This window comes from Mus caroli, unplaced genomic scaffold (genome assembly GCF_978045245.1).
Source record: "Mus caroli unplaced genomic scaffold, Mus_caroli_1 scaffold_8, whole genome shotgun sequence".
Taxonomy (NCBI): domain Eukaryota; kingdom Metazoa; phylum Chordata; class Mammalia; order Rodentia; family Muridae; genus Mus; species Mus caroli.
In genome coordinates, this window is record NW_028227263.1 from 67,215,453 (window position 1) to 67,276,400 (window position 60,948).

The 60,948-nt window shown below is 50.6% G+C and overlaps 3 long non-coding RNA genes across 5 annotated transcripts; 1 reads left to right on the forward strand and 2 right to left on the reverse strand.

Annotated features, from left to right (window-relative positions):
• Window positions 1–2,283: 2,283 nt before the first annotated feature.
• On the reverse strand, window positions 2,284–24,006 carry LOC147002953 (uncharacterized). Its single transcript, XR_015047861.1, has 2 exons — window positions 23,872–24,006; window positions 2,284–4,349 (listed from the first exon to the last, which is right to left on the reverse strand). It is a non-coding gene; the product is annotated as an uncharacterized LOC147002953 (long non-coding RNA).
• A 3,530-nt stretch (window positions 24,007–27,536) lies between these two features.
• LOC110298708 (uncharacterized) lies at window positions 27,537–59,900 on the reverse strand. 3 transcript variants are annotated; one of them, XR_003837245.2, is made up of 4 exons: window positions 59,700–59,900; window positions 35,881–35,945; window positions 32,042–32,148; window positions 27,537–28,904 (listed from the first exon to the last, which is right to left on the reverse strand). It is a non-coding gene; the product is annotated as an uncharacterized LOC110298708 (long non-coding RNA). The 3 variants fall into 3 exon arrangements; XR_015047726.1 differs by lacking the exon at window positions 59,700–59,900 and adding an exon at window positions 54,458–54,535; XR_003837246.2 differs by lacking the exon at window positions 59,700–59,900 and adding an exon at window positions 36,808–37,060.
• Window positions 44,225–47,426, forward strand: LOC110298707 (uncharacterized). Its single transcript, XR_002378401.3, has 4 exons — window positions 44,225–44,438; window positions 44,948–45,059; window positions 46,392–46,507; window positions 47,303–47,426. It is a non-coding gene; the product is annotated as an uncharacterized LOC110298707 (long non-coding RNA).
• Window positions 59,901–60,948: the final 1,048 nt, after the last annotated feature.

The following is a 60,948-nucleotide window of genomic DNA, read 5'->3' on the forward strand; positions in this document are numbered from 1 at the left end:
TTACTTATTGTTAGATGCATGGATGTTTGTCCTGTGTGAGTCTGTACACCCCACCCTTGCAGTTTCTGGGGAGGCCTGAGGAAGGCATCAGAACTGGACCCTGGTCCTCTGGAAGAGCAGCCAGTGCTCTCAACATCCCTTCAGCCCAGCCTCTTGATTTCTTTAAGAGAGATTGATCTATTTATATTTTATGGGTATGAGAGTTTTCATTTGCATGTAGATAACTGCATGAAAAGCATGTCTGGTGCCCATAAAGACCAGAAGAGGGCACCAGGTTCCTTGGAACTGGAGTTACAGACTTCATAAGCCACCATGTGGGTTCCAGTACCAAGCCCAGGCAGGCCCACTTCAAGAGAAGCAAGTTGTCAGGCAGTGGTGGCACATGCCTTTAATTCCAGCACTTGGGAGGCAGAGGCAGACATATTTCTGAGTTCGAGGCCAGCCTGGTCTACAGTGTGAGTTCCAGGACAGCCAGGGCTAACACAGAGAAACCCTGTCTCAACAACAACAAAAACAAAAAACAAAAAGCAAAACAAAAAACAAACAAAAAACTAAAACGAACAAAACAAACAAACAAACAAAACAGAGAGAGAGAGAGAGAAGCAAGTTAAAGGCTGAGCCATCTCACTAATCTTGTTCCTCCCCCGCCCCCACTCTACCTCCATGAAACAGAATCTCACTATGAGGCAGAGGCTGGCCAGGATGTCACTATCTTCTTGTCTTAGTCCTGAGATAGGAGGTGGGTACCGCCATGCCTAGCTCAAACACATTACAGTGCTGTGAACTGAGACAGTCTTTGAGCTCCTGGCGTTCTCAATTCAACACAGAAGAAATAAGTTTCCTGTGCTCCATTATCACCCACAGCTCGGCTCAGCTCGCCTCACTCAGTTTGGGAAGCAGATTGGGTGATAAGGTCTCCCGGGCCACTCTGAATAAAATCCCCCTCTTCTCTGCCTGCTCTGGCATCATGGCCTCCACCCACCCTAAGGCTTCTGCCTCACAGACAGGGTGAGTGCCACAGAGAAACCTGTTGCCCTGCTGGGACTCAGGAGGGCTCAGCTCAGGACCCCTCCTCTGCCTCCATCCTCAGCCAGAACTGCCTGGAAACAGATCTGAACACGGAGGAGAGGGGGGGGCGGCAGGCTGACTCCCTTTCCCACAGACCTTAGGTTAAAAACGACTGGCCTAGTTAAAACCACACCTTAATGAGGCTTCTTTCTGGCCTAATTGTCACCATGGCAACGACCCCTAGTGGCCATCTTTAATTAACTTGGAATCAGAGTTGCCAAATGAGCTCCTTCAGTAAATTGCTTAGGAGCCTAGGCAGTCACGCGGCCCCTCCTCTGTCCTCTGCCCTCTCTGCTCCTGCACATCCAGGATGATGAGGCAAGAAATTCTCAGCCTGCCTTCTGGACTTGCTCGCCATGGTCAGGGAGGAGCTCAGATTCAGAACAGTAGGAACAGGACTGATGACTGCAGGACATACGTACTATCTCCTCAGTCTTCACAGTGAGGCTAGCAGGGGGACTGCTGTCTCTTCTGACAAGGAAACACAGTCACGGGGAGATTAAGTCCTTAACTGGCAGAGTTGGGATAACACACAGGCTGTCTGGCCCCAGGGTCAGCATCTTCATGCCTCTGCCGGAGATGAAGTCCCTGGGCTCACCTGCTCTTTTGGAGTTGGAGTTGTGACTGTCTAGCTGTGTGACCGTGGGCCACTCACTTCACATCTGTCATGTGCTTCCTCCCCCGAAATGGGCGTGGGGTAGGGGCAAAGCATGTCAGAAAGTGGGTAAAGTCCTGAGCTGCAGAATCACTCTGCTCGGCATCATTGATGCTACCAGAGCCTCCCTGCCATCGCACCATGATGTGCTTTTGGAGGCAAGATGACACGCAGGTCTAGATAATAAGTACCACCACAGACTGCCTGGCTTTACAGTTCTTCCCACAATTCACCTCCCACCTCTTGGCAAATCTTTGTTTGTTTGGTTGGTTGGTTGTTTTTTGTTTTTGTTTTGTTTAGAGACAGGGTTTCTCTGTGTAGCCCAGGCTGTCCTAGAATTCACTCTGTGGACCAGGCTTGGCTTGAGCTCGGAGATCTGCCTGTTTCTACCTCCCGAGTACTGGGATTAAAGGTATTTACCACAATCCAGGCTCCCTGTTAAATCTTAATGGCTTTATCTTCAACACACTAGAATTAAGCCAGGGCTTGGCAGTGGCTCCATCTTGACAGGTGATAGGAGGCAGGCACTAGATTATTGTCAGAGAGAAGGGACCTCTTCACTGTGGCAAGAACTTTGCTTTATTTTGCATGACATCAAGACTGTAGATGGACTTCAGGGGTGATCACTTTTGCCCCTTGATCATTGCCACTCTAGCTGGGCATGGTGACACATAGCTGTAAACCAAGCACTTGCAAGACACAGGCAGGAGGACTGCAGATTTTAGGCTATCTCAGACTATGTAGAAAGTTCCAGGCCAGCCTGGGCTATAAACTGAGACTTTGTCTCAAAAAGGAAAAGAGAAAAGAAAAGAAGGAAAGGGAAGCAGAGGCTGTGAGGGGATAAGGAGTTGTTCTAGTGCTGCTGGTGTAGCTTAGCAGGATAGCATGAGCCTGGCTTGTGCATCCTGAGAGGGAGCAAGAAGAGCATGCACGCACTGGCCTCATGCAATCCTAGCTGGTGGAAGTCAGAGGCTCAGAATTGCCAGGTCAGCCTCAGCCTGTGATACATGGGGCACGTCTGAGCAAAAGGAGAGGAGCTGGGGAGATGGCGCAATGGCTATGAGCACTGGCTAATCTCCCAGAGAAACAGGTTTGAGTCCTAGCACACACACACCTGAGGGATGGCTCACAATCATCTGCAATTCCAGTTCCAGAAGATTCAATGCCCTCTTCAGGCCTCCTTGGGCACCATAAATGCAAGCAGAAAATATACCCTACACATTAAAAAAAATAATTAAGCATCCAGGCATGATGGTACATGCATACCTTTAATCCCAAGACTTGGGAGGCAGAGGCAGGCAAATTTCTGAGTTTGTGGCCAGCCTGGTGTACAGAGTTCCAGGACAGCCAAGGCTATGCAGAGAAACCCTGTCTCGGAAAAAAACAAACAAAAAAAAATAGATAGATAGATAGATAGATAGATAGATAGATAAACATAATTTGTTTGTTTTTTGTTTTGTTTTTTGTTTGTTTGTTTGTTTGTTTGTTTTTGGTTTTTCAAGACAGGGTTTCTCTGTATAGTCCTGGCTGTCCTGGAACTCACTTTGTAGACCAGGCTGACCTCGAACTCAGAAATCCACCTGCCTCTGCCTCCCGAGTGCTGGGATTAAAGGCGTGGGCCACCACCGCCTGGCTGATAAACATAATTTTTAAACATTCAAACCAACAAGGAAAGATCACTCGGTGCTCAGTGAAGGAAGGATTGGGGAAGGGGAACATTGCAACTGGAAACAATCAGATCTATTAGGTGGCTACCAGGATTTGTTGCCAGACAATAGTGAATCATTCAGCCTGTGACTCTAAGCAGGAAGGAGGGTAGTGGCTGAGTTATAGACAGCTTGTAGGCAACCCGGCAGAGCTGGCCTCGCTTTCAGCACCACTAAAAGAACAGCTCTCTGCGGGCTTAGGCGTGCGAAGCTCTGTGACCTGAACAGACCTACGCCCCGCGCGTCCCACAGAGCCCGATATCTAGGGGAATGAGTCTTGGAATCCTTCCTCTGAAAATATCCCACCTTTGAAAACAGTTTGCTACCTTCTAAAGTGAAGAAAACTACCGCGCACCGTGTCTGACGGCCTCTGTGAGTGAACACAAGCCCCGCACCGCACCACAGGAATCCGGGACGCGGTGGAGGGGGATGGGGGTGGGGAGGGCTCGAGGGCAGGCAAGACCTCTGAAGTAGGTCTGTCATTCCACTCCCAAGGCTGGAGGATTAAAGACGAAGCCAGGTCTGACGCGGGTTGTGGGTGGGAAAGTGCTGGGCGAGTGCACCGCTGTGATACATCTCTGCTGACCAGGTTGTCTCGTCGCCTCCTACACCAATGGTCACATCCTCCCTCCAGGGCAGTCAGAATGCAATCCAGGAGCCTCTTTGCTACTGGCGCCCCTCTGAATGAAGTCTACTTCCGATGAGATTCTTTCTCTGGCGATCAACATGATTCTTTTTCCAAGTTTGGGTGGTGCTACTAGTGCGGCTCTGGAACTGAATCGCCCACTCAGGCTCCTCCCTGGAACCATCTCTACACAGGTGCAGCGAACAGAGATTGAAGACCTGAAGGATTCCCGGAATTCTTGCTCAGAAATGACCTCCAGGTCCAGCCTCCAAAGGCATGCCTTCTCTCAACTTCTCTGTGGAGAGGGAAAATAAGTTCGAGTGAGACCTCTGCTTTAGCTATTCCCTTAAGTCCCCCGTGGGAGTCCTCCTTGGATCAACACTAGTGCCACAGTGCTAAGCACGCCACAAAGTAAGACCTCTCTGCTAATGTCCAGCTTAGCACATGACTACTCCCTGGCCAGCACACTCTCTCCATCTTTCCCCACCCCGGGGAACTTAGTGCTGATGCTCACTTCATCCTTAGAAGTCTCTGAAACTGAGCAGGCCTCCATGTTGGAACGGCTCTACCCTTAGGAAACAGTGGGTCATGCCCACAGACACGGTCATGCCCAGCCCAGGGTTTCCTTTTTTTTTTTTTTAAATATTTATTTATTTATTTATTTATTATATGTAAGTACACTGTAGCTTTCCTCAGATACTCCAGAAGAGGGCATCAGATTTCGTATGTTACGGATGGTTGTGAGCCACCATGTGGTTGCTGGGATTTGAACTCGGGACCTTCGGAAGAGCAGTCGGCGCTCTTAACCACTGAGTCATCTCGCCAGCCCCAGCCCAGGGTTTCTTGATGTGACTGTGAAGGCTTCAGACCTCCGAGGAAACCTTCCTGTCTCCATCATTCAGAGAAGTCAGTTTCTCTTGGATGGTCTCAATCTTAGTTTCCCTTACTTTTGAAATAGAGGACAACCAAGTCCCTCTCCAGAAGAAACCAGAAATGAACTACTGGTCACAGGGTTCTCTTGGAAACCTGAAGATGTCCACACCTGAAGATGCCTAGAGGAAGCCTTTCTTCAACCCCCAGCCAAGCTATTTCCCAGAATCTTCCCAGGCCCTTCTGACTTCTGCTGAGCCCCAAGCAACCATTTCTCATCTGTAAAACAGGAAATCCCATTTTACAGCTGGGAAAAGTAAGGCCTGAAGTTCAACTGTCCTACCTTTCTCCACTTCCTTAAACCAAGACCTCTGGTGAGGGACCTCAGCCTTCAGCCAGTCACCATAGATGCCCCTGGCCACCCCCTCAGAACTGTTATTGTTGCCATTTTGAGACAGGGTTTCATTACATGGGCCAGATGGGCCTCAAACTCCTGCCTCCTATTTCAAGTGCTGGGATTTACCGGCATTGTACCACTATGTATTTATTTTCATACAAAATTGAAAGAGGTGTAAGGAGCTATTGAAGACTTTTGCTCACTGCCACAGGAACAAGAATGTCCAGCTGCCTCTTCACCAAACACTCTTCAGGAGAATGAGGCTTCCCAGATGGAGAAGGACTAAACAAGACAAAATATCACCAGTGCCTTCACCATGGTCCCCCGATGCCCCCCACAAAGGGCCTGCATCTTCTGTCTGACATTTTTTTTTTTTTTTTGGACCAATGGGTTGAAGAAATTAAATAACCCAGCTAAGGTCACCTTGTGGGAGTGTGGAGCTTGGGGACTCGAACCCACCTATACCTCAGCATCTGAAAGGACAGGAGCCAGGCTCTGGATCCTGATGGATGGAAGTGGGAGGAAGGGGGTAGAAAGTGAAGTGGTCTGGGAAGGGTTTTCCACACAGGCTAGAGCAGGAGCCCCTCTCTTCTGTGGACCCCCTCCATCTTTGCACATGACAAACCAAGCAAAGGAGTCCCTTTGGATTGTCTGCTTGGCAGATGCAGACGCCAGACCACACCCTGACCTCGGCGTACCTGTCTGCTCAGGAGTCGGGGGGGGGGGGGGGAAAGAAGTCTACCATCTTTCCACGTCTTGCTAATTCTGGCATTTTTAGAAGCCGAGAGGCAACTGATTTTTAATTAGCTGGAATGATGGACTGTCAGGAGCTCTGGTATTTAAAAATATCTGTGAAAACAACTATTACACATTACATATTGCTGCGCTCATTTCGGCAAATATACCAGGGTCCTGGATTAGGTCTTCTTTCTATGGTCCACCTGCCAGCGCAAGGTAGCAGACAAGAAAACCCGGCGTGGGAAAACATGGAATCGGGAATGACACCGTGGAGGCCATCTCCCAACTCTGCTAGAGTGGGGACGGTGCAGGGGTGTGTAAGGGAGGGAGATTGGGTGGGGTTTTCACTTCCACACTGCCACGAGTGGGAACATTTGCACCGCTCCTCCAGCCCCGAGAAGTAACAGTGGAGTGGGTGCCTTCTCTGAACCGGTACTGGGGGTGCTGCGAAGAAACTGGACCCTTTGCTAAGAACAGGTCGCCATTAACTCCGCAGCCTGGGGAATATCTTTGGCTTTGAACTTGCAGCAGCCCAGGGCTCTGTGGGACCCAAGGCCAGGCAGCGCTTCAGCGAAAATACCCTCAGGCTAGGGAAGTCTGGCCTCTACATTTATCCTAGGGCACCTCACTTGGCCACCAGAACCCCCAAATTCCCGGTCTTCCTGCGCATACACTGCACACAGTAGGTGCTGAGAGTCACGTGTAATTCTCTGCGAGGTCCCTTTTTGGCGCCTGCGTGCTCCGGCACCTTGGGCTCCCCCTGCTGACTCCCGCGGTAACAACCTGAGCCAACGCAGAAATCTTGTGTATTCTTTTCCTTCCTTCCTTCTTTCCTTCCTTCCTTTCTTCCTTCCTTCCTTCCTTCCTTCTTTCCTCCCTCCCTCCCTCCTTCCTTCCTCTCTCCCTTCATTCCTTCTTCCTCCCTCCCATTCTTCCTCCTGCCCACCCTCCACCCCCCTTTCTTCCTCCTCATTATTATTGTATTCTAGTAATATATTAATAATATATGACAATACATTATTGTATTCTAGTAATATAATATAATTCTAGCATCACACATGTCAGATAGGTGCTCTACGGAAGAGTTACACCCCATTGCTGAAATCCTGTTTAACTTCAAGGAACTCTGTCTCTCAACCCATCTCTGTCTCTGACCAAGTAACTTACAAGAGACTGCCAAGATCTTATTTTCACACTTTAACCTGAAAGCAAAGACTGAAAATTTTTAACTGCTCTGGTTTTCCCACTAACTACTGAGAGCTCTAATGTTAAGCACCATGGCTAATACTAACTGAGCAGCTACTGTATACAAGAGGCATTGCTGAACTTTACATCTGCACATTTACCTCCCACAAGCCTCACCTCAGGCTGGGGCTGTTACCATCCCCACTTTAAAGCTGAAGACACCCATGCCTCCCCCCCTAAGTCAGTACCCTGCTCACACAAACTGAAAAAAGGTTTTAAACCAAGGTAATTTCAGAGCTAAGGCCACAGTTCCTACCTATACCAAGGAATGTTGTGATAAAATAATAATAATAGTAATAGTAATAGTAATAATAAAAACAAGAAGCCTTTGATGGGCTGGGCTGTGATGGCACACGCCTTTGATCCCAGCACACAGAAGGCAGAGGCAGGCAGATCTCTGAATTCAAGGCCAGCCTGGTCTACAGAGTGAGTTCTGGGGCAGCCAGGGCTACACAGAGAAAATGGGTGCGGGGGGGGGGGGTAGGGGGCTGTAGAAGGATTACTTGCAAATTGGAGAGTAGCCTGGTCTACACAGCAAGTCCCAGGCCCACCAGGGCTGCGTAGCATTATTATTCTCTAAAAAATCTTTAATAATTTTTTCTACAAAGAGAAATAGATGTGTGTTTTATTCAGGTAGAGATGTCGGGGTTTCATGATATTCTGTACCACCAGCAGTTATAGCATGAGTAAGAAGGCCACCCACATTTCCAAAAGAAGATGAAGTTTAGCCAGGTGGTGGTGATGCACACCTTTAATCCCAGCATTTGGGAAGCAGAGGCAGGAAGATCTCTGAATTCAAGGCCCGCCTGGTCTACAGAGCAAATTCTAGGACAGCTAAGGGTACACAAAAAACCCTGTCTTGAAAAACTAAACAAACTAAACAAAAACAAACAGAAAACAAAACAAAACAAAACAAAACAAAATAACTTGCAAATTGGGGCTGGAGCAGAAACTAGTGTTTAAGAATAAATACTGCTTTTACGGGGGACCTGTCCAGCATTTCACAACTATCTATACTTTCAGATCAGGAGGATCTGAAATTCCCTTCTGACTTCTGTTGGCATCTGCATTCATATGCACATTCTCACACAAACACAAGCATATAATTGAAAATTAAAGTAATAAACAAACCAGCGCCCAGCAGTGGTGGCACATGCCTTTAACCCCAGTACTCAGTTCTAGGGCAACCTGTCCCTACAGAATGAGTTCTAAGACAGCCAGGCTACACAGAGAAACCCTGTTTCCAAAAACCAACCCAAGGGGCTGGTGAGATGGCTCAGTGGGTAAGAGCACCCGACTGCTCTTCCGAAGGTCCAGAGTTCAAATCCCAGCAACCACATGGTGGCTCACAACCATCCTTAACGAGATCTGGTGCCCTCTTCTGGAGTGTCTGAAGACAGCTACAGTGTACTTACATATAATAAATAAATAAATCTTAAAAAAAAAAGAAAAGAGTTTAAAAAAAAAAAACCCAACCCAAAAAAAACAATTGACTGCATTTGAGGACTGATCCACTTCTCTTTGATGATCTCTATCAAAGCAGAATCAGCCTCATCTTTGTTCCTGGGGATCCAAGCAGGCCCCAGCAGCTGCCCTCACTAGGTCTGAATCTAGTGCTGGCTTGGGCCAAAAGTGCTGTAGTGTGGGTCCCCTGTAGGAGAGGGTGCCCCTATGAGAAAGCCGTGGGCACACACTGGACTTAGAGTGGTAACTTGGAGAACAGTTAATGCACTCTTTGGCTCATTGGCACTTCCAAGGTACCACAGTTGTGATCTGGACACAGGATATTAAAAGGTCCACTCCAGCCAGGGGTAGTGGCACACACTTTTAATCCCAGCACTTGGGAGGCAGAGGCAGGTGAATTTCTAAGTTCAAGGTCAGCCTGGTTTACAGAGTGAGTTCCAGGACAGCCAGGGCTACACAGAGAAACCCTGTCTCAAACAAACAAACAAAGGTGGGGTGATCAAGAGCCACAGATGCTGTGGGAGGGGCACCTTTAATGAATTTTGAGACAAGAGAGCTTGTCTCAAAACAAAACAAAACATAAACAAAAAATGAAACAAAAAACTCAAAACAGTACAAGACAAAACAAAACAAAACAAAAGGTCCATTCCAGTCCCTTGTGCTAATATTCTAAAGTGGAAGCTGGAGATGCTTTTATGACTCTTCTCCTGGCCCCAGCCTTTCCTGGCACTTTGTACCCTAATGAGTACCGAATGATGCTACTCATCACTCACCTGCTATTCCAGGCCCTGTGCACAAGGTCTGACACAGGCTAGAAGCCTGTTCATTGAACATTCCCCACCCAGAGCATCCACGGCTCACAATCGCCCACCTCTTTTCATTTTTAATTCTCACAAAAATGGACGTTTACTGCTCCTCCTGGATGTCACTTAAAAACCTGGATTTGCCTTTTGCCCGCTGACAGGATAAAGAACAGCATCTGAGCTTCTCCTGTGGAAAAGCTCCTGACCAGGAAAGCAGTCAAAGGTAAGTCTGTATCTTTGGGAAAGAAAACTGGAATCACTTCAAGGCACAGGAGCTGGTGAATGCGCCATTGCCACAGAAGACCTGCATGTGCGTACATGAGTGTGTGTGCACATGAGCTAGAATCTGTGTTCGCAAGCAAGGTCCCCTCAAGATGGTCTGTCTGCTTGTATGTGTGTACACAGACAAGATTGCAATATGGTTGTATGTCTGGAGGACAGTGCATGTGACGTGTGTGTACATTTACAACTCTTTTCCCACCTGTTTTGTGACACCATGTCCCTGTCCTGAGCATGCATGTGCACATATATGCATGCACATATGACTGTTTACAATGTAATCCCCGGACCTGTGAAAGAGGCTGTGTGTGCTGTGTGTATTTGCATTTTTAAATGTGAAGTCCTTTCTAAGTGGGATCCCCATAGATGCTCATTCACATGTACTCTTTAGCTTTTTACCCTGTCTCCGATTCTGTGAGTATACACGGGTCCTCTGCCACAAAGGCTGAACCAAGCAGGTCCTGGGACTGGCTAAGTACCTGGGGAAGACCTTGACCAACCTTTGTCCAGAACCCACGCCCCGTGACCTCTAAATTTCTGCTCCTGGCAGGGTCTCAGTTGTCCATGGTCACAGACTATCTTCCCCCAAGAAGTCCCTTTAACTCACAGTCCCTTTTCCATCCAGGGGGCTGAGAGTTGGGGGATATTCATCTCGGGGAGTTTTTGTTCCGCCTCATGAAAGGCCTCAATGGCTGGGAATACCATTCTAATTATGGGGAAGCCCAGCTTATGTGGGGGACACAAAGGGCTGTGGTCTCATAGCAGCTCCTTCCGTCCGTCAAATAAGGCTGTCTAATGACGGGGTGAGAGCTGTGAATGCCTAAAACAAACTCAAAAAGGAGGGAAAATAAAGCCGCCGGGGGCTTAAAATATATTAAATTACCCTGAGTAGGACTGGCTTTGCAGGCCCTGGTTGGAGAGGTTGTCTAGGCTGTGAGTCCTGCTATTCACATGGGGGGTGGGGGGAGAGGGGTCAGCAGGTCGGGTGGGGAGGGGTTCACAGAGCTCTGGCTCATTCTCATGCTAACATCAGGGACATGCTGCTGGCTTACTGAGCTGGAAAACAGAAATGAATTTGCTATAATCCTCCTCCTCCTCCCTCTGCAGCCCAGAAGCTTTGCCTAATTGCAGCCCTTGGAGCCTGCTGGGCTTTGGGACATGGCCACACCCTGGATCCAACACCCCTTGACCCTCCCACCCTCTCTTTTCGATTCTTCCTTCTTTGGGGCTCACAGATGGGTGTGCTCCAGGGCTCATTTGAAGGAGTGAAGAAAGCGGGCAGTGGGGAATCAGTGGACAGGAGAGCACCAGGTATATGTGTGCCAGGCACACTGTTGGGAGAAACAGTTCCTCCTAATCCGAGCTATACCTTTACATGTGAGCACACTATCTAGACACATATAGCTCTTTACTCGTCTACACCCCTTTACACATAGCACAAATACACCTTCATGCAATATAGAGGCATGTGTTAACCTTTCCATGGGCAAACACAGCACGTGTGTGGGCACACACACACACACACACACACAATTTTCTCCTTACCCCTTCTCTTGAGAGAGGTTTCAGTCTGTATCCCAGGCTGGCCTAGAACTCACTATGTAGTCCAGGCTGGCCATAAATTTACATTCCTCCTTCCTCAGTCTCTGGAGTAGTGGAATTACAGGTGTTAGCCACCAAATGAGTTACACAAAGTTCTTTACAGACATTCCTTAATAAGACATATTTCTTTCCAAGAAAGCATATGCTACCTCCCAGACATGAACACACACATGCATGCACATACATGCACACGAGTGCACACACACACACACATACACACACACGTACACATGCGCACGCACGCACGCACGCACACACGCACTCACACTTTCCAATGTGATCCCAGAAGCGTGGACCTGGTACAATTTCAATATTTTTAAATTTATTTATTCACTCTACATCCTGCTCACTGCAGTGTTTAATAGCAGAGGATATGATGCATAGATGACAGCTGAGAGGTGGCTTTTTCCCAGCCTTAGCTGAGTCAACACTGAGCTGTTTGTAGCTGCTACAAGACCTTAGAGAAATCTGTCCCAATCTCTGGATCACTGGACCTCTTTTTTTTTCTACTAACAGGAATGCTCAAATTGGTTGAGGGGAGTAGAGACCTGTAACTCCAGTACTAGGGAGGCTAAGGTAGGAGGATCAGGAATTCAAGATCTGCCTGGGCTACTAAGTCACACACACACACACACACACATAAATAGAGGAGAGATTACTTGAATTAAATGCTCTAGAAAAACTCTACCAGCTCAGAATTAAGAGCCATCTCAGGAGCTATGCCTTCTGTCCCTCCCCTGCTTCTGCACACTTAATGTGAGCACACGCACACACTGCTGGCACGCTCACACCTCCACAGTGTGCCTAACAATGACTTCCTTTAGTGTTCACGTGGTTATAAAAAGAAGCAGTAGCCGGCATCCTTCCTGTTGTAGGTGGGGACGCCTCCTTCCCACCCACTTTCAGGCCTGCTTCAGTAGCTTTGTCCAAGAGACTCTGCCAGTTTGGGAAACAGCGATGACAGGTGTGGCTGTGAATCATCTAGCCCCACAGTGTGGCGCCAGGGACCCAGGAAAGACATTCAAACCCGCTCTGTTCTTTCTCAGGGCGCCCTCTGCCGGTGGACCTGTGACCCGCGCTAACGTAGGCAACTGCAGACCTAACCCAAGAGTATGAACGGTAGAATCTCTGCCTCTGGGTTTCTGCTCAGCAGTGAGAGGAGCTTGGAAACTGCCCAGCCAGAGTGGAACGAAGATCACAAAATTAAATGGTACAGGAGCGAGAAAATCGCAGCCTCTCGTCTGTAAAGGCTTCTAGGCACACCCTGCCCCTCCATCCTCCACAGATTGCTAATGAAGGTTGTGTGGACTTCAGGGCGGGGGGCGTGCGCTAGCCCTGGATGCTGATTTCTGGTGTATTCTGAGATGCTCTAGGCAATCAAAGAAAGCACGTGAAAGAAAGAGCCAGAATCCCTTTCTTAGCCACCACAGGCCGAGAAAGGGTAGCTGTAGAAGCTTGTAGACAGGCCTGCCCTGGGACTTCTGCCACCAGGGCCTAGGGAGATCAGAGCCAGTTCCCTCCGCTGTAAAGACTGTGCTAGGCAGATTTCTAAGTTCGAGGCCGGCCTGGTCTACAAAGTGAGTTCCGGGACAGCCAGGGCTATACAGAGAAACCCTGTCTCAAAACAAAACAAAACAAAACAAAACAAAAAAGACTGTGCTAACTGGTTATGGAGAATGAGGGCATCTCTCTGCACTGTAGATGCAACAGAGGTCCTCCTCTATACTCCAGCTGCAGTCAGTGTTATGTGAGCTTCACATAGCCAGAGCAAAAGGCCAACAACCTAAGGCAAATTGGCTTGAAGATGGAAACACCATACGCAGGAGTCCCAAATCCTTTCAAAGAAACAAGGGGGGTTGGTACGGTGATAGGAGGAGACCCCTTTAGAGGTGAAATGTTGGCACTAAATGTATAATCATGGGGCCAGAGCTGCTTCCTGGGTGTCATGGAGAGCTGCTTCACCCCAATGCTCTCTTCTTGGCCGGCACAGAGGTTTCACAGGCCATAGACCAAGACAAGGGGGGTAGAATTGGGAAAAAGAGATTGTATGGTAGAGATTTGAGGGGGCAGTGATTGGAGCGCAAGCTGAGGCATCTGCACCAGGCCTTTCTTGTGTGGCCAGAGTCAAAAAAGAAGGAGTTTCCCAACAGCTGCACCAGGCCTCTGCCCCCTCCCCTCCCCCCCACTGTCCCACCAGGTAGACTGACCAGATCTGAAGCTAACCTGTGTTCCGTTCCCACTAGACTATGCTCTACCCTGGCTTTTGGGATGAGTATGGCTGGTTCCTTGAAGGGCAGCAAGGGTGTGCACGGGCTTTGACCCAGAAAGGGGGAAGATTTGAACAGCGAAGAGAGAAAGTGTGGGCTTAAACTCTTGTTGTTCGAGCTAGGATCTGAGGCCAATCCATTGCCCTGGAAGGGAAAACATTTAGTTCCTGCAGCAGCAACGGGTCTCCTCAAATCCATGGATTTGTAAAGTACATGCACTCTCACCAATAAGACATGGGTTAATGATTCCAACATTAACCCATGAGGTCTGCCAACTGGAATTTCAGAGTATTCTCCAAACATGAAAGGAATCCTTTGGGGCAGCTCGGTTCTGACTCCTTGGGGTGGACAACTGAGGTTTTTGAGCCATTCCCATTTTTAAAACCTATCCCCTAAAGTCATTTACCTGTCATTTACCTCTGCCTTGTCCTCACTTCAGTGGCCTGCCTGCCCTATCAACTTCCAGCTGCTACTCACAAGGAGAAACAAGATCTTGCTGTTTGCAAGAATATTACTTAAATAAGCAACCGAGTTTGACTTTGTTTCTTTAGTGTAGTTGCTCTGCAAGGACTGGATAGGATCTGGAAAGTCTGGTCTCTGAGCCCAGATGGAAATCTGGGACCAGCCAGGGCCTCCAGAACAGCTATGGTTCTTTGGTTAACCTGATGGAGCCTCCAGCAGTCCCCTTCCCACTCCACCCCACCCCTGCAGCCTGGCTTCCAGCAGTCCTCCTCCCCAACCTGGCTTAAGCAGGTGGTCTGCCTGAAGGTCTCCTCTAACTTGGTAGGGTCACATCTGATCTAACCACAGAGCCCTCAGAGCCCTTCCTAAGTTGGCAGGGATCTGGAGACTGGGTGTACAAAGGCCAACCATGGTCAATGTAAGGAGAGCTTTTTAGGATATCCCCCCCTCCCCCCGTTTGCACTCATCTAAACATTCAGACCCTATAATCCCCGAGTGGCCACCTTCATGAGCCATGCAAGAGCTGAGCAGCAGAGCTGAGCTTAGTGTATGGACTAAACTGATGTTTGTAAACACAGAACGAAATCAGGAGAGAGCCAAATGAAGACAAAGCCACTTTCCTCCGATCATTTAGAGAAATCTCCACTTAGCAAACTCTTTCATTTTCAGGGCTGCTCGGGGGTTGCCTGAAGGTCTAGAAAATCCCTGTGCTTCGGGTCGAAATTCACCCTTGAAAGAGTCCTGAGGACAGGCGCACAGAAAGCACAGATGTCGGGAAGAATTTATGGGTGGTACCCCCAGGACGCCAACGGACTACTTGGGGTTTACTATACTGCTTTTCTGTGAACTTAAAAAACGCATAGCTGTTTGCCTAAATTGCTATACCCTCTGGGAGGCAAGCATGAGTGTATTGGCAGGAATCACTGTGCGTTCTGAACCCTTAGCTGCGATGCGAACTTAGTTCATTCGGTGCAGCCGGGTTCCTGGAAGCGCCACCCCACACTCCGCAACCCGCCCGGGTGTTTGCAAAATGTGTTATCCGGATCCTTATATTCTCTATCTCAAGTGCCCAAGACTCAAAAAACAGACCAAACTATACCGCCCGAGTGGAGAAAGTGTGGGATATGACACTAGAGCGAGGTACCAAAATTGGTAGGAATAACAGACATCCCAGACCTCTGTTTCCAACGTTTTGTTCAGTGTCTGGAGGAACGCACTGGGCAGTGTGTCCCAGGGTTTATGCAAGTTCGACTTGCAAAAGCCCCTGAGGCTTTTGCAAGAGTGCGGTTTCCCAAAGGCCTTGCATTCTCGGTGCTGACTTTTCCTATCAATGGGAGAGACGCAGGCTATTGACCCAGCGGCCTCCTCCTTTCGGCCTATTGTGGCGGCTCAATCACGCACTTACCGGAAGAAAAGCAAGTTTATCTTAGCTTGGAGGAGCCTCGTGGTCTCTCTCTCTCTCTCTCTCTCTCTCTCTCTCTCTCTCTCTCTCTCTCTCTCTCTCTCTCTCTGTGTGTGTGTGTGTGTGTGTGTGTGTGTGTGTGTGTGTGTGTGTAAAGAGTGGGGGAAATTCTGCAACCAGGACTGTGCAGATGGGTTGAGGATAGACACTTTCAGAAAAGGACCAATTTCCCTTTCACAATGAGCGCTAAGTACCTGACAAATGGGACTGGTGTTTATTCATGAGCAGGTACTTTGGAGATGGCGATTAGAACAGCCGCCCTCGCTGCCTAGCCAAGGTACTTAAAGCCGGGCAGGTGCAGCTCGGCGCGCGGTCCCAGCGCACAAAGCCCGCGGCCGCCACGGCGCGGAGAGGGGGCGGGATGCGGGGCGCGCGGGCCCGGAGGGCGCGCCGAACGCAGGCACCTTAGCCCTTTGTTCCTCTTCTGGAGCCAAGGCCACTTCACAGAGGGGCGCCCCGGGAAAACCTCCCCTCTAATTACCAGGAATTTCCCTCCAACCCTCCTCTGGGAGCCCAGCCGAGCAGCTCTTGGGCTGGAGGCCGCAGAGGCTCGTGGGATCTGGCCTCGCGTTTACATAAATGTCGCCTGGGAGTTAACCATTGGCTAACCAGCTAACTAACAGGACAACTAGGACGGGACCTGGAACCCAGGCCTGGGAACCGCGCGGGCACCCGCCGCGGAGGCGCCACCTCTGGCGGTGCGGACAACCTCGGGCTTTCAGGTTTTGTTTCAACTCCAAAGGGAGAAAATTGGGGTCTGTCTCATTCTCCAGTTTACTGGCGCCAAGGTCTTGGGACAAACTCGATCTTGCCCTCGCCGCCGCGGCTACAGAATCCCTAAGAACCACCGACTTTAGTGACGTCCTCGCCTCGGTAGTGAGAGCTTGCCGGCACCGAGCGCAGGCTCCTCCGTGCTTTAGACACGGGACGTGGACCAGCGGAGGACAGCTCCTGACCTAGGCCAGGCACTGTGCGAGGCAAACCTCAGGCTGCCGAGGTGCTGAATGTCAGTAATGTCCCGAGGTCGGAAACACCAGTGGTGTGCGTCCTCCTGGGTCTCTGTCGCCTGGGATTGTTCTCTGTCGCTGTTGTTTTAAATCGTTTCGAAAAGCCCACTAAGATAACTTATCTTCAGCCCACAGAATCAGACAGGAGAAATGTGTTTCAAACACGCCGGGTTCCTCTTGGGGAGAAAATTCTTTGAGGATGATAGAAAACAAGAGACAGGGGGAAACGATGTCACCCACCATCAGGCGAGCTTTTACATTTCCCACCGCGAATAACCCGCCAGCTCTCCCTTGTGAGATACATCATGCTTATTGACACCCATGAGAGACATTTCTAGAACCTCGAGGTTAGAATAAATTATAGAGATACGGTAAGCCTGATTCTCAGGCAAATCCGATATCCAGAGACATCCTGATTTTGAATCCGATGGACGGTGGCAAACCAGAGACAACGAGAGGAACACTATGAAGGAAGGCCCGAGTGTCCAAGACCCTAACTGCACAGCGCCAGCCAGTCTTCTGCTGGGCAGGACAGCGAGGCGAGCTTGTCGCCACAGTTAAGAAAGAAACGCTTCCCCTCACATCTCCTGCCAGGGCCTGAGTTAGAGTTCCAGGGTGAGAGTAGGTTGGACACCTCCTGAGCCAAAGAGACACTTAGGATGAGGGGAACCAGTACTCCCGGCAAGCCACCAGAGGTCCGGGTGCAGCGCTTAGCTGTTTGGCAGACCCCTTAAGAAGGGCTTTCTGACCCGATGGCCTTGGATAAATGCTTTGAGGTCGAGGAGCCCAAGGCGTCGCTGAAGTTCTTAGGCTAAAAGAACAGGTATCCTGCACCACTGCGGGAAGGGGGAAATCAAGACCCATAGACCTACAGATTCCTCCCAGGTCCCAGTGCAAAGTGACTATCAGCCCTTGCTGGGGCGGGGGTGGGGGGTGAGGGGACAATACAGGTAGGGAATAAAAGATAGATTGGAACCGCAAGAGGTGGACTATAGATGCATGCCAAGAGGTTTATATTATTTTTTGCTCTCAACGCCTCCCCCCCACCCCCCATGAGACAGGGCTTCTCTGTGTAACCTTGGCTGTCCTGGAATTCACTCTAAAAACCAGGCTGCCTCTGCCTCTGCCTCCCGAGTGCTGGGATTAAGGGCTTGTACCACCACGTGACTGCTTCCAAGACTTTTAAGGCAAATCTAATTGATATATGTGTGCTCAGAAGAAGGTAGGTACCAACACCCACAAGTTATTTCCTTCCCGTTAGGATTGTAAACAAATCACATCACGGCTATATGATATATAATATAATATATGATATAATATAATATATGGCATAATATTCTTAGAGAAAGAGAGATGCCTAGATGTAGTCACACTTCCCCTCCCCTAGTTGACTGGCCACATTCCTACTCTAAGTTTATTTTCCTAGGAGAGTTTTGGGCCAATTCATTCTTGGGCAGGTGAATTTAGCATCCTTGATTTCTGGCAAAGCCTTACTGAACAAGGGCAGAGCTAAGAGCATCTCCCTTAGCCTAGTGAGTTAGGTAAGCCTTGTGACTTTCCAGGCAGAAGCAGGAGACCAAACTAAATACATAATACATAAAAAAAAAAAAAAACTTTAGATCGGACCTGGTGCTCTTAACCTTGACCCTGGATTCACCAAAAGTGGAAATCTTTCACTCAAGAAGAGTTGGGTCTGGATTTGGGCGTGGCTGGAGTGGAACACGATGCTCAATCCTTACTCTGACTATATCACCAATACATCACGTTTTCATTAGTTGGTGACACAGCCTCTGTGTCCACTAGGAAAATCCAGAAAGTTCAAATTAAGACAGCATCTTGTTTAATCACCGATGGGAAGACATTAACTTCAACTGGTTCCCACCCTAACTCCTTACTGCAGCAAGTTCCTAGGGTTGGGGTAGATCTCAGGTGGATCTGGTATCCCTGCCCTCTCCTTCTCCATCCTGCATCCTCCCATAACCTCCTCCAACTGCTTTTAGAGTGTGTGAGGAAAGGGCTAAGGGTTCTCTGGTTTAGAGCTCAAATTTTCACAATTGTTGAATTGATGTGGAGTAAGAAAGGTCCCCCATACTCCCACCCTCCCTTGGTAGAGCACCTGCCGAGTCAGCCTCTCCCTCCTCTCCTTTGTGGCCCCTACACCCACCAGGCTCCCCAGAGAGGAGCCTTCATCTTCCTTTCCAATGAGAAAAGGAAACTCAAGAGAATTGGATAGAAATTGAGTCTCCCATTGTTGACTTCAAATTCAGGAGAACCTTGACACTCTCCCCTCATTCCAAAGGGGATGGAGCCACCTCCTCCTCCTTCTTTTAATTCTTCTTCTCCTTCCTCCTCCTCCTCCTCTTTCTTATTTTCTTTCTTCTTCTTCTCCCTTCACACTCCTCCTCCTCCTCCTCTAACTTCCTCCTTCTCCTTTATCTCCTTCCTCTTCCTCTTCTAATTCTTTTTTGTTCTGTAGGCATCAGGGTGCCCAGCAGTGTCAGCAGCTGAACCCAGAATGGTCTCTAGTCAAGCAAGTAGCTCTTCCCTTGGCATTCAGTTCCAGCCTGGCTGGCAGTGAATGAGCTTTGCCAAGACCATGCTTGAATGCAGGTACCTAGTCTGACAATGGCTTTAGGCAGATCCTTTCCCAGACTCAGTTTCCTTATCTGCCAAGAGACAGAAACTTGTAAAAGAGGACTCCTGGCATCTCTAGGTTAGTGCTTCAAAGAAGTAGGAGGGGGTGCTAGGTATGCAACCCCAGCATCTCAGAAACTTAGGCAGGAGGATTGCTACAAGTTGGAGAGTAGTCTGGACTAAAGAGTGAGACTCTGCCTCAAAACAAAGGAAAGCTGAAAACCCTGGACAGATAAAGTGGCTGGAAGGAAACCCCTGGTGTTTGGGACCTTCCTTCTAGAGGGGAGGTTTCAGTAGGGAGAAGCCTTACCCCAGATAAGCAGATATTTGGTTTCTACAAAATATTGCTATTTCTAACCTTAAACTGCCTCCAGGATTCTAGGAGATTGTGACATCTTAGATGAACCTCATTTTCCCTCCAGCACCCCTCAGTTCATAAGTAGGTAAATAAGGGCACACTAGACAGCCACAGTTTGCAAAGACTGGCACAAATTACTGTTCTGCATCAGACAGGTACATAGATAATATGTGTAATATAGATGAAATACATATAAGTATTGTATTCCATCTATATTGCATATATTATCTATGTGTGTTCTATATGTATTCAATCCTGAAGTTCTCTCAATTAAAGGGCATGAATCTTGTTCCTATCCCCCATTAATTAAAGAAGAGGAAATGGAGAAGTTACCGTTTGCCTCTCAACTAGGAAAAGGTGCAGGCGGTTTAGGCTTGTGGCTATGCTGCCAAGGTTCTGACCTGTTCCTAAAGCCTGCTCCTGAGGACACATTTCCTCCTCTTTTCTTTACAGATCTGTCACTTTGATCAAATCTCTGTTTCTTCGTGTGTAAAGTGGGCTTGCAGTGAGGCTGCTAATGTTTGACTGAGTATCTGAGACATTATGAATGAACAAACACATGAGTGGCAGACAGTGTCATGAACAATCACCTTTAGTAATCACTACGGTCATTTCCCTCCCACTTTAAAACACAGACACAGACACACACAGACACAGACACACACACAGACACACACACAGACACACACACACAGATACACACACACACACACATACACAGACACACACACACACACACTTGATGCTCCTGGTTGGTCTCTAAGTGCTTGAAGAGAGCAACGAGGAAGTCTGGAGCTGGGTCTAGGAAATCATACTCCATCTTGCAGAAAGATAACCACAGCCATGGAAGACTCCCTGATCCTTGGGGTCTTAAATATAGACACTTAGAGAGCTCTACCCTCTAAGGAGGTTTGGAGGCATGGGCCCTGGAAGAAAGTCCCTTTGGATAATTGAGAGACTTACAGACCCAAGATAGAAAACTCTGATGAGGGTAGATCTGAACCATGTCCTTATTTTCTTTCTTAGTCATAAGGTTGGTTAACCATCACCTATGGATAGAGATAAGACTAGATCCTGCTACCAAGACAGATCTTGTCACTAGGCTGGCTATCTCTGCCACATTTAAAAATATTAATTTATCCAGGGTTTATTCGTCCCCAATCACTGTTATAGGCATTGCGGATAAAGCAGACAAGCCTAAGCCAGGCAGTGGTGGCACATGCCTTTAATCCCAGCACTTGGGAGGCAGAGGCAGAGGCAGGTGGATTTCTGAGTTTGAGGCCAGCCTGGTCTACAGAGCGAGTTCCAGGACAGCCAGGGCTACACAGAAAAAACCCTGTCTCAAAAACAAAAACAAAAAACAGACAGCCTTAGGTAGTGGTGTGTGTGTGTGTGTGTGTGTGTGTGTGTGTGTGCAACCGGAGAGAGAACACAGCAATAGCCATGGAGATACGGACCTACCTGCCTCTGAGCAGATTCCCCATAGTGAGGTGGGTCAGCTGGATCTCCCTCCTTCGCTCATCCTTACAAGCCAAGGACACCCAGCCACCTCTGCCTGGAGTGGTTATTCCAGAGGGCAAGGCTGGCTGGACTCTTTTCTCTAGCAATCAATAAGTAGAGCCCGCTGGGAAACCAGCTAAATGGTAGAGGTGCGTGTGTGAGGTCCTGAGTTCCATCCCCAGAATGAATCACACCAAAGAGAGAGCAAATTAAGGCAGGGAACCATCTGACTTGACTCAGGTGTTTGGTCCTTCTCTTTCCCAAAGGATGCCAGGGAAGACTAAAATCCTAGAGGCAGTTTAAGGTTAGAAGTAGCGATATTTTGTAGAAATCAAAAGGACTAGAAAGGGTGGAGCTGTATTCAGAGGTAATTACGCTACTAACCTGGGTCACAAGTATCAGCTCATTTATGATCATGATGTTCACATGTTATTAATATGTATTAATAAGGAGAACATTGAGATGCCAAGATGAAATAAAGTCACATAGTGGGAACTAGCACATCTGGGTCAGAAGTCAATCCCAGGTAGTGTGGTCCCACGGCTTACATACCCAATGCGTGACATAGCTGCTTATCTGGGGTGAGGCTTCTCCCTACTGAGACCTCCCCTCTAGAAGGAAGGTCCCAAACACCAGGGGTTTCCTTCCAGTCACTTTATCTGTCCAGGGTTTTCAGCTTTTGTTTGTTTTGAGGCACAGTGTCACTCTCTAGTCCAGAGACAACAGGGAGAGTCAGGTGGGTGAGATCTCTGACCCAAAGTTCCCCCTGAGGAAGAGGAAGAATCTAGAACTGCCTCTGTTGATTTTTTAAAACAACAACAACAACAGCAAGTCATTTGGGGGACTAAAGATATGACTCAATGGTTAAAAGTATTGTCAGCTTTTCCAAAAGATCCAGGTTTGAATCCTACATCCACAAGGCAGCTTACGTTATTCTCTAAGTCTATAACTCCACTCCCAGCATATCCAATGCCCTCTTCTGGCTTGGGAGGGCATCGGGCACTCACACATGATGCACAGATGTACTTGCAGACAAAATACCTATATTCATAGAATAAATAAAAAGTAAAGTCATTTGGTTCCCCTTTTAAAGAATATAAGTTTCTTCTCAAACTCCTGTACCATCAAAGTGTTAGTTAAAACAACAACAACAACAACAAAACTGGGCATAGTCATGCATGCCTTTAATACCAGCACTTGGGAAGAAACAGGGAGATTTCTGTGAGTTTGAAGCTAGCTCGTCTACATAATGATTTCCAGGACAGCTAAGGCTACATAGAGAAACCTTGTCTCAAAATTTTGTCTCAAAATTTACACATAAACTTACACATACACATACAGACACATGTACATATAAACCAGAGTGTCGGTGACAGATCATTTGGGGCTGAAAGAGACTAGGGAGGTCAATGTCAGCTTCTCCACAGGACACTAAGGTTTTGTCAGAGGACCCCAGGCACCTAGCCCTTCCAGGCCACACCATGCTGGGACAGATGGGCTGTATGGTGTGTGTCGGGCTCCCTTTTGTTACTGCTTTCATAAAATGTTGTAAAACTATGTTTCTTTGGATGTTTTCCTTTTCTTTTCATAGATCACCTGGCAGAGCCCTTCCACCCTTTCTCGTGGTCCCTGCTTGCAAAGGAGACTCCAGTGTTAAGGAATGGAAAGAGGAAATCCCTGAGAGCTTTCTTACATCGAAGTGAATATCAAAAGCAAAATAAATGCAAATCTCAACGTGTTTTAAACCGATGTTCTTCTTCTTTTTTTAATTCACGTATTTATAAGTCAATTTCACTGACTGAAAAAAATATTGACAGTGCGGCTGAAGATGTCAAGAGAGGGAGAAGGTGGTGGAAGTTCCAGCAAGCTCCCTGGACTAGGAGCTACTTGTCAAAATTTGGTCAGGAGGAGCGTGCTCTTGTGGAAAGGCAATGTCCTAGGAATGAGAAAGCAGGGAGAAGAGCCCCCAACCGAGGGACAGGAACACAGTGGGAAGAGCATAGAGGGTGCAGTGGGGAACACAAGCTTCCGATTTCGGATTTCCAATTTACTGTGAATTTAGAATCGAGAATCATGGGCGTTGGTACGTAAAGCAGTGTCACAGAAACGATGTCAAATCCGGCAAGGGAGAGTGAAAGACAGCTCTGACGTTGCCCTCTGTGTCTTTCAGTTGGGAGAGGGCAAGGCGGAAAGAGTGACACCTAACCCCGGAATCAGGCATGCAGGAACCGAAGGAGGTCTTATTGGGGTTTCAGCCAACTTCACCCCACACCCGCCATCGCCATTTGGCGTAAAACTTTCATTTAGGCTCTGCGGAGAGGAGAGGCTGGTAGTGCTGTGAGCACTGCCTATTCCTCTTATAGCTAAGCTGCAAGCACATTTAGTTCTCTTCCCCAAGGGCACGGCTCCCCTATCCTCCCCTTCGGCTAGGTCTGAACTGCAGAAAGAAGATAGAGAGACGCCCAGAGATCGTTGCAGGAAAGAGGTTGAAGCAGCCGCCCTGGGGAAAGGCCGATGTTCTGCCCAAGTTGTCGCAGGGCGCCCCTGACCCTGTACCCATCCCCCGAAGTCTGACACCCTTAAAGGTCTGGAGCGGCAGCGCGCCCCCCTGAGGCTCAACGGGGAGGTTTTGCAGCACGCAGTGGTTCGCGCTGCTAGTCCAGGTCGCGCAGGCCCGGAGTGGGGCGGGGCATATGGGGGTGCAGACGAACCCCGCCAAGGGTCCTTACCTCTGCGCGGGCATCCCGTCCGACCAAACGCAGTTTGCTGCTGGGACTGCGGGGCCGGGGAGGCTCCCACGGGCAGGGACCGCCCCCCCCGCCCCCGCCCCAAGCCCCAAGACCTTTCGGTGGCCCTGAGGAGGGTCGCCGGGACCCAGGCACAGGCGCCGTGCGGGCGGGAGGAGGTGGCTCCTGCGGGGCGCGGCGGGGCGGGGCGGGGCGGGGGTATCTTCCGAGCCCCGCCCGGGACGGGGACGTGAGAGCGCTTATCCCGGAGAACAAAGGCAGCTGGGGATGGCTCCCCCCACCCCCTTCCTCCTGGGGCCAACCCCTGAACTTGAACTTGTACTTGACACTTTGTCCGGAAGGTGGCGAGGAAGCTGGTCTGAGCCGGGACAGGACTCGCCCGCCACCATCGGTCAGGCAGACCCGGAGAGCCTGCACTCCAAGGCTCCGACTCGCCCCAAACTGCCTAGTGCTCTAGGGCTCTGGGGTTCTGGGGTCCTTTGAGACTGGGGGTGCGTAGGCCCTGGGTGTTGGGGACCCGAGCCGCAGGCGGAGCCCTGAGTCTCGCCGCGCCCCTCCTCCCGATCCCGCGCCCCGCCAGCCGCGGAGCTGCGCGGGGCAGGCAGGATTCTCTGCACGTCGCGTCGGCAGCCACTATTCAGCCGCTAATTGAACGTTAATGGCAGGTGCGGATGAGGTCACCGGAGCTGGCTTTTCTCACACATTTTTCATGCAAATTCGCGAAACTCTAAACAAATTTGAATAAAAAGCTCTTTGTGCCGCCCGCCTCCTAGTCCTCTCCTCCCGGCCCAGGATCTTGGCTCCTCCCGGTGCCCTGGGGCTCCAGCCGGGCCGCAGGATCCCAGCGCCCCGGGGAGTGCCGCCTGGTAGTAGATGGTTGTGGCTCTGACTATCCTGTGGTTCAGGCTGCTGTGAATCGGCGAGAGAATTTTCCATTTATAATCTTAGGACCAAATTAGGATGGCCAGCCACCACGCTTTTAGAGAGGCAATGGGTAAGCGCCTGGCATCTGGACAGACAGGCATTCCTCTGCTGACATCTCACATTTCAGCGGTACACACACACACACACACACACACACACACTGGCCACTTTGAACAGCTTCTTGGTCCTTGCCCTCTCCATAGCTTAGATGGGAATAAGGATAGATGGTGCCAGCTATGCACACCAGCGTCTGGGGATTAAGTGTGATTGGGGATCACGAAGGCACTTAGAGCTGCGCTGGGAACCAGAAAGTGTTAATTATTGTCTGGGGGTCCAAGGGCCTGTGAGAATGAAAACTGATGAAAGCAGGATTGTGATTTGCGCATACATGAAAAAACCTGTCAAAGGCTTTTGGAGCATCATGACCCCCACCCCCCCACCCCCCACCCCGCCCCACCCCCCGCTTCCCATTCGGATTGTAGAGATCTGGAGCCCAGGGACACCAGTTTCCAACTGTGACTTTGCCTGTTTCTAAGCCTCTCTGGGCCTCAGTTTCCTACTGTGGAAGATGTGAGTGCCTTATGGGATCAGGGTGGAAACTGAGGAAGCGTTACTGGAGGCTTAGGAGCAGACTGGGACATGGTCCCTAGGTCAGAACCTCCAGCTCCCCTCTTAGGAGAGCAGAATGCCTATACTCTCCAGGTTCAAAGCAAGATAAGACTTCTGGCTGCCCTGGTGACCCTAGCCCTTGTCAGAGATGACTTTCTAGGGCTTTCTGACGCTTCTGACTCCACCCTTCCCATCACATGACAAAGCACCACGAGCTGTCTTTGCTAGTGGCTGAATCTGGCTTTTCTTGCTCTTGGCTCTCTAGGGGGAAAGAAAAGTGATTAGAGACATAAGTTTTTCGAACTTCTATTAGTTGTGAGCTGGGGTAAAAAAGGCAAAGTTTTCCCAGGGTCAGGAGAGTGCTTCTCTCTCAGAATTTGGCTTAATCATCCCTCAGGGTTGTCCTGAAGTAAGAGTTCCAATGATTTCTAAGCCTGGCTATTCCTTTTGCTCTCCCATGCCTGACCCTCCAGCCTTAGGCTTGCTGCAGCCCTCAGCAGATCCACCTCTGAGAAGCAAGGGGTAGGCCCTGGAGCATCCTTGACCTCCCATCAGGCTTTCGGGTCAAGGACCTGAAGAAAGAGAGCACATCTGCAGAATGCAGATGACCGGACTCAGGAAGCAAATAGCATAGTGCTAATAGCAACACTAACTGAAGGCCCCAGTCTGTATATGGCTTTGGATTTCTTCTCCAGCTCTAGGCCCAGGTTCCAAAGCTTAGTATACCTCACAGATGAAATTAGGTGGAATTAGGGAAGACCCCCCAGGCAAGATACTGGGGGAACCTTGAAGGCAGAAGTTAATGTCTCTATATATGGGACTGGCTAGGAGGGGTTGGAGCTCAGGAGACCTCTTTTAAGGGGCCCAGCCAAAAAGAATAAATTTGGGGTTATGAATCCAGACCGCAACCAATGGGGTAGGTGTTAAATCTCAATCCCGGCAGTTGTTAACCGTGACCTGGGGCACGTAGCAACATTTCTGAACTTCAGTGTCATCTGTAAAACGAGCGTACCAGCATCTTATAAAACTAAGACTCTCCACCAAAGTAAGGGACCTGGTGACAGCCCCACCCCTAGTCGCTTTCCTCCTGACTTTCAAAGCTGCCATCCAAGCCCAGGGACCTCCATGGGTCTCCCAGGTTCCTCTGGTCAACTCTACTGCTCATCTTTCCTTGCCCAATCCCAGGCGTCAGGGCCCAACGCAGACAGAGCTCCACAGGATGTTGGCTCCAAGACTCAGTGCTCAGCTCCACCTTGCCCTTTCCAGATGCCCTCAGCAAGTTACTCCTTTGAGGGCAAAGCCAGGCTTTTGATTAGCACTGGGAGCAGCAAAGTCCGGTGGTGTCTCTGAATACTTGCTGTGTGTATGCAGATGGAGTGGTTCAGAGACAGTCAACTCCTGAAGCCAGCCTGTCCCCAGCAGGGCACCTCCACTGGGCTAAAGCAAGTAGGAGTGCTCACTCACAATCAACACAGCCCACAAACCCCCTCCTCAAAACAGGTCCTCCCAGAGGGGAATCAGAGCCCACACTTGCCTTACCCACTCTAGGATACTGACTTGACCCAAACAGCTTGGAGAAACCCATTGATTTCCCCATTCAGTCTCCTGCATAGGTTAGACTGGAATAATATGACACTCACCTAAGCAGGAACCAGATAACTAACCCTGGGACTAAGTGCGCTTTTGATTAACAGCGGCAGCCATGATGATGACATGTGGTTGGAGAACCGCCAGTGGCCAGAGGCCACCAGTACTGTCAAGACACTTCTCTGCCACATCACCACCTTGTCTCGGGGTGCATGCCCTTCATTGGCTGAGAGAAGTTACACCTATTAAGCGATTGCTATCCTTTCTTTTTTCAATAAAAGGGCTTCACAAACGCACAGAGAAAACAAACACAAAGACACAGGAGGAAAGGCCTCCTGCTTCCCGGACGCTGCTGGGCAGGGCTTGCTTGCCAACCATTCGTGCAGACATACTTATGGCTGATATAGGGTTTTTGACTCTAGGCCTCCTGTATGCTGTGTGCATTTTACCACTGAGCTTCACACACCCCTGCCGCCGTAACTGACCTCTAAGTATATACAAACAAGAACACACTTGACTGTTTTGTACTTTATTCTATTCACTTAAGTATATTAGCAACCTTCCCTATCAGCCTGCATGCAGAGGTAGATCTACCACAGTCTTACAGGTGTGTTAATATTCCATGGAATGAAATGACTCGTTACTCAACCACAGGTCTTTGTCCATGTTCTTAGCAAACTTTTCCAGTATATCTGAAGTGAAATTAGTCATCACGTATATGTGCCTCTTATATTTTGATATTACCACATTTCAGAAAATATTGTAGTTTCTGCTCTCCAACCGACTGTACACACTATCCAGCCAGTGGGATGGAGGCCCCAGGGCCCCTGAGAACAACACTGCACTGGCCTGTTGTGTAGGGCAGCACCTAGTGGCCTGCTCCTGTCTAGGCATGTACAAGCCGGGGGGGCCCAAGGGTCCCTGAATCACAGCAGAGTGGGATCTACAGGGGCTCTGGGAGTGACGGGCATTCGAATGTGACTGGGGTCCCGCCTGAATGATTTCTTGAAGCCATTGTCCCTGTCCCGCCTGGCCTCCTTAATAGGAGTTGATTCAGGGTTTGGGGGGGCTGTGGAGAAGGGGGTGTGCAGTCCTCACCACAGGCACCCAGGAATGTATCATAGGAGGGAGAGAAAGAGGAAGGGGGGAACCCATCCCTGGGAGAGGCAGGACCGTCAAGAACCCCCGACTGATGAATAGCGAGTGTGCCCTTGAACCTTGCTGGGCTTCACCGTTCTCAGGCACAGAACAAGAGCCCTGAGACACATGGAGCCCAGCTGCACAGGGATGGCGGTGGTTCATCTCAGACACTCTGACAGGCCGAGCCTTTTCCCTGCATAGCTCTGATCTGCCTCCCAGCTCCCCTGGCAACAGCACAGCAGCATGGCTCCTGGTTCCAGGCCCTGCCTGCTGTGAGCAGGAGGAGGGAGGAAGAGGAGCACCAAGGGGAGGACAGCTGGGGAGAAATGTTGTTAACTCCTGGGAGGCTGGAGTCCCTTCCTTTGGCAACTTCCCAGTGTGCTGCCTAGTTCTTTGGGGTGGCAATGCTGGTGATGACGTCTCTATCTCCCAAGCGTCTGAACAGAGTGTTCTATAGCACATCAGACCCAGAACGGGCCTGAAAGATGTGGCACAAGCAGAAAGGAAGGAGATCCTAGACAAGCAGGTGGGGCTGGGGCCCATGTCCCCTGGTCTCCTGCCGAGTCGGTAGGATTGTTCCTTGTACAGCAGCCTCAGGATGGTGGCCAGTGCAGTTTCCTTTCCTGCTGGATTTTTCTGGTTCAGGTTCTTGGCTCTGTGTTCATCCTGTGGCTTTGGCAGGAATTCTCACTTCTCTGTCTGTTCCCAGAAGAGCTGATCAGAGCCCGTGCCATCACTTCCCTTCACAGGACAATCTAAAGACAAGAGAGATAGTCTGTAAGCTGCTTGCACTTGGGGCGGTTGGTGTCCTATGAATTCCATTCAGGTATCATCAGGGCTGAAACTAGGAACTGTTGCTCTCTGGGAAGAGAAAACCGGGGAGGAGAGAGGATCAGACATCCCCAGCAGGGAAGTCCTGAAACGGAGAAAAGAGGATTTCTTTATGACCATGGCCTTTGGAACTTCTGGGGCCAGCTGGGATAAAAGAGACTTAACGTAATCATTCCAAAGTGTTCTCCTATGTTATTTATGTGTCTTTGTGTACACTTATGTGAACGGTATAGTCGTTATTATTGTTTTTTATTGTATCTACATTGTTCTGTCTTCATGTATGTCTGTGTGAAGGTGTCAGATCCCCTGGAATTAGAATTACAGACAGTTGTGAATTGCCATTTGGGGGCTGGGATTCGAACCTAAGTCCTTTGGAAGAGCAGGCAGTGTTCTTAACTGCTGAGCCATCTCTCCAGTCCAGGTATGGTTATTGTTTTGTTGTTCTTGTTCTATTTTGAGTCTAAGAATAGACCTCAAAGCCTTGAGCATGCTTGGAAAGCTCTCTACCCCTTTCTCATTTTAGCAACATGGAGACTCTGGCTGAGAGACTATGCACTAGCCCAGGGTCACCCTGGTAATACAAAGGTATTGTTCCACACCCTCTACCCTTCACAGCTACAGTTGTGTCTCTAACAGAGCCACCTGGCTGGGGAAGGCGGGGAAGGGACCAGGCTTCAAGAAGTGACGCTCTCATGGATTACTGAGCGTAGGGAGCTTTTGAGTCTAAAGGCTTTGGATCAGGGAAGATCCCAAATATATGACAAATCCTTCCTGAAGCCATTTGGAACTAGAGGAGAAGGCCAAGCATGCAGACTCGGGCTGAAAGCACACCTAGTCAAAGCGCATGCGCTCTGGTCCAGGCCTTTGCTCAGGACGGGGTACTTTCCACCCAAAGCTGCAGGCTAGCGGTAAAGGAAGCACCTGGGGTTGGTTGGTTGGTCATTAGTTTGTAGGCCTTAGGTAGAGGTGTCTGTCTACTGTGTCTCAGGGCATCATGAAGGAGAAAAAAATGGCTGGGTTTCCTGAAACTCAGGGAGCAGGAGGTGAGGTGACTCGCAGGTAATAAAGCAGAAAAAAAAAATAAGAATTCCCAAATTATAAAATTTAGGGGCTGAGTACTGCAGACGGCATCCTATCCAGTGTTCCCTTCCCAGGTCTGGAGAAGAAAGAGGCTTGCCTAAGACCACTAAAAAAGACGGTGGTCAGGAGGGCATTCTCTGACTTCCAGGTAAGTGGGGCTGGGCTTCTTGTGACCTTGTTTCTTTCCTAGGCCACCTTGGACCCTGAAAGGGTAAGATTTCAGGAAGAAAAGAACTCAGTAGAAACCACTGCTATCTAGGTGCACATGCCCAGGAAAGGGGAGAGTCTCCAAAATCCTGGGGCTGGCTTGAGGCCAGAAGCTTTCTTCAGAGATGCACCTTGACTTTATTCTACCTCCAGCATCACAGTCTCAGACAACAGGCGTCACTGTCACTGACCTCCCCTAGAGAAAGAAGCCAGGCATGAGGAGGTGGGTCAGAAGGAGGACAGGCCTCCACTCCTTGGCCCACAGTGCCTCTGAAAAGGTGGGAGATTCAGAAGTTCATCCCATACCAGAGAGAGAAAAAGAGAGGGGGAGAGGGGAGAGGGGGAGAGACTGGGATAGGTTTTCAGCCAGTGTGGAGCCTGAAGCTTGGATCTGATGGGGTATGCCCCCCACAGGAAGCAGAGCTGACCTGGTGAAAGAGAGCAAAAGACACCCTGGAATCTTGTGTCCTGACATCCTGTCAGAAGTTGCCCTAAGGCAGGTTTCTGTGTTTGAGGAATAGACACCAATGTGGTGGAACAGAGAGACAGAAAGACAAATAGATTTATTTGGGTCCAGCTGTGCCCTCTTCACTGGGCTGCTGGTTCAGGCCAGTTGCCATGCTGGTACCAAGGCCATACTGGTGATGAATGTTCTACCATGTCCGTCCTCTCAGCTCAAAGCCATATTAAATGGCCTTCCTAGCTCTCACTCAGTTAAGGAAAAGAGCATATGTGTTTGGCACCAGTCACAACAACTCTATGTAGGGTTTCCCAACATCACAAATGATGCTTTAGAGACTCCAGAACATTCAGGGTCTAACTGCCCATTAATCCAGGGCTGAGTGTCTGCCTACAGCATCTCTTCCTCTGTCCCTTCTCTCCAGCCAGGATTTTCCTGCCTCCTGGTGGCCACGAGCCCCCAGAACTACCTGGAACTGTATTCAGCATCCTGACTTCAATTTCTACACTCTGGGTTTTCTCTGAGCCACTCAAACTCATATGGAAAGTGTGCCATCCATAACAACTCAGACCTGGCCTGAGCATCTCAGAGCATCTTCCTGGCTGACCAGAGGATGACTACCTACTGTACAAAATGAGACTATTCTAATTGAGATTTGGCAGCTGGAAGATCTAGGACCAAGCATACAGCTAAGAGCAGCTACCAAAAAATAAAAGCCTAGTCACATAGAAAGGACTAGAAAACACTGATCTTGGGAAGTTTTCTTCTTAGGAACAAAGAACAGGGTGCTGCATTGCTGCAGTCAGTGCTGATGTCCCAACATATACTGGGTACCACCCATCCTGGGTCCAGCCCAGCCAAGACTACTGCCTCCAGAGGGGAAGCTGCGCTTGGAATGTGATTCCCCAGCTTTGCCATGACACTTGGTGATGCTCCACTAGCAGAGTGTGACTCCTAAGATCCCTTGTCACCTCCTAAAGCCTCTGCCAGCCCGCCCTCCCAGCACCACACTGATCACCAGATTAAGGAGCTCAGAGATACAGCTGAGGCAGCAGCTGAGGCAGCTCAGAGCGGGGTGAGGCAGGAAGGGCAGCAGGCAGCTCCCCCAAGTCCCTGCCATCTTGACTCTTCCCCACCCGTACTGCAGGCTCACTGTGCCTGACTTCACTAAGGTCTGGACCAGTCCACCAGACTCCAGGATAGACTAAGAAACAGGTGGGGAGGCAGATGAAGGATAGCTACATGGAGAATGGAGAATGGAAGTAAGAAACAGGCTAGAGCCATACAATCAGAAGAGAATGGCTCAAGGCTCACCTTTGTCCCCAAGGTCATCTGAGGCCAATCACTGAGCTCCCTGTGGGTCTCTGGCCAGCTGCCTGCTCTAGATCCGAGTACATCTCACCATGTCTGAGGAGAGAAGGCTGGCAAAGAAGAAATAAGAGAGGGAACTGGGCATTAGAACATTTTCTTAAAGACACCTAACTTATTAAAGAGACACACAGTAGTTGAGCATGGTGGTACATGCCTTGAGTCCCAGGATACAGGAGACAGAGGCAGGCAAATCTCTGTGAATTCAATGCCAGTCTGGAGTACATGGGAAATTCCAGGACATCCAAGGCTATATGTAGACCCTATCTAAAATTTGAAACACACACACACACACACATACACACACTTACACAGATTAATCAATTCCTTTTCTGTATATGAAGAATGGAATAGGCTTGGTAATAAAAACTAATCAGGAAGGAATGGGGAGTTGGGACTGACTAGCCCGAGGCTTGGAAGTTCAGTAACCCATAGGCTGTGTCACAAGAGGGCAAGATGAGTGATGGAAGATGACCCACAAAGAGCTCAAAGTCACATGTGCAGACACTTGCACATGGATGAGGGAGTAAGGCTGCATCCCCACACCCCTCACTTTATGGGGTTCCTGTGGAGCTCTAGATGGGTGGATGCTCTGAAGGCATGAGCTGGAAAGTTGCTAGGAGGCCTGGCTGAGCTTAGCCTGGAAGGTACCCAGCATTTCTCAGTCCCGTGCCCTCGCCCAGGGCCTGCAGGGAGTGAATGGGACACACCCAGGGCACCAGTCAGCAGTTGCTCTCCTCTCCTGTGCTGTGCTGGGGTGGCTTTCCACCACTGCAGCATACAGGCCAGAGGAAGCCTCAGGCTTGGGAGCGGGCTCTGTGTAAGGACCTGGGGAGACAGGCTCTGCTGACTCCTGACCTTCCATCAATGGCTCAAAACCCCAGACTTCAGCGTGTGCAGTGATCAACTCCTTCTTTCCATAACCCACCCACCCACACTCAGAACTCACGAGTCTCACTCTTGTCATTGTGCTAAATGAACACAAGCTAAAATGATCACCACCGGCAGAGATGTCCTCAGCTGGGACAGAACCAGGAGTCCCTGAAGCTCAGCTTCATCACTGTGCTACTGACATTAAGAGTCAAAGGGACTCTTAATCTGTCCAAGGTCACACAGCAAGCCAGTGGCAAGGCCATGACTGTACCCTGTCTACCACCCTACTACAAGGGCCTAAAAGGGAACTTCCCCATCACATCCTAAACAAGTCCCTGACCTGTTATGGACGGCACGGGCTTGGGGACAGAGGAGGCCATAATGCGATAAGCCGACTGGCCATCTGGCTCTGGGACAGAGGAGAGCCCAGACTGGTCGCTTCTGCTGCCTGGTCCCAAGGGGCCTTGTGTCACAAGAGACAGACTGCCAGATGGACAGGCAGTAGCCTAGGTCTGGGTAGAAGCCAATGAGTCCCCTGGAGTCAGAGCTGACCAACTTTCAGGGGTAGGGGAAGGAGTGGAGGGGGCACAGAGAGCAAGGCCAGGCTTCCCACAGGCCAAAGAGCAGCAGGACAGGAAAGCTGGGATTCCCCACCCAGAGCCACAGCCTAGCTCCCCAGGTAGGCCCGCACAGCCTTGCCAAGCTCAACTCCACAGCCTCCAGCCCACTGGCCAGCCACAAACACGGCCCCCTCCTGGGGGAGGAGGAAGGCAAACACATCTCCCCTGGCACCTTCTCAGACATGCATGCAAAACTAATTAACATGGGGAGACATGCGAGCAGCCGGCCAGCTCCACACCCTCGAGTCCATGCAGACAAGGCGATCCCTTGTCCGGGGGACCTGCACAAAGCTTTGTTGCTAATTTAGGCATCTGTCTCTGTCTGGTCTGGTCCTCCTGCCTGCACTGGGGTTTTTCCCAGCCCCTCGGACAATGCTGGGAACAGGCCCTCAGATCCCTTATTCAAATCACACCCGGGACAATAAGCTCATTGTGCAGGCCACAGAAAGGGGGATGCTGGGGGGGGGTGGGGGTGGGGAGTGTGTTAGGGGCATCAGGGAGTGGAGAAGGGTGGGGGTGTGTGTGTGAAGAAAATAGGAAGCCAGTAAAGTGTTTACTAACATAGCCCCTGCAGCTGCCTTGGGCCCCTTGCCCCTCCCTTGCTTGGCTGGGAGCTGGGGAGAGGTCTTGGGACTAAGAGATGGGAGCACTAGAGTGGATGCAGGACCTTGTGCCTGTGGGCCCAGCAGATAGATACAAACTCTGACTCAAGCCTCCAACCTGGTGGCTCTTCCTTCAATAGTCTACAACTATCTCTGCATGTGCAAGCATCGGGCATAATTTTTGAATAGCAGAGTTGGGGGGTTTCCTTTCTTTCTCACCTCGGGCTTAGCAGAGTAGTGTGTAGACTCACTATAGAGATGTGGCTAGAGACAGAGGCACTGGTGGCTGTGCAGGGTGCGACAGGCTGTCTCGGCCATTGTTTGCAGGCAACATTTCATCTTCTCCTCCTTCCCATCTACTAAATTAGGAAGTAGATGGTAAACTGCAGAGGGGCAGTCCCCCCCCACCATGGACAGGGCAGAAGGAAGGCAACTGGGAGCTCTTGGCAGATGGGGCTCACCCAGCCCAGCAACTGCTCAGGCCATACCTGGCCAGACCCTTGACTGCATCCCCACACAGTGAACAAGAGAAAAAAATCCTGTATCTGTATGTGTGCAAGTACATACATACCAGCATCCTGATATCCCTGAGGGGGAGCTGAGGCTTTGAAATGTCTTCTTTTTCCCAACACCGCCCCCAGCTCCCTGTTGCACTGAGCACGCCTAGACAGGCCGACATAAATAGACACACACTGCCTGACTCTGACACGAGATACAAAAAGAAACACACACACCCAGAGGCAGCAGCAGACACACACTGACAGTGGTGTAATGAGCGCTGGACGACAAGAGCAGTCCGTCAGGAGCTCCCGCCACTGGGGTGGCCAAAGGTTACAGTGCCACTGCAGGGCAGCACCCCAGCTCTCTCCTTTTTGTCCTATCTCTTCCTTTGTTTGTTTTCTGAGGCAGGGTCTCATGTAGCCCTGGCTGGCCTTGAACTCCTTACTGTCCTGTCTCCATCTCCCAAGTACTAGGGTTAAAGGCAAGAACCACGGTATCTGGGCTTCAAAAGTCATCTGCATTTTCCTGTATCCCAAGACAACATATCCTGCAGCTGGGGCAAAGTGGAGCGCTGCAGAGGTGGCTTTCCTCTCGGTACTAGCTTAGGCTCCAGTTTCTTGCTGTTAAAATAATTTGGAGATAAGTATCATAGGAGGAAGAGAAACATAAATGATTACTATATACCATCCCACGATGGAAAAGTACTAGCTTGAACAGCCAACAGTCGACTGTTCTCAGTTTAACAATAAAGACATTTTATATGGGTCAACCTAGCAAGCAACTGGTCCCACAAGAAGGAAACATTCCACTTGTTTATTTATTTAATTTTACTGTAGTATCTTTTGAGATAGGACCTTATCGGTTGTTCCAATTGACCTTGAGCTCCTGGGATCAAGCATTTCTCCTGCCTCAGTTTCCCGAGTAGCCAGGACAGGACTTGGATGCCCCCACACCTGCCTTCCCTGTTTCAATTTCAATGCCTTCCTCAAGCAGGCGCTTTTGTACCAGTAAAGGAAACTGCAATGAGAACGTAAACTGAGTGAATTCTACATGGACTTCCAGCCACACACAGAGAAAGAACAGCTGCTGGAGAGAGCTATCCGTGTCTATGTGGGGCCTACAGCAGAGGTTGGGAAGGAACCCAGCTTCTTAGTGTGGGGCCTACAGCCAAAGTTGGGGGGGAACCCACCTTCTTAGTCATCACCAAGCTGTCTTTTCTTTTTTCTCTTCTCCTGGCCCACCCTGGAGTGCGTCCTGGAAGAGAGACAAGGCCCATGAGAGGGAGAGCAGAACAGGAAGTGAGACAGTTGCGCACCCACTCCCTCAGCACAGGAGTCTGTGAGCCACTTTGCTCTAAAGTAAGCCTCTCTCAGGAGCCTCGTGACTGAAGTGTGTGCTGTCAACTCACTCCCATATTTAAACCCTTGGCGAGTCTCTGTGGATGTGACATTTATTCAGTAAACTGCCTCCAGAAACCTAAGCAAAGGAAGCCACAAGAGAATTAAGGCCACCAGTGCAGGGAAGACCCACTTGCTGTTGGTCCCCGTGCATCCCCTTGCTCTGTGGCTCAGCATAAGAACTAAGAGGACATGCTGTCTTCCTGGGAAACATCTTCACTGACCTCTCTGTTTTCTACAGGAAAGACAGACGTTTCAGGAAGAATCCAGCACTGCAGTCTCAGCAGCTGCTACTCACCTGTCCACAGAAGAAAGCCTACTTCAAGTATACTCACCTTGCCCACCAGCAACAACTGGACAGTGCATAATGAGGATGAGGGCAGGACATACCCCCTAGTCTCCTGGTGGCTCAACCATTCAAAGACTTAGAAGGAGCTTCCACGCAGCCAGAAGTGGAATGGACTCTCTCCTATGTGCTGTGATAGCCACCATACAATATCTTTATCTACACACACACACACACACACACACACACACACACACACACACACACATACACACCAAGTTACCAGTAACAAGTTCACCAGAATAGTAGTGATGAGAAGAAACCTATTCGTCTTTCCTGTTCTAGGAAGGCAAGGGACAGTCAGGGAGAGGGATTCGTTTGCAGGGCTGGGCCACAGTCCAGCTATGCGGGAAGATGGTGGCCAGGTGCTCACCACTGTCAGTTTGCTTGTAGACCTGACTGCCAAAAACTGTGCTTGGAATCCAGCTGAAGGAGAACCAGGAGGGAATTCCAAAGCTGGTACTCTGGACAAGCTTCTGGTGTCTAAGGAGAAGAAACCACGAATTCTTCATGAATCCCTCCAAGTACTGTTTAATATCCAATTGCACTTAAGATATTTCCTACTAGTTTCACACATAAATCTCAACAAGTTATTGATATTCTGTTTCTTAAGATCCAAATTGTTTTAAATGGAGAAGAAGAGACTGTAGGGCCAGTGGGATCTAGAGGATTTAGCTAGTGAAGTCTAGCTGAGCTAAGTGACAGCTGATGGTCACCATGGCAAAGCGTGAAGTGGCCTCTGACTTTATTCTGCAGGTCCTTGAAGAATGAGGGGCATGGGGGAGACAAGAAGCCACCGACTGATGGTCACTGTCACATCCCCTGCCTGCTAACTCAGCGCTCCCTCCCTCAGGCTGACCTTCCTGCTGTGGATGGACATGTGAAGTTCCATATTACAAGAGCTCAAGGGCTCAGCGGAGGACTGTGGTTTCCTCCTGTGTCCCCAAGGCCTTGCCTGACACATAATGTGCAGTCAATAAATGTTGAATGAATAAATGATTGTGGTAAAAAAAAAATAATGTGGCATGGGAAGATGTCCAACTTCTGAGCTCCACAATTCACCCACAAAGTTGGAAATGGCTCCATGAGAGAGTCCAAGGCAAGTGCAATGAGGTGCCAGGCACAGAGTTGGTATGCCTGCTCAGCTCCAGCTGGCCTAGGTGGCACAGGGCCTGACAGCCTCTATTCTACCCACCTTGTTCCCATGGTGACCAGACCAGTTCCTTTAGCTGTCTCCCTGCCTTGTTATTCTTGGCTTCCACCATCTGACTTGATGATCCATACCTAAATCTCAAGCCCAGTCTAGTACAATACTTGCAGCTTCTCTGAACCTCTGGCCAGAGGATATCATCCTCTGGCGGGGATCCTGCCCTCTTGGTGGCCTAAAAGACACGTTTGGGCACAGGATGCCTTCTCTGGTATTTCTTTCTCCAGAAAATCCCTCTTTTCTGAACTTCCTGGACCCAAGTTAAATCCTAGAGCCTGTATGTGTGCTCACAAACCCCTCCATGGGTGCCTGCTAGCACTGGTCAAGCTGATCTCTGTGATCCAGAAGTCAGGGAGCAGCTCTGGGTTTTCCCTCCACTATGGAGCTTGTGGACACGCAGAAGACACAACAACAACTTGAGTGCAACATGAGAGAGAGCTAAGCTTGGTCCCTTGCTTACTATCTTCCAGGGATTTTATTTCTATCCAATGTGTGACATGACATCTCTTCTCCCCTCTTCCCCTTTCCTTTCCTTTCTCTTCTTACTCTCAGACCCAGAGACTGAACTTGGGCCCTGGTGTTTCCTGAGTGCTAACCCCAAATTCACAGTTGAGAACAGCAGCTCACAAAGAGGAGAAGCAGTATGCTCATTGTTTCTGAACTGGATCAGAAAGGCCCGGCCTGGATCCCGGGAGCCCTGTGGCCTCTGCCTCACGGCTGGGCTCTGACAGCATAAGGGAGAGGTTGGCAAGACGGCTCAGGAAGGCTGCCAAACCTGACAACGGAGTTTGATCACCAGGCCCACACAGAAGAGAGAACCAACTCCTGCATGTTGTACACACACACACACACACACACACACACACACCTTAGAAAGAAAACAAGATTGAACAGAGGACATAGATTCTATCCTTCCATAGAAGAATACCCCTTCTAGGAGCAGAAAGCAAGATCCACCACACTCACCCTGAGCAGTCAGTCTCTTGCAATTGTGAAAGCCTGTGGAGTTGGGTCACCCTGATTTATCTTATTTTATTTGAGACAGGGTATCTCTATGTATCTCTGGCTGTCCTAGAACTACCCTGATTTGTATAAACTGAAGCGCAGCAAGGCATTAGCTGACAGACACTATCAAGACAAGCCAGGACCAGAGGAGCTGTTTGCCACCTCTCCAATTCTCCTGGGCTTCCTGGGGGCCTAGCACTGAGCTCTCCCATCTGGATTATTCAGCAGTGTTGCCTGCCTGAAGCAGGAGACTCTGCAGAGACATCTTCTCACAGCCTAAACACACCCTATGCTGCTTTGAAAACCTAGCAGATTCCTTGGGAGACAAGGACCTTGTGAAAACTGAGATAGCTTCCTAAGAGCTACAGCTTCTGAGACCCACCTCAAGCAATCCCCATGACGAGAAAAGAAGGGGGGACCCTGTATTATATTTACTCCACTGAGCCAGGCCTCAAAGACCCAGCATGCAAAGATCAGCACAGAGCCTGGCACAGTGCTCATGCCTGGTAAATGCTTGTGGCATCTTCCCCAGGACTCATGATTCCCACTCCCTGTCTTTCAGGCTCCAGGGAGGAGCCACTTTTCAGACAGTCCTAGAGTATGGGAGCTGAAAGCTCCTTGACCCAGACCAGATTTCCCTAGCAAGAAACTGGATATTCTGAAAGGGGCCAGGGCTGGTGGCAAGGCTAGCCCACAGCCTGGGGTCTCCCAAGGTGAGAAGGCTGAACAGGCCTCTACCCTCTGACAGCAGGACAAGCCCAGCACCTCCCCTAGGGGGGGGAAAAAAACCTCTCTGGAGACCAGAGGCCTGGCAGGGAGCCAAAGCAGGAGCCTCTCCAAGAAAATGCTGGCTTTGAGCCAAGGAGTATCCCAGAAGCTCCAGCTTGCACATCGGCTGAGGCTGAGGGGAGGAGGGGCAGCCAAGAGATAGGCAGCCCCAGCCATCTTCCAAAGGAACCTAGCCAAAAGGGAGTTTGATACGAACCTGAGACACACAGCTGTCTTTCCTTGTTTAGTGGTTCTTGTGTATCTGGGAGAGTGTGAAGTCACCACTGCCTGGTGTGGGTGCCACTCTTGGAACAATGAACCTGTCAGCTCCAGCTCTACCTACACAAACTCCCTAGGGGGCTGCTGACCCTTCATGGAAAGATTCTTCCAGGGTTAACTTCACCCTATGCCGAAAAACACAATGTTGCCTATGAACTCAGGCCATAGCTTCCACCTCCAAAGACTGAGGGGTGATTCTCCCACATAACAGGCTCTTCCAGGCCTAAGACCCTCCACCTGGCTCTTCCACTGCACTCTAAACATAGACCTCTGAGATTAGACACCTCCTGCGTGAGATCAGAAGAATCAGGCACAAGTCTAAATCTGTAAGAGGGCTCCATCCTCTGGTTTAGACCAGCCATTTCAGTCCCTGTGTAATCTCAAATGTTCTAGAAGCCTCATTCCAAAGACAGAAGAAACAGGTCATTATAATTATATATTTTATTTAGTCAGAGATTATTTAAATGTGCCATATTGCTCACACTTATGAGATAAACTATTCACATCTATTGGATATCACGTTGGACAGGACAGCTTTTGACTCCAACAGCAAGTCCTCATTTTTAGATGAGTGTGTGGTTAAAGAATCTCTGAAGAAGGCGCCAATGAAGAAAGCAAAACCCCAGACCCCTCCTTACAGCTGGGCCTACCAGCCTTTCCTTTCCGCTTCCAGATGCACAACCATGGACTATTAGGTAGATGACTGTATGATCAATCAAGTTCAGGGAGACTGCAACATAAACCTATTTGAAATAGACAACCCAGAAAGGACTAGGAATGGACACACTAGATGTTACAAGCCTGGGGAACAAAGACAATGGAAAGGAACTGGAGGGTGGATCTGGGAGACCTCCGTGTCAGACCAAGTCTTGTTTGTGCCATCCTGCTCAGGGCCACCTGGCTCCCATGGTGCGTCAATACCCATGCCCCAGCACAGGGTCTGGTGAATTTTCCACCACGTCTCCCTGGAAGAACTACCCACAAAAGCTCCTCTCTGCTTTAGAAGGCGAGGACAAGCCGTGCATTTACCCAGTGCCTCTAGTCTTCTTACTGAGTCGCCATGCCAACACACAGTCATAATTACCAAGGAACGCGTCAATAGTGGCAGCATTGACAAAGACACTATATCAGGGCTTCTGAGCTAAGCAAGGTCAGGCTCTTCACAGCTCCTCAGCTTCCTGCCCACTTCCTTTATTCCACTCCGATCCATCTCTTTCCTTCATTCTCTCTCCCACCCAGATGGTCTGATTTTATTTTCTCTGCAGAGAAAGGAACTACAGCTCAGTGTATAAAACACTTTTATAGCAATTAGGAGACAGGTTCTTCTTTGAGTTCTGATTTTAACTTGTGGGAAAAAGTCACTTTAACATCCAGGCCTCAGGGCTCGCTTTTTTTTTCCTTCTGTGAATGGACACTACCTATTCAATAAAGGGGTGCCTGCATTTAATTTGCCTTCTAAATTCAGAGGTTGATTAAGTGTCATGTAGTCATCTCTGAAATCGTCTTTATGATCAACAACAGAAGTACCAGAAGCTCAGGGGAAACAAAAGAAGGTTCAGATCAGAGAGGGAGTCAGTTCCAATGCCTGGGAACAGCAGGGCTTGCATCTCCCCCAGGAAGAGGAAAAATCTTAGAAAAGGAGCCAGGAGCAGCTGAATGGTGGCCTCTATGAGATTATGAAAAGATGAGTGGGATGGATGAGAACTATCAGGCTAAGTGACACGCATCCTGAGGCCCCCAGTGAGAAACGGGACATGCACCCATTTAAAATGAGAGGTCAGGAAAGGAAGGCAGACAGCCATCACTGGAGCCCTACACCAGAGCGCCCCACTTTCAGAACACCCAGTGCACCAACATCTGAACTTACAAAGGAGATAAATTGGAGGCTGATGATTAGCATCACAAAATGATTATTCCCTTTGTAAAAGGCTTCCCTGCAGGACTGCTTTAAATAGTGCATTTAAACCATGATCTGATTTGCTAAATTCGATTTATACACATCTACTGCCTAAGCTGGCGTGCGGCTGTATTTACATGCCTTCCCTTGGCACAGAGGAGGGGAGAAGCCAGCCATTATTTGGGGCCTTTAATCCTTGCAGACAGTAACTAATCTAGGGAGCTGAACCCTGTTTTTCTTCTGCAGCTGGGGCTTTAGCTGCGAACTGGACCCAGTTCTGCGGCTTTGCCCTTGGAGCCCCTGTTGGAAGACACTAGGACTGGGTCCAGATCTGGCCAGAGCCTTTCTGAAAATGGGGGCTTCCTACTTAGAAGCATACCCCCTCCCCACATTCAGGAGTGACACTTTTGGGTACAGATTTCTGGGTTATTAAACTATTTCCTACAGTCATCAAGCCAAGGATTCAAACTCCACCTTTGGGGGCCAGTGACATTTACTAAGCTGTGTCACACCTAGGTCAGTGTGCGTACTTAAAGCCACAAGAACAAAACCTGTGGAGGAAAAGAAGCCGGCACTCCACTAAAGAAGACAAAAGATCCCCTGGCACAACAGGGGAAACCTTCCTTGCTTCACCTAAAGGGATTTGTAGTCCTCACTGACAGCTCCCCCTAAAAGACAAATGACCCCTTCCAGCAAGGGCTAGCATGTGTGGGAGTGCAGCTAGGAACGAGGCCCAGCATACAGGGGGAACCCAGCTCACACTATTTCCTGGGGGGGGGGGGCTCAGAGGGGTTATATTACCAGGTAAAGGAACTCCACTCTGAAAAAAACAAAGTACCTGCCCCATAGTCACCACTGCAGCGTCTCCAGCCCTACTGTCATCTCAACACTGGGTTCAGCTTTAGTTTTTTGTTTACAACGTGTTTATGGATTCCTACAACAATAAGTCCAGTTTAGCACCTTGAACCAGGGCAAAGAACAAGAAAGCACCCCAGCCGAAAGAATCATCATCGTCAAAAGTGAGACTCATAGGCCACAGGTAAAGTCTTTCCCTGTTGAGAGGTCCAGTAAAGCCTGGCTTCTGGATATTGGGGACTGGACTGGTAATTAGGATCCCCGGTCCATGTCCTTATTGTACTTACTTAGTGGCCTCAAGGTAAAATCAAGTTTTGGGGGGGCTCATGCCCCATCTATGATATATGAGTGCAACCTACATAATCACCCAGCTTTTTAATATATTTTTTTCTGGTGCTAGGTAACGTGCACCACTAGGCAAGTGCTCTACCGCTGAGCTACATCCCCATCTCATGAAAGCTCTAAATTTTATACAAAACATATGTCAGAAAAAAAAAAAAAAGTTCATCTCTCACAAATCCTGATAAGCTCCCCTTTTGAGCAAGCTTATAAAGTCATCATGTTTTCTTTGTCTTTGACTGCCAGGAAGCTCAGAGCAATAGCAATATCCCATCATGAAATCTATTCTAAGCCAGGGTTTTGTGATAGACATTGGCCAAGAGACCTGTCACATAGGCTGAGTAAGAAGGGGGTGTGAGTTCAGGAGAGGCCTGAAGGTTACTGGAAAGGAGAACAGACAGGCTAAATCTTTGTATTTATGTTTATGTGTATGTACTTGCAGAGATTTAAATCAAGGAACAAGGCCTCAGGCTTAACAGCTCTGAATACACACTTTGGTGGAAGTCACTTAAGGGACTCATCACCCTACTCATTTAAGGAGGTACAAGGCCTTCTTAGGCCCCGGGACAAGGCAGAGTCCCACGAACATAAATTGATAACGGGTGGGTGACTCTGTACACAAACATACATGTGTAGGGTCTGCTTTAGAGCATCCATGGCTTAAGGAGGCAGACAGACCAATGACTGATGGAATAGGGCACAGAGAAAGAAATGAAATTGTGACTCTTGGGCTGAGGCCTGGTGAGGGCAAATACAAAGATGCTGTCCCTTGGCTCCCATTCTGTCACCTTCATCCTCAAACAGACTCACCCCAGCCTGAGCGGCAGGAATGGGGGTCTCTAGGTCACCCTCAGCCTCTACCACACTTTCACAGATCTCAGGTTGGAGCCCTGGACTATCTTTGCCTTAGGGTCATACCAGGGGCCAGGGTAATGGAGAGAGGGGTGCTTACTACCTCCAGCCTTAGCCTCAAGGAAGTGTGGACTTTGGTCACACAGGTTAGCACTGCTTGGAAATAACTGTCCAAGAGCTCTCGGGTCCAAACTACAAACAAAACAAAAACAAACAAGCACACACTAATGTCACTGTTGTTGGTCAGCTGGGCCTGAACCTCAGCTTGGCAGAGGAGACCCTCTGGCCAGCGTACCTGCCAGGGGCCCAGCAACCGCCTACTTTCTCTTGCTGCTTTCTCAACAGCCAGAAAAGGCACGGTGGCCTCCGGAACAGGGTCCTGGGGCGACGATGGTCGATGGTCCGGGGACCCTGAAATGCTTGGCGCCAGCCCACCGCAGACGAGGCCGGGGGACCCCCCCGAGGCCGGGTGCTCTCTCTGTGCGCGCCGCTCCCCCGGGCTTGGCTCGGCCCTGCTGGCGCGAGGAGGAGCTCGGCGCACCCTGCGGCGCTGCGACCTACCTCGTGCCCACGCAGCCATCTTGCCGCCGCTCGTTCGCTCTCAAAATGGCCTCCCGGCCCCGCAGCGCGCCCCGCCGAAGCCTTGGCGCAGGCCCAGGGGACGCGGCTGCTCCTCCGGGTCTCCTTTTCGGTCCCGGGCGTCCGGTGTGTGTGCTCAGGCCGTACTCTGAGGGCCTTGCCCGGCCGGCTTCGCCGCGGGCACCCGGTGCTTCCGTAGGCCCGGAGAGGCCTGGGACTCGAGGTGCGAGCGGAGCCGCCAAGGGAATCTCTGCCTAAGCTCCTACCGCACGGGCTCCGAGAGCGAGCGCCCGGGACCAGGTCCCCAGCCCCGGGCAGGCCGCCCCTTTACCACCGAGGCTCCCGATCGCTCCTCGCGAGCCAAGCTCAGGCCAGAGATGTCCAATAAGCCACTTTGGAGGCCAGGTTGCTTCTGGCACCCCAGTGCGCTCTGCCTGCGGGGTCCCTCCACACCCAGCCCAGCGGGGTTGCCTTACAAAGCACAAGCCAGCAAGTGTATTATTGAAGCCATAGCACACTTGGGGGTGGGGGTGGGGATGACTTTAGTTTCTGGCTTTGAGAGGGAGGGGGTCGCCTTTCAGGGGATTCAGGTAGAAACACAGTCTCCTTATCATCGTGGTTCTGTTATCTTCCGACGTTCCTGGTCGCCGGCTCGTTGGTTGGGGTTTGTTGTTTTTGTTTTTGTTTTGTTTTGTTTTTGAGACTCGACTTTTCCTCCTTTCCTGGCTACAGCCACTCACCTTTCCCGTGCGGTGGGGCGCCCTCCATGCCCAGGAGTTGTAGGGATTAGCGATGGGGACTGCAGAGCCCAGGAAGGAAATGCGGGAATCTGGAGCGCCTGCTGGTGAGCAACTGTAACAGAGAGGGGATAAGACGGGCACCCGCCACCGACCCCTAGAAGTGTGTACGGTTTATTCGAATCCTCAAGGGTCCTGTAGCACTGGCCTGGAGGTGAGGACACAGGCGTCCTCCAGGTCACCACCACAGCCTGGGGGAATTGCTGGAGCTCTGCGCTCCCACCACGCGCGCCCAGGAAGTGGGAGAGACATTGGTACCTGCTATGGAAGGGAGGGAGCGGTTCTATCTAGTACCCATGTTTGGTACTAGACAGGACAGTTGGATGCGTGGGTGCGTTGGCAGATCTCGACCTAACCAAGGCGCAAACATAGCTTTTCCCAATGCCACAACTAGTGAGGATTTAGACCCCCCGGAGGTTTTCTCCATGCACTAACCACTGCCCTACTTGAGTTGGCTTTCAGCTCCAGCGTTCCTTGCAAGAGTAGCTAATGCCAGTCTGCTGACTTCAAGTGTCTCAAGACATCCCTCTAGTTAATCACCCAAGGCCAGAATTTTTACCTGTCTCTCCTTGATCTTCCATACACGGGGTGGGGTGTGTGTGTGCTCTTTTGCAGTCCTTGGACTCAGCAGAGATGGTACTATCTGGGGAGGTAGGCAGCCTATGGACCCTTTGGTGACACTGTGTGCATCTAGTGGGGTCTTCATTCTGCCTTCAGCAGGGGGAGTTTTGAATTTCAGACCTTGGTGGGTGTGTGTGTGTGTGCCCCTGCCATTTGAGATACCATTTGACCAACACCTACTGTGTGCCAGGCACTTTATTTGTATGTTTTATGTAAATTTCACAGGAGCCCTGTTAGTACAGGTACTATTGTCCCCATTTCACCTAGGGAGGTGGAGGTCACACCTCCAGGATTCATGCAGTGTGGAAAAGGATAAGAACCTGTGAAAGAATCCTGCCTCAGAGTGCAGCACACCAAGCAGCTCAGCCTTTCTAAAATTTACACTGTGGGGTTTTTAAACCTGGTGCTACCTCATCTTGAACTCTAGAACTTCAAGTGAGGAATGATCACCCACAGGAAAAGCCACACAAGCAAGCCAGTTCTACCTTCCCCCTAAGCAGGGGATTTCTGCAACCCTCTCAGGCTCCACCCTTCTTCAGTGTAGATGCAAACTTGAGGGAACCAGAGAAGCCCCACAATGACCACAACCCACTCACAGTTCACAATAATATTATCAGGATAACCCAACCAGAACGATATGAGATGCATTGGCATATGGGCTTGATATTTTTGCACACAACCCCAAGAGACCTGAGGGAATACAGAAGCTGAAAGGAGCATTCATGGAGATGACCCTCTCTTTTCCCTTCATATTTTAGGCAAGAAGTTCTCCCAAGCTCCATTCTGAAAGCCGTGTTTTCTTTAAATGACATTAATGAAGTCTTTTTCAATGAAACCTTTATAAGAGTCAAAAACTATATCCATTGGACTTGAGGTGAAATACTACATTTTTAAAGTTTTGGGGAGGTGGATTTTGTTTTGTTTTTGTTTTTGTTTTTTTGTTTTTTGGGGGGTTTTTGGGTTTTTTGTTTTGTTTTATTTTGTTTTGTTTTCAGATGAAGGGTAAGGGACATGACTCTAGCCTAGTCTGTCTGTGGCAGCAAAGATTGGAGCAGTCATAGGGCGAGGTGAGGTGAGGTGAGGTGAGGTGAGGTGAGGTGAGGTGAGAACAATCAGACTAGATTCCAGAGACATCCAGAATTCAAGGGACTGGAGCCACACTCTCCAGAAGTCCTTTACAAAACAATCTCCGACAGACATTGTAACAGACATTGTAACCCTGTCCTACCCTAGAGAGTGCCCATGGTTCCTCAACGTCCATCCAACTATACCCTACCAAGAGGGAGGTCTGAGAAATGCCACCCTGTACATTTCTAAAACACATTAAGACTAGGGATTTAATCCAAGCCAGTGAGAAGCAATTCTGCTCACAGCACCCCCTAATTCATGGGGGAAACAGAAACTAGGTTGCAAGCTGGGGTGGGGGTGGTGAGGCTGACCGGTGAGGGGCTCCAATGCTGCACAGATGGAAGCTGAAGAGTTCTAATTAGCACAAAGCCTGCACCTTCCATTAATAGCTCACCACCAGCTCCTGGATGCCGCTGAAGGCAGGCAAGTTGGAATGTGTGAGGCTCACCTGTCCCCAGCTCATTAACAGACCCAGGGTGAGAATAGGGTTCTCCTGTGGAAGGACCAGCCCAAGCCAACCCCCATCCCTATCTAATTACAGGTTTGACTTCTGGGTCCATCTGAGGGGGAGAATGCTTAACCCAAGTCTGATAATCTTGGACACATGCTCTGCCAGGCCTCCAAGGAGTGTGCTCCCTCCAGACTTGAAATAAATTCTTTCTTTAAAAGTGCTGGCATACATTCCATTTATATGAAACCCTGGATAGGTAAAACTGACAGGGACTTCAAAACAGGTGCGGGAGCAGGCAGACTGGGAAGAATCAAGAGAGAAGTTTCTGGAAAGGGGGAACTGCTATCTTGGGTGTAAATTCATTTGTCAGAATTCATAGAACTGTATACCTATAATCTATTTACAGATGAAAATCATGCCTCTAGCAATATTCATGTCCGTGTGTGTGTTCGTGAGTCCGTGTGCGTGAGTGCGTGTGCGTGTGTGTGTGTCTGTCTGTCTGTCTCCTGCACACATCTCACATATCCACCCAATCTGGTTGATGTGCAGGTTCACACCCTTTTCCAAGGGTCACAGTGGAGAAAGGGGGCAGAGCAGATGGGGAACCTGGGCTGTGCACATCTTACAAGGACCAAGGCCTCGCTGGCCAAGTGGGGAAGAGGAATGTCTGAATTGAATCAATTAGCTGCAGAAAACTTCAGAAAAGAAGTGAGGCCCTTCATAAAAACAAAGCCCACTCCTTAATCCCCAAAGGCAATCCTCTCCCCCACTCCCATGGCCTTTCCTCGGTAAACAAAGAAATCCCCCTTCCACATCCACACCTCAATATTCATTATGAGCTGACGTCCCAGGCTGCATTCCAGCCTCCCAGAGCGCCCTAATGACTGGAAGCCCAATGGCAGATGACTGAGGAGGGCTTCCCCTCTCCTTTCCACAGCTCTGCCCTTCTCCTGGCAGTTGCTCTTTCTTCCCTCCTTCTCTTTCTTCTTTTCTTCAAATTACTGAGTAAGCAAGGCCCTAGCAAGCAAATCAAAGCAAAGACATCACTAACTCCACTTTGTTCATTTATTTTGACAAGTGCAGTTTAATTTTAATTATTTATGATAATACTTCATAGTAGCCGAGTAAATGTGCCGGGGTATATTTGGTAACATTAATGAAGTCTGCCTAATAGGGACCTTCACTCCAGCATCCAGCCTGGAGAGCTGCCTGCTGGAGAAGCAGGGTGAGACCATTGGTCTGTAGTGGGGTTTGCATTTTTTTTGGTGGGGGTGGGGAGAGGAGAGGAGAGGAGAGGAGAACTTAATGGGTTTGAGGATTAGCCAAGGGAAAATTAACCCAATTCTCGAGAAGAGGCAAATAGTAAGCCCATAATCATGTGTAGATGCGGATTGTGTGTATTTAAACACACGCTTGGTGATAAGAAGGCCCAGGCGTGCACACATGCCACATGCATATTTACACACGAATCTCCAATGTGCAAATTAACAGAGGCTGGGAGAAATTAGGCTCTGGCCAATTAAAAATAGAAATAAAAACAGAAAATGTAATACATAGAGTTCTCTATCTCTCCAAAGTACCCTTTTCTACATATCAAATGCTTCAAGTAGGCAAACATAGGGCAGATTTGGGAAGATTGGGGAAGAATTTCTTCAGCGGGCGATGACATTAGAATGTTCCATTCAACACACAATGGAGATGATATGCAATTCTTTATGGACTCAATGTCCCTTTAAATAGGGCTGGACTAGGGATGTAGCTCAGTGGTAGAGCACTTGCCTAGCATTGAGCTGGTCTGGAGTTCCATCATAGTGTAAAAACAAACAAACAAACAAACAAACAATAGTGCTGACTCTTCACCTTTCCATGACTGTTAATATAAGGGTAGGATTCTGCATATCAACAAAGCAGGTACATACACACCCATATAATGGGTAGATTATACACCATTTGGTGCAAACACATAGGTTTCCAAGGCCTTTTGAGACAAGAGCGGTAAAGCGTTTACAAGTTGTGATACTGAAGGCAAGGTACAATTCATGGTTGGTTTTTGAGACTGTAAAGAAAACTTCGGACACTCCTTTTATATTTTATTTTTCAAATACTGAGGACTTCCTGTTCCTTATCTCTCAAGTATCTGCTAGTGCCCAAAGTAGTTTAAAGACATATCAAGGAATAGGTACATTTTCTTGAGACCAACTGTAGTACTGTCTCAGTTCTTTGGGGTAAGAACTATTAATTCCCTCGGCCATCTCTGATTTGCCTGTTTGTTGTGGTTTATTTTTCTGAATGATCCCAGCGGGGAAAGTGGGCCCCTTTCACAGGGAGGGTTAGCCAAAGACTCAGAAGTGAGAGGCTCTTCTGGCACAGTGCAGGCATGCGGGGTCTCCAACCTGTCTGTCCCTAAAACACAGGCGCTCCTGAGGTCCCTCAAAGCCCCTACTCTTCAAGCAGAGGGGTGCTTTAGACGGTACAAGAGGATCAGTCCTAGGCACCTGGCTCCCAGATTTCTCCCCTGGCCCCAAACTCTTCCAACCTTTTCCCTTAAAGCCGTGACCTGGCTCTGGCGTGGGAAAGGCGGTTTGGAGCTTTTCACAAATCCACTATCCCCTTGAACCAAAACCAATTAGCCTGGCCCAAGGTCCTGTCATTGAGGCCCTGGCCCTCTTTTCAAACCCCTGCGGCTCAATTGCGGTGAGGGGCTGGCCAGTGAATGCAGGGACCACTTAAAGTGGCGCTTAAGCCGGACCAGGATGGAAGGAAGGAGCCAGCGCTATAGGAGCTGCGGCCGCCCATTCTCAGAGCCACTGACCAAGGTTTTGTTCCAGTCACAGCCCCCACCCCGGCTCCTCTGTTAACGACCTTCCTCTCTACAGTTTCCAGCTGTCTAGAGGAGAAATCAAAAGCTAGCTCTAGGAATCTGTGAGGCACCCTAGCTAGAAAGGACACCCTAGCTTTTGGGTCTTACCCCAACAAGTCCTGTCCTCGAAGGCATTAACCACGACAGAGCTTGTATCACTGTATGCTTGATGTTGTCCTTGAATGTTGTCCTTGGGTGCACCTGAACAACAACCCATCTTCTGGATGGGAAAATGGACTTGCCTGGAATCATGGGACTTACACTTAGGGCAGTTTGGGAAAAGTTTTCTGGGACTCCTACTCTCTTAGGAAGAGAGAGAAGGGTCTTCGGACCAAGATGAGAAAGACTGTGGAGTGATCATCTCAGCTAATTAAAAAGCTGAACAAGCCCAGGTAGTTCTCAAGATGGGGTCCACACCATCCTCATCCATATAGGGTCCAGAATGGATTGTGTAAGGATAAAATGCCAGAACCTTCCTTCAGGCTCTTACCTCTAGCTCCTTCCCAATTTCCTTTCACACTCTTCAAGTGGAGTGAAGACACCCTCCGTATTGGGTACCACTGCTAGGGGGGCTATAACCGTCGCCATGGTAATATGCATCCCATCCTAGGCCAAAGCTGATTGGCCATTTAATCCAGGGTGAAGGAAGGTAGGCTGGGCTCGAGTCTGGGTGGAACAGGGGACAAGGACATCCCACCCCACGCGTGTGAGAAGCCGAGGAGAAAGAGAAGGCGATTAAAATGGCGCCGCAGCCTCCAAAGGGCCGCTGTTCTGGGTGTAGACACCCGGATGGGAGAAAACCCAGTGGTTCTCCGGACCACTCCGGCTCTCGGGGCCCTTAAGGGCGCATCAATCCGGGCAAGACTGTGCCGGGGCTCATGGCTGAGCTCTCCCCGCCCGGCTCCGCAGGCCGGCTTGCACCCTTCGGCCGGTCAGGAGCGCCAGCGCAGGCTTAGCGGGATCCGCGGACCCCGGGGCGCGGGGCTGCGCGTTGGGGGCGAGGGCGGGGCGGTCGGCGGCCGCTCCTCTAATCCCGGCGCTGCGTGTGGGAGCGGCGGGATCAGGGAATTAGCGCTGTAACTTCGGATTAGTAACGCTCGCTAAATGAGCGCCTAATTCCGACCCTTCATGCTTTTCAGCGTCGCACTGGGTCCTGGGAGGCCTCCTGGCCCGGCTGCTTCGTGCTCTGTTCCCATTTCCCGGGAGGTCCGACAGCGGTCGAGAACTCCCGAACCAGTCTAGAGCCAGCTTCTGGCCTCGCTGCACCGTGCGTTTCCGTGATGACTGCGGATGCCAGCTTTTCATTGGTCGGGTTGAGGCCCATATGGCCGGTATAGTTCAGTGTTGAAATTCTTTGGACAACGGAGGAAGAAGCCTTCGAAGTCTCCTTCTCAACGAGGGCTATTCTCAACCCTGACCTGCCAAGTGGCCTACCGTGTGACCTTCTGCGACATGCTCCGCGTTTCTAGTTGTAAAATGAAAGGTGTTGACATCTTTGAGATCTCAACCAATTTAGGCTTCCAACTGTACTTTCAGCCGGGCGCTTTCAGGACCCACAAGCCTTTTCTTATAGAAAGAGACTAGTTAGTGCAAGTTGGAGCAGTGTAACCCAAACTTGGGCAGTCAGGCCAGAGAACCCTTGGGGAAACAAATGGGACAGGATGGGGAGGGGGGAGCAAAGGCTGAGGAGGCCCCAGGCCCTCCAAGCTCCCCAAGGAAGCCCTAGGCTAGCTAGGGAGGTTGATAAGGAACACAATTTTGAGCCTGTGTCTCGGGCTCCAAGGGTCCTGGGTGGGATTTGAACATCTCTCTGTTAGGATAAAATGGATGGGCTGGCACCCCCTGAAAACCTTTTGTGATGGGTGTGAGATAAACTCTATGAATCAGAATCAGTAGACCCATTCCATCACCACCACCACCACCTCCTCCCTTGCGGCCCTCATCTTTTCCCTAAAGTGCAAGGTTTGTATCAGCAGATTTTCCCCTTCATAGAAAGCAGTAAAAGTCCTGCACTGTCTCAGGCTGGGACTCTTCCTCCATGGGACTCCTAACGGGGTACAGCAAAAGAACCAAAGGCGACACACATTTGAACTACACCCAGACACAGTCGTGAAGCTATGTGACCACCTTGGTGTAGGAAGGACTGGCTCTTACAAAAATAGCAAAGGAGCAGGGGCCAGGGAAGAGAAGGCTCTGAGTACCGGGGCAGGCTCTGGGGAAGCCCCAGCCCATCCACGAGACGAGACGTGGAGGCAGGGAGTGCTGGGCAAGCAGGCTGAGTGAGCTGCTCTGCTTTCCTCAGAAATGAGGTCACCACCAGCACACAGGCTCCCAGGTGCACCAGGAAGGGGGAGCAAGCCCAGTAGATGCAGTTGGGGGGAGGGAGGCTCCTGGGTCCACAAACATGCGGGTGACCCTTCACAGGCCTAAGAAACGGGAAGGAAAAGATGAAAGGACCTCGAACCCCTTCCTTCCACCCAATGAGTCCCTGAGAAGGAGGCACAGAGACAGCTGCTTTCCTGCCACCGCGTTTAATTTTGTCTAACATTCCAAGGCAATGCAGTGAAAAACTCTCCATCTACCATATGGAAGCCACACCTTGCCCCTCCCCAGGCCCAGGAGGTTCTCCTTTTGTATCACTGAATTTATTTTTACTTTTACACAAGTCACCTTTTTGTTGTTAAGATAATTTTGCTAAGCAGGGGGTGGGGGGAGAACGGCTGGTAGGCACAAAGATGGAAAAAGATTTCTATTATCACAAGGGGGCTGGGCAGGTTCTGGATAGAGGCTGAGAGACCAATCTTATAAATAACTAAGGCAAGAGGCTCTTGGGATTGAACTGGGCCAAGATGGAGGTAAGGTGACCTAGGTAGTGCCCACCTCTGCACTTCTGCGCTGTGTGCTACTCCCTAAGGAGTAGGCCCTCGCCCTCCAGATGTGCTTCCTTAATATGTTCAAGGAAAAGAAAACGGGTCAAGGCAGGATGGTAGCTCTAATCCTTCCCAGTCAATCTGCTAAAGCATGTATACACTGATATGTGCCTTAAAGAACCCCAAAGGACCCCAAGCCTTAAGGAATGTGAACTGACTTTGGATCCTTTCTTCCCTACACTTGATAGGGTCCATAGCTGGGTATACACCCACCACGCGGGAGCCCTAATGGTTTCCTAAGTTGCAGGGCCCCCAAACTTCAAGATAAGGAAAGAGTAAAGGGAGTGGCAGGAAGGAGAGGAACCTGAAGGCAGAGAAACCTCAAAGGGACCTTCCGCTCCTTGTGGGGCTAAGAACCACGGACACAGAACAGTGGCACGCCCCACTCGCTGCGCCCAGCTAAGAGGGACCTGGAGCTTGAGTGGCCGGTGTGCAGCATTGGGTTGCCATGGGAACGGAATTCAGATTTTTTTCCCCCAATTGCTTTTTTATTTGCTAGACATTGTAATACATCTTATGTTGCCATTTATTGGGGCGGGAAGGAGAGGAGCTCCAGAGAGCCTGGCTTCCCCCTTAACCAGTTGGGGAAGTTGGGGAGGCGCCGGCCCCAGCTGTCCGACCAGAACTATAGAGGTTTAGAGGATCTGGGCTATGTCTCTCCCGCCCAGCAGCCTGCTCTTGGTTTGTATGCAGGGCAGGGCCGGTCGGTCGGGGCGGGAGGCCCCCCGCTTAGGCCCCTTGCCATTGAGTACACTCCCCGCCAGTTCTGCTCCGCTTCACGCTGCACACAGACCCCCCAACTGCACACAAAGGCAGCTGCCAGAGCCGGTGAAAAGTGATCAAATTATCAAGAACTTGACCTCACCGAGGGGCGAAGCTCCAGCAACCCCCCAGCCGTATGCTAATGGTGCTCAGGGGCTGACTCGTCGAATAATTCGATAAAGGCTGCATTGTTAGCGGCAGGGCAGCCCCCTGCCCACCCTTTTACTCCCCCTACACACCGCCTACCGGTCTCTCTCTCTCTCTCTCTCTCTCTCTCTCTCTCTCTCCCTCCCTCCCTCCCTCCCTCTTTCTTCCTCTCTCTCTCTCTCTCTCTCTCTCTCTCTCTCTCTCTCTCTCTCTCTCTCTCTCTCTCTCTCCCTCTCTCTCCCCCCCCTCTCTCTCTCTTCCTCTCTCCGTTCTCTTTCTCATTGCATTTGCATCCCAAAATCCTAGTCTGCAGCTCAGGGCGTGGATTGTTCTAGCCTGATTTATGGGGTGAAGGCAAAGGCTGGCGCCTTCCCCGCCAGCGACCCCTCTGCAACCCCAGCCCGTTCCCTGCCCCCAATCCACTCCACTTCGGGGTTCCAGCCTCGGCGCTGGGAAATGGTGATGGGGATGCAGGGACCGAGGAGGAGGTGAAGGGAATGCCTCCAGGACACGGCAAGTGTCCCCAGGAGAGCCGAGGTCGGATACCTGGTCCCGGCGTGGCCGCTCCGTCGAGCTGGAATCCCTGGGTGGCGTGGGCTTCTCTGGGCTCCTCTGGCTCCTGTGGCCAGGGCGGCCGGCCGGGCCATAGCACGCAGAAGTTGTGAGAGTCATTTCTACTTTCGGTTATCTAGCTTTATGACGGCTCTGTGGCACTCATACAGCTAGATAACCAAAGAGAGAAACGGGCCTCCCATTCGCCGGCACCGCTGCCGCGCTGTGGGCCCCACGTGCCGCCGCCGACCCGGCGCGGGGGCCTGAGCGGACTCCGCTCCCGCAGCCCCGGGCGCACGCGGAGAGCCAGAGGGGACCGACAGACACACAGACACACGGACTCCCGCCACCCCGATCGCCCAGCTCCCTTCCTCCCTCGCCCTCGCGATTTCCCCATCTCCAGTTCCCCGTCCAGTGCGTGCGCGGCCCGCTTCGACGCCGTCCCGGGGCGCACTTGGGGAACCGGCGCTCTGCGCTTGGGCAGCCTCGGGCGCCCCGGCGGCCCCCAGCGCACTGGACCATCAGCCCTCCTCTCTCAGGCTAATCGCCCCGCGGGGAAGTGACGTCAGTCGGGGGATCGGCCTATCACGGGCTTCCATTCAAATCCCAGCCCCCTTCCCGCGCTCGGCACCACCCAACCTTACAATGGCCTCGGCGTTCTCGGCTTCTGCGCCGCGAGGACAGGGGAGCGCCTCTTCTGCCCTCAGAAGCCTTAGGCCTGCTTCCTTGGATGCACACAGTCTGGCCTTTCTCTCGAACCTCTCTGACCTCCCCGCAAGGTCTTAGGTGCCAGGCAGCCACCGCAGACCACCAAAGTTAGAGTTTGAGGGAAGAGGTTTAAGGTCGAGGTCTCTCCAGGGCAACCAAGTGAGCGCAGGAGAGGCTGCGAACCGGTCACTTTATCCTTAAGGTCTCTCTTCCTTTTTTATTTGCCCAGCACTGTACAGACACCGCGGTAGAGACTGGGAATTAAGGGAAGGAGTGGGTGTCTAGATCAGTGTATCCCATATATATTGCCTGACTTGTAGAGATTCCCATGGCATACTTCACTCAAACCAGGTCCTAAATGTCGGCAACAGATTGTTAGCCCTTTCCCTCTGACCATTCCTAGTTACAGCCAAGGATATGTAATCAATTGTGCCCCGGCGCCTTGAAGATATCCAAGGCCGTAATTGGGCTCCTATTCACCTCCCATAAAAATAATCAGCTCCTGCCATCTTTCTGCTTACAGCACACCCTACCCACTTACTCCAAGTGACTTTACAGGGCAAAAAAAAAAAAAAAAAAAAAAAAGGCATTTGGGGGTTTCCCAGAGCCACAGTAGAATTGAGCCTGGCCACCAAACTGAAGTCCTATCTCAGTCTCCTAAACGTGGGTGGTTTAGAGGTTGCTCACCTGAAACCCATCCCTTCTTCCTTGCTCCTGAACACCCCTCCCACTATGAGCCCTGATTCACCCCCATCTCCCATTCCTGGGAGGCAAAAGATTAAATATGAAAAATTCGATATCTTTTCCCCCCAGTCATCCCTAGAAAGATCTTAAATCCATGATCTAGGGATTGATTTAACAATAGAGTGGGGGGGGCGGGTAGCGGGTTCCAGGATTCCAGCAGAGACTTATGAGGGAGTCCCAAAGACTCTCTGTGCTAAGGCATCACCAAAGCAGCCCAGACTTGGTGGGGGTACTCATTCAGATCTGTTTTGGTGAGGCAGGGGGGGACACCCCTTACACACTCTCCATCGGCAAATCCCATAAGGCTGGGTTCAAAGAATAGGCCCAAAGTCGGTGATTTGGACGGGATCAGGGAATTTTTCTAAAGGTAGCTAAAACATTCTCCCTTAAATGACACATCTGGATTTTTTTGTTTAATTCCAGGCTTTGGCACCACACCTCTTTACCCCGTGCTTGTTTTAGATTCATCCTATTTTTTTTTATCTTGACCCCAAATCCAAGGTGGGCTGTGTCCCCACTGCCATCCCTGTCAGCCAGTGAGCAAGCCAGCTAGCAGTTACACACCTCTTTCCAAATGCCACCTCACAGACAAATCCTTGTCTCAGAAAAAGGATACAGGCTAGACTGAAAAGCATCAGAGAAACAGAGGGGCCGACCTACCGACAGCAAGGCCCAGGAAGGAACCTCGAATTTGGGCCTGCCTGGTTAATTCTAAAGGATTTTTCATAATTAGGAGGTGTCCCTTTCTTCTCCTCCTACAGCCTCTGGAATCTACACCCTCTTCCATTTAGCTGTGTGTCTGTCAGTGTGGGCGGCCTCCTGTGCTCTAGTCCTTCTGGGCCACCCTGTGCTTGGATGGGTGGAACTGAAGAGGCAGAGGGAACTGTGCAAGCACGATTCACCTGAAAGAGGGGGAGGGAGAAGAATGAGGGGGAGTGGGGAGCAGGAGCGAGGGGAAAGAGAGAAGGAGCATTCTCAGAGTGTGATTTAAGCAGGACGCTGCACAAAATGGCTCCTCGGCTGTGAGGTTCATGGTTATAGCACGCTGGAGCCCTGGCCTGAAAGCCTAGGGCTGGTTAGGAGTCTGGGAGAAAGATTAAAAAGCTTGATTTTGCTTTCTGTTCAGGTACGGCAGGTTAGTGCCATCAAAGCCACATTCTGTTGTCTTTTAGGGAACCATGTCCCTTGCCAAAGCAGGTGAGGCCAGCCAGGCAGAGGTTCCTACACCATGCTGGAGTGGGCTCTGTCTCCAGTGTCCAGGTGCATGAAGGTGTTATCAGCTCGCTCTCAGGAAGGAGGCCACAGTGAGTGTGGGCCTTGGGTCATCCACTGCTTGCCCTTTGGAGGCTGTTCTGGTGGGACAGGGCAGTGGGTAGTCTCCTTGAACTAGCAGCCACACCCATGTACAGGATGGGAAGCCTCCAGGTCAGACCCAACAGGGACACATTGTTTGGGGCTGAGCCTACCCACAGAGGACCCCACTGACTTTGGCTCTGATTGTCTTCTCATCTTCACACTGTACTCCTGGCCGGGTCTAAGTTCGCTACACTTCCTCCTATATCAATCCCTTGCCTCTAGCCTACTGTCCCTAAGTCTCAAGAAAGAGCTGGCAGTGGATCTAGAGCTAGAAAAAACGGTGGCTGCTGACAGGCCCTGGCCATGGTGCTGAGAACTGCCCACCCGTCATTTTTTGTCTTCAGCAGTTCACCTAGCTCAGAAGTTCCTCCGTCTCCAAGTTGTGGTTTGAAACCTGAGCCCTACGGGTGCCTACAGTAACTTAGAAAAGCAAGCATCCAGGGGGACGGCCAGCACTTAGACATCTCCACTAAAGGTTGGAGACTCCATTTTTCATATTCATATTTTCATAAATCACCACAGAGGGACAAAAGTCCTGCGCTGAGTTCCCATATCTGAATCTACAGAAACTATACACATGTGCCCTAGAGCCCACTGAAACCTACCTTGCATTTTCTCCCACAGTCAGCTTATGAGGCCGCCCCAAGGCTGGCATGTTACTTGTGCATGCAGATCTACATGCACAGTACAGGAGTGCTGTTGCGCCTGCTGGCAGGCATCCACTCCATGAACTCCACTTGCCTCCGTGCTTCTATTCCCTGTCGGTAGTTACTTAGCTTATGAGATAAGGGGTTCTGAGAAGGACCGGGGACAATTCACACCCTCACTCACAGTAGGGTGCAGACACCCTTGTCCTGCAACCAGGACCTTGCCCAGATCCTGAGGCTGGAAGCCTGGGGCTGGTGGAGCAAAGCAGATGCAGCCACTTGGCCTGCCATTCAGTCTGGCAGGAATGCTCCCTTTTATCCCCTCTGGGCTGTAATTAGGACACAGAATCTCTAGCCACAACCCAGGCTGATTCCAGGTGCCTCTTCCCTCTGGCAGCTTTTCTCTCCCATCCCTTCCTCAGGCTCAAGCTTTGATTAAGCTGATCTTCCTATTGTCTGGAGGCTTGAAGGGCTGTTCACAAGGAGACCCAGCTTTGGGTTACCTCAGATGGAGCCAGTTTCCTGTACCCAGAGGGTACAGAGGCCTCCACACCTCCCCTCAAATACACATGGCCGATTGGACAGTATCTTCCTTTCTGTCCTTTAACCAGCCCACTTCCTCAACAGCTGAGGTGAAGGCAGGCAGCAGGGTGTGGGCTTTCCTAAACAGGGACCTCAAAATTCCTTCCTCAAAAGGCCAAGTCTTTCCTGTGACCAGCCAGTATTGCTCCTGGAGGCTCCTGAGGTGCACTCCTATTTCTGTGTCTACTTAACCTACCTCTGACCTCCCTTGACTGAAAGCCAGACCCTCAAACTCCAGACCCCGCTTAAGAACCTATCACACACCCCCAATATGAAGAAGAATCAAAGAGGGTCTCTCTCCCCTTGAAGCCCAGCATCTGGCCTCTCTGCCACAATGGCTCAGAGATTTTTATTTATTTATTTATTTATTTTTGGGATGTCTTTGCTGCTCCAGAGATTTGGCCTGGAGCCTCTCCTTGCTAGAGCCAGCTGCCTGGTTCCTGTCACAACCCTAACACCCAAGCTTCTCCCAGAGATGACCCTAAACAGCCCCAAGCTCCATCCTTGATTCCCTTGTTCTTCTCAGCTCAAAGCTAGACTGAAGGGAGTGTCAGAGACGCCCACAGACAGCTCCAAAAGGCCTGCCCCAAAGCATAGAGTGGAGTGCTGAACAGAAAGGCTCTCCCAACTTCCTATTTAAAAGGGGAAAAAGACGTCATAAATCTTGCTTAGAGTGGGTGCTATGTGTTGCATTTTTCTCAAAAAAAATTTTTTTCCAGGAAGCCACTTTGTAGGTTGTGTGTTGGTGTGGGGTGGGGGGAGCGGTGAGGGATAAGAAGGCAGAAGAAAGTCACGGGTAGGACTTAGGGAGGGGGACTCCCTGGAACCTCTTTCAGAAACATTTTTTCCCTCAAACCTCTCTATCTACCTCCCCACAACTTCCATCGGACCTCTCACCCTGTCCCTTTCTGAACACCGCAGGCGCGTCTCATCTCGCTATCCCAAGACCCTTGACCTTGGTCTTGAAGATTTGCGGGAGATGCTCTGACCCACAATTAGAGCTTAACCCCCAAACCCCCTGTAGTCAAGAAAAGCCCTGAGCCCTTGAGATGTTCAAGAGGGACCCACAGAGATACCCCAGGCCCCTGAACCAGTCCAGCCGGCTCCCTGACACTGTCTTAGTGGAGACTACCGCCCTGACGCCCTAGCCCCTCTCTTCTAGCCCGGCCGAGACGCAGAAGGCAGTGACACTTACGGACCTAGGAGGGGGCCGGGGCCCCACGAGGCGACGGCGGGGGTGGGGCGATTGTGGTGATGGTGGTTCGGCCGCCCGGGATCAGGCGAGTCTCCAGGCTCAGGCCCAGCTCCGGCCGCCCTCCAAGCGCCGCTGACCGCACGGTCGCGTGGCCGAGAGCTGCTGGAGGCAGGCGCGGCGGCGGTGGCGCGGGGGTTCCTGGCGGCGCGCCGCTTCTCTCGGCTCTGAGCGGCTCAGCGCCGCCTTCTCGGGCGGGCACGGCCCGCAGTGACGTCAGCGCGGCTCCCCCCCCCCCCCCCCCCGGCTTCACTCGGACCAGTGCGGAACCGAGAGGCGGAGGAAGGAGACGAGGGGCGCCCTGCCCTGCGACCCGGCCCAGCCTGCCCGCGCCCACCTTGCGTCCGAACAGCCCTCCCCGCAAACGGCCCGCTCCACTGGGTTCACCCAGAGCCACCAACCACCTGGGAAGTGGTGACAAGCAGAGGGCTGGAAGCCTCACAGGCAGCTCCAAGCCCAGGGATCCAGGATGCTCGGGGAAGAATGGAGAGCCTAGGACTTGAGGGACGTCTGCGCTCTGGGTGCAATGGGGGCGTTTGATCCTTTCACACACACAAGTGTTGGCTGAGGGAACCCACGAGGGATTGGCTGGTTTGGTGGTCGCAATGAGGGCTCGGAAGGGATTCTTTAGCTCGCAGGAACGTGTTTCGTTGACAGCCTGGGTTGCGTTCCAGCCTGGATCACGCTCCTCCGAGACCCAGAGTGTCCCCTACCTCGCCTCACCCGGAGCGGTGCACCTGCAAACTCTTTGGGCCGCACACCCGCCCCCGAGCCGCTGTCCAAATGCTGAATCCGGCCTCCCCGGGCCAGGCTCCAGAGCCCGGCTGCATCGCGCTCAGCATTGTCCACAGGGCGGGTACAGGGTTCTGGGACTCAGAGTCAGAGCCCCTGAAAATTCTAGTACTCCAAGATGATATTAGGAAGCTACGAGGAAGGGGGCGAAAGGTCAAGAGGAGGCGGGAACAGAGAGGGCAGGCAGACCCGAGTGCCTGACCTGCCGGAACCACCTCTTCCTCTTGCGTCCCTGTGGTTCGCTCAGGGTCCCTTCTGCCAGTGTGTTTCTCTCGCCACCACAGCAGGGGAGGTCCCTCCGGCCGAACTTGTCAGCGTGTCTCATCATTCATCCTGAGCCAGACAGACAGGCCAAGTTCATGAGCAACGCAGTTAACCCCTTGCAAACTGATCGCCTCCCAAAG